The sequence below is a fragment of the Hyla sarda genome, chromosome 3, assembly GCF_029499605.1.
Source record: "Hyla sarda isolate aHylSar1 chromosome 3, aHylSar1.hap1, whole genome shotgun sequence".
Classification (NCBI taxonomy): domain Eukaryota; kingdom Metazoa; phylum Chordata; class Amphibia; order Anura; family Hylidae; genus Hyla; species Hyla sarda.
In genome coordinates this window covers 141403174-141464039 of record NC_079191.1, presented here as the reverse complement: position 1 = coordinate 141464039, position 60866 = coordinate 141403174, and the positions used below count along the sequence as shown (strand labels likewise).

The window sequence follows — 60866 nt, the reverse complement described above, 5'->3', positions numbered from 1 at the left end:
ATGCAACTATGTAAACAGCAGAACTGTGAATGTAGCTCTGCTGCAAAATACTATTTGTAACACAGAATCACTACAGTAACATTTCTACATAATTTCGGAACTTTTGATGTACTTAATATGTGTACATAAAGTGCAAAGTGATGTTTAAAGGTGAACATAAAATGTAAAACTATGACATCAAATGTTAATGAGAAAAAAGGATGTATTCTACAACAACACAAATAGTGCAAATAAGAGCATTCACCTCCTCCCATCTTCAACAATGGTAACCCCAGGTGCTTCTTGGCCACAATACAGGAAGGCTCCAAGTATCAAAACAAAACCTCTTTATTCTATAGCATAAGTACAATTCATTTTTAGGCTGCTCCAGCCTCTTCAAACATTGTACTTATCCTGTTAGAGGAGGTGCATAACAATACAATCTCACTTACCCTCCTACCATTGGTACCCCTCGGGACCTTATATTCCGTTGCTCAACAAATTGGACTAGAACTGATATATGCGTTGACTACTCGAAAAATGTGTAAAAACATGCCCTCATTCTATACCATCACTGAGTTGTTATATGCTCTTCTTCATTGAAGTGATTTGTATTGCAGTTATTGATGTTATTTCCTTTTTGTTTTGTTTTTTTACTTTTTTACATTCTCCTTTATTTGTTAAATTTATAAAAATTTCATTAAATAAACAATTATATATATATATATATATATATATATATATAAAAAAGAATACAACCTCACTAGAGAATAATAAAGGTGTGGTAGCAGCTTTGGCATCTTCTTACCAAGTAACAATTGAACATTGCCCCCCCCCAATTGCACAAGTTTTGGTTAGGGCACTGTGGATTGCACTTTAATTTAGATTTTATATCTACCTCTCTACACCATGGGGCACCTTTGTGTTTTATTATCATTGTTATGTGATGGCATTCATGCTGTTCAGCACAATATGTACTATGTCTACTACAGTTCTTGTTATTGTTTTTGTTGTTTACAGCTGTGTATTTGAAACATAATAAATTATTCACTGCCATATTGATAATGCTATTGTAATAATGCTTTATGTTACTGTATTGTGCTCTTTATAGTTGTGCATGTAAAACATCATACATTATTCACCATCCTACTGATAAAATAGAGTGTTTAATGGCAGTTATTCTGGGCCATTGCCATTAAGTTTAGTAAAGCTATCTTTATTACTTTTTACATCAAGAGCAAACAATTATGTTGCTTTCTTTTGTCTAAACACATCCATTTTGAATTAGTAAAACTTCATACACTTGCAAAAACCTATGTCGTATAAATACCCAGCAACTTGTAGACACTCTGCAGTCTTCACGGACACCAATCTCTTCCCTTTCTTGCCTAGTCTGGCAGCCAAACATTATCACAACACCCTCAGGACCCCTCTAGACAAAGCAGCACCCCCTACAATCCAAACCTCCTAAAACAACCGGCAGTAACCATGGCACACTCAAAGTAGGCCCGATGTCTTGGAGTTATGCTAAACTCAGATCTGTCTTTTACTCCCTAAATTCAGTCCCTTTCACATTCTTGTCACCTGTATCTAAAAAAAACATCTTTAAAATCTTTTTCTCACTGTTGAAACAGCTAAAAACTCTGGTTGTTGGTCTGATTCATTCTCGCCACTACTATTGTAACTCTTTACTAATAGGTCTTTCCTTCTTTAAACTCTCCCCTCTCCAGTCCATCCTAAATGTTGCGGTGAGACTCATCTTCCTCTCCAGCCATTACACCGACGCCTCCTCCCTGTGCCAGTCACTACACTGGTTACCCATTTAGTGCAGAATACAGTACAAAATCCTCAGTCTCACCGATAAAGCTCTTCACAGTGCTGCACCTCCCTACATCTCCTCCCTCATCTTCTCATCTTTGTCTACAACCCAAAGATGCTCTCCACTCCACTGCACAAAACAATGGCTGACACCACCCCTCCCAAAAGAGATAAAGAGAAGATCCCCTAACCATAGGATGGGGGATAAGTATATATATCCTGGAGTTCTCTTTTAATATTATCGTCATCAAAGGGGTTATCCAGGAATAGAAAAAAAAGCTAATTTCTTCCAAAAATAGCACCACACCTGTTCTTATGGTTGTATGTGGTATAACAACTAGGCTTCATTCACTTTAAAGGGGTATTCCAGGAATCTTTTTATTTGACTATGCTACTTGGGCTGTAAAGTTAGTGTAGTTCATTATATAGTGTCTGTACCTGTGTGTGACGGTTTTCTCACAATTCTTCTGCCGAGACCTGACTCACTAGTCAGCTGATGACAGGGAGCCTGTCTGCTTCAATGGGTGGAAGGATCAATCTGCAACTAATGCAACAGCTGGAGGCACCCTGATTGAAAACCACAGGTCTTTTGTTTCAATGGGTGGGGTGGCTGATGTGTGGGAGGGAGGAAAATGGAATTGTGGGATTTGTAGTAAAAAAAAGAAAAGTCAAAAAGGAAATACAAGTTCACAAAAAGCTAGTAACAGTGTTATGGTAATCTCATGACATAGCCATTTAGCCCCAAGACAAGTGCAGAACCTTCCTAAGCATGTCCATGACTATCTGCCAGGTACGTACTAAAATCACCTTATGGTGGAGAACCCCTTTAATATAACTGATCTGCAATACCACTCAACCTAAGGACACGTGTGGTGCTGTTTTTGGAAGAAATCAGCTCTGTTTTTTAATCCTGGACAACCCTTTCAACTTTCATTATATCATTATATAAATATTAAATATTACTTACATAAGTTTGAACACCCCTTTTTGTTGATTTTTATTGACTTTGATTTTCTTTTCTTTTACCAAATCTAACACAAATGAATATAAGGAATTTCACTACTATATATTAACCTTATACACCTATATATAAACTTATAAATATATATATATATATATATATATATATATATATATATATATATATATTGCTACATTACAAATGTGTCAGCTGTACAGTGCTGTGACCATCCGTATAGGATCTATAATGGTGATGGTATATTTAACATCATGCCATCAAATTTATAACAGTATTTTTTTTTATGCCACACCGACCTTTCAAGAAAAGAGTGTAATACAGGTGTTGTCAGTAGGAATTGTTACATTTATTGAGAATAATAAGAAAATATGATGTTCTTGGCATGTTTTTCTGTTGCATACAGTTTGCATCCCTCTGCTCTATTGTACTCTTATGTTCTTTAGCCATGTTTACCTGTCAGTGAAACAGAACCAAACTGCCACCTACTGGTGACTGATAAATGTTACGTTATGTAACTGCTACATAAAATCCTGGTTTTGTTTTATTACGGTTTGTTTTTAGTTATTGTTACTTCAGTGTAATTATTTACATGTTTTAATGTGTAAATTCTTTATCATAAGAACTGTGAATCTGTGGAACTGTGAACCTCAGGAACTGGTCAGAGAAAAAACAGTTGGGGGCTTCAAAACAGTCTTAGAGAATTTTTTAGACAAATTCTTAGAACAAAACAACATAATAGCTTGTGTCGAAGTATAGAATTCTTGTGTAAGGTTACCCACATCCCCTTCCCTTCATCCACATCTTTTCCCCTTTCTTGGTTAAACTTGATGGATATGTATCTCTTTTCAAATAAACTATGTAACTATTCAATAACTGCTTCTAGTTCACAATACACCTGCTATTGGCCACACTAAGAAGGACTGCTTCCTGTCAAACAATAAAGGTGTGTGGGATTTACTTAAAGAGTACCTGTCACCAAATAAACTTTTCTAAACTAACTCAGGCTATGTTCCCTAACTACTCCTATCACCCTTCAAAAAAATTTCAGAGCTTTAAAAAGCTGTGTATCTTACCTTTATTCTTGCTAACATAGTGCAATCTCCCCGCAGGAGAAGGTGGACGTTTCCCAGCAGGCATGACATCACTGAAGCCTGCTGGGGGATCACTTCCGCCCCCTCACATCATTGCAATGCTGTGAGGAATAGAACACAAGCTCTGTGCAGAAGCTTTCATTCTGTGTATCTTTCAGTGAGGCTCTTTGCAGCTTTTAGTCTGTACAGCTTTTAGTTTGTGCAGCTGTAAGTGAGGCTTTTTGCAGCTGTCAATCATGCTCAGTGCAGAGAAACACTTCCTGAGTTTGGTCTCCTGCCATTACAAGCAGGAGATCTGAGATTTTGTCCAGACAAAATGTGTTCTGGCCAAGAAGGGAGACCCCTGGTGGCCAGAAGTATACAGCAGAAAAACTAACGTAAAACATTTTTAAGTTTTTTTTTTTATAATGGAAGCCAACTACAAAAGTTGTTTATTTGGCATAAGGAATCAAATATTAAAAATCATGTTTAATGACAGTGCCCATTTAAAACATTTTTACACATGCCAGTCTTAATCTAAATTACCCAAATGCAAATGAAATGCAGCAAATGTATATAGGTGTGCAGTAGTCTTAATAAATGTGAGGCATCTTTACCTGTCCTTACATAACAAAGTAAAATCTATCAGGTAGCACACATTTCCAATACAATGTACACCAATTTTTAACCTAAATTATTGTAAATGTGTTGGATTGCATGAGGACATGCCACTCCTGTTACGCTTTACAGACTTAAATGGGTACTGTCAGATCTGAAAACTTTTTATATGTTGTTACTGATGAAAATTAGAGATCTTTTGTAATATGGCTGTTTAATTTTGTTTTTAATATATTAAATAAAGAAAACTGCTCCTGAATATCCAACCACTAGGGGTCCCCATAACTACTGGGACATTAACCAGTCCTGCAACAGCATCAGGCTTGTCCATGAGCCATGGACAAGAGATGATTCATGGATAAGGCTGTATGAGCAGGTGCACCAATCACCTTCCACCACCACAAGGAGGGACACGCCCCCTTCCCCTGAGAGGATTTCTAACACTGTGAACTAATGGAAAGAGGGATTTATATAATAAATATAGGTTATAGGGGGATAAAAATTAGATGTGCTTGGCCAGGATTAGATACTGAGTAACATATACATTTTTTTGTGGGATTTGACAGCTACGCTTTAACATAAGCTTTGAGCAAATAAATCCCCCCAATAGTGTTTTCCTGCAGCCACCACCAACGTTCATGAATTCTCTGCTAGCTGCATAAATCTGTATGCCGTTTGCCCCCCTAATGGTAGCTTGGAGCAGCCAAAATTGTATCATTTAAATTGTCATTGTCATTTAACCTCTTCATGACCCTGCAAATTTTGATTTGTTGCTTATGTTTTTTTCCTCCTCACTGTCTAAGACCCATAACTTTTTATTTTCCCACTGACAAAGTTGTATTATGGCTTAATTTTTTGTGGGACAAGTTGTACTTTTCATTGGCAAACTTTATTTTATCCTATAATATCATTAAAAAAAATTATGTTAAAATTATGTAGGGCAAAATAAAAATAAAAAATTGAATTGCGCAATTTGGTAGTGTAATAATTTTCACAATACAGTAAAACTTACATGTAAACTTTATTCTATGAGTCAGTACAATTCCAAAAATACCAAACTTGGATAATTTTTGTTTCGTTTTTATGGTTAAGAAAGATAAAAAAAAATTCTGGCAGTTTTTGGAAAACTACCACTGCAGTTTTTGAGCCAAAGTCAGAAGTGGCTCCATAAGGGAGGAGAAGTGTAAGTCCTTCCATTATATGTCCTATTCCTTTTGAATGCACTTCTGGCTTTGGCTCAAAAACTGCAGTGGCAGATATCCAAAAACTGCCAGAAAAATAAAACCAAGTGGAAACTCAGCTTAACTATGGTGCCAATAATATGTAAACAGAATAAAAATGGATATTCAGACCTCAAGGAACAGTTGTTGAGATGGTGGTAAGATTTGGGGGTAATATGTAATAAAATGGGATATGATATATATTATATGACTGGAGATGCCGCTGGTTATGCAATATCATTTTATTCATACAATAATACAATAAAATGCTGTACCCTGAGAAGGGCCCTTGCTACAGGGTCAGAGACTTACAGATTAAATTAAATAGATTAAATAAGTTATTTTGATGAGATACATGAGAATTCTGCCACTTGAGTTGATATCTGTTTTTTGCAATATTCAAGCTTGGCAGCAGTGCTGCAGGGTTATGATGTATCTGAAATGGCTGAAAACATTGATAAATGGGGAACTCCCCAAAACGCGTCTGACCTCCACAGATCGTCCTGCATGATCTGCCACCGCTAATAACCTTACTACCCTATGTGCACCTACTTGCAGGTGCCACAGTCCCCTGCTTAGTGTACCACCGTTCAGTGTGCGCTTGAACGGCACCAACTGCACGAGGACGCCGCTGCCGGGAGCACTTGTATTTCATTCACAGCCTGGATTTATCTCCACCGAGCCGGACGCCTGCTACGTGCCATCCAGAAATCAGACCATGTCTTACCCGGCAGACAGGCAAGTTCCATCACCTCCTACTGCATTAACTTGCGCACCACTCCAGGATCGCAGGTACTTTCCATCCAGCAGGCCGGGTACATGCCACTTTGTGTATTGACTGCAAACATAAATTCTCCTGCATCCTATTTCCAGTAAAACTAGGATCTGTCATTTTCAGACACAAACTTTGAATATTGCAAAAAAAGACATTATCAACTCAAGTGGCAGAATTCTCATGCATCTCATCAAAATGTATATTTTTTACATTTTATAACTTATTTTAATATATTTCATTTAATCTGTAAGTCTCTGACCCTGTAGCAAGTGCCCTGCTCAGGGTACAGCGTTTTATTGTATTGTTGTATGAATTAAATTATATTGTATAACCAGCGGCATCTCCAGTCTTATAATATATAATATATATCATATCCCATTTTATTGCAAATTACCCCCAAATCTTACCACCATCTCACCAACTGTTTCTTGAGGTCTGCATACCCATTTTAATTCTGTTTATAGATTTGTAAATTACTTCTGTTTAAAAATCTTAATCCTTCCAGTACTTATTAGTTGCTGTATACTACAGAAAAAGTTCTTTTCTTTTTGAATGACACCTCTGTCCATTTCAGGAACTGTCTAGATAGGAGAAAATACCCGTAGCAAATCTCTCCTGCTCTGGACAGTTCCTGACATGGACAGAGGTGTCAGCAGAGAGCACTGTGGTCAGAAGGAAAATGAATTAAAAAAGAAAAGAACTTCCTCTGGAACATACAGCAGCTGATAAGTACTTGAAGATTTTTAAATAGAAGTAACTTACAAATCTGTTTAACCTTCTGGCACAAGTTGATTTAAAAAATGTATTTTCCACTGGAGTACTCCTTTAAGGTTAAGATGCCATGATCGCCATTGATCATGGCATTTAGTTAAATAACAGGCATTGGAGTGATCTCCGATGTCCGTTACTACTGGCAGATGTCAGCTACTCATAGCATCGGGCCACTGATGGTTATGAAGCAGACCTGACGCACGGGCTGGTGCCATATACCCCTCACCCGATCCAAGACACAATGGCACATCATGGGTCAGGAAAGAGTTAGGAAAACCTTTGATATGTTGTAGATACATATTAAAAGTTTTGATCAGTGGGGTTTTGAGTGTTCAGACACTGATCCATCAGTAGAACAATGTGCCTTTAGCAGATTCTCTCCTGGCTCTGTGCCACATAACCAAGACTGTCTCCTAATGTAAGTCTATGGGACTGTCTCACATAGACATAGAACAGCGAGAGTAGTCAGCTAGTGATCAGTTGGGGTTTGTTCATACTTTTGTCTGCATCTTATTTTCTCACCCTCAACATTCATATTAAAATAGGCATTATTACAATTTGCATACATCCAATGATGGGCAGGTTTTCTCTCTGTGACATCTCGAGCCATCTGCTCAGAATTAGTCCAGGAACACCTGAGTCTTTTCTTATCCCATCTTATAAATCCGGTGTTGTTCAGTATTTGGCAGGGATGAGAACGCTAAGCTCCTCTTTCAGAGCCTTAGCCTCAGTGAACCCTTGTTGTCAGAAGCCAGAGATCTCACGCTGAGTTAAAATCTGTTCTTATTCCTTAACGGAAAGTGACAAGGTGCAGACACCAAGAGCATGCATCAAATATCCCGTCATTTGTCACTTCAGAGTATTTCAAAGCATAATATTAAATTACACCTCAGTTCAATCGTACTACTATACTATATACTATACTTGTCTTTTTATTGTTGTGGAAGTCACTCAGAAGCACCAATAGCCTATACACGATTTATGTATGACAATATACAGCAAATGGAAACTGAAAAGAACAAATATACCATGGTCATAAGGAAACTGAGAGTAAGTGGGTAAGCAGTATATATATATATATATATATATATATATATATATATAAAACCCACAACAATAATGATGAATATTTATAATATAAATCTTGGACAAAGCACCAAAACCATATATGTCCATGTGCTATTTATCTGTCAACTATCTGTACAATATATGTTATTTATTTTAAATTTTTATATGTCATCTCATAGACAGCAATGCATTCCCTGCTGAGTTTCTGCAGACACCGGAATTTGAAGTTTTCGGTGCGGAAATCCTGCTATATGCACAATGAAGTGGAATCCCATTGAAATCAATAAAACTCTGCTGCTGCAGAATCTCCATACAGAATTCCAATGCAGAATTCCACACGGAAGATCTGGTGTGTACATAGTCTTAGTGACCAGATCTGAAAAAGCCTTAGGCATTGCATGCCTTTCTGTTCTAGTTCTAAAACCACCAAAAATCCAGTTGTTTTGGGATTCTTAGTCCTGTACTTCCTGGTTGTACTGCCTGGTTGAGTAGCTGCTCAGAACTACAATTCCTAAAATTACCAGTCCCCCCCAGAGCTGTTGCAGAACATTTAATTTCACAGCAGACTATTGCACATCTGGTTCAATAGTTTTTATTGAATTAAAATAGAGAATAAACACAAAATAAACATATAAAACAAGTAAAACAACAATATTTTATTCACTTGGCAAATGCCAAGAAGCCAACATTAACCCCTTACGGGGTATTTCCAAATAGTGCATGCACTATTTCTCCCGTTACTTTCTCCCATCACAAAATAACATCCATTATTAATAACCGGCTATGACGGGGTAAAACAGATAATGTAAAAATCCCATAGACTATAATGGGATTTTTTTAATGGCCGTTTTTCAAGATTTTCATAACGGAATATATAACGGATCTTTAAAAGCGGATGAATGTATACTTTGACAGCGGCGATCTAAAGGGTTAATAGTCGGCCACGGCGATCACCGCATGTCAGCTATTAATGGCAGCCCCCAGTTACAGGAATCAGCTGGGGGCCAGCTGGTATGGCTCGGGCTCGAGTCAGGAGCCCGCGCCATACACCGCTTGACGTTGTAGGACAAGCCAGCTCGTCCTTAGACGGCAACAGTTAATAAAGAAAAAGAAATCACACAATCAGTGAGGTATTAGCACCTGCTGCCTTCTTTTCCTGCCTGACCTGTTCAGCACAAGGCAGCATGCTGTAAACACACCTCTTTCTCCCTGAGGCTATGTTCATATGTAGAGTTTTACTAGCGGTACTGTTGTGGCTTTTTCCAGTGATTTTCAGGAATCACTATAAAAAATATGCAATTTTACAGTTGTTATGCAAATTGAGGCAAAACACACCATTTTTACAATTTCAGTCATTATCCATTAAAATGCTACAAAAATGCGCTTGGTACCATAATATATATATATATATATATATATATATGTATATATATATATATATATATATATATATATACACACACAAACAAATTGTATAGCAGCACTACTTATCCTATGATGTGTGGGTGCCAGTGGTCGGGACCCGATCATGGTCCACTTAATAATAAACAGCTACGCAGCACTCCAAAAAAAGGGTGAAAAAACTGTGTCTTTTTATTCAGTCAAGCAGTGACGTTTCAATTCATCAATAGAATAATTCTCAAGCAGAGTGATACAAAGCATTATGGGGCTTTTTATGCCCAGCCTAGTGATTATTTCAATCCAATTCACATGTGACAATTCAATAAAGAATTTCATATAAATCCATAAAAAAATACAAAAACCAATACAAAGTGCACAATCTCCAGTACTTACCGTATTTTTTGCCGTATAAGACGCACTTTTTCTTCCCCAAAACTGGGGGGAAAAAGTCGGTGCATCTTATACGGCGAATACACCCCTATCGCGGCGGTCCCTGCGGCCATCAACGGCCGGGACCCGCGGCTAATACAGGACATCACCGATCGCGGTGATGCCCTGTATTAACCCTTCAGACTGAAGGGAAAGTGACACTAACCCGGCTGTTCAGTCGGACTGTTCGGGACCGCCGCGATTTCACCGCGGCGGTCCCGAACAGCCCGACTGAATAGCCGAGTTAGTGCTTACAGGACACCGGGAGGGACCTTACCTGCCTCCTCGGTGTCTTCTCCATTCAGGGATCCCCTGTATGGCCGGCGCTCACCTTCCTCGTCATCACGTCGTCGCGTACGTGCGTCAGCGTGCGTAACGACGTGATGACGGCGACGGAGAGCGAGGATACCCGGCCGGCAGCAGAGACGTTCCAGAGCGACGGGGACACGGCGACAGCGATGGAGCGACATCCAGGGCAGCGGTGACGGGTCCGGAGCGGCGGGGACACGTGAGTATTACCTCCTATGCAGTGGTCTTCAATCTGCGGACCTCCAGATGTTGCAAAACTACAACTCCCAGCATGCCCGGACAGCCAACGGCTGTCCGGGCATGCTGGGAGTTGTAGTTTTGCAACATCTGGAGGTCCGCAGGTTTAAGACCACTATTGGGTTCAAAATCTTTAATTTTTTAGATTTTGCACCTAAAAATAGGGTGTGTCTTATACGCCGGTGTGTCCTATAGGACAAAAAATACGGTAATTAACAATATCAACAAAGTGCAAAGTGCCAATATATATTAGTGGATAGTATGTAAAATACTTGAAAATGCATACAATTGCCTTGAATTGAGCAAAATTACACAGATGAAAACAGTAAAAATAAGGATATACAACACTCACCCATTCAATACAGCTCCAAACATGGTGCTGTTAGCGTGAAACCAGTGTTACTGCGCCTGTGCAGTCACTCGGCTCGTGCATCAGATCACGAGTCCGGTCACATGACCATCACATGATCCGCATCCTAGCAACTACAGACGCTGTGAGTCCGCACACCGCAGCTACAGGCTGCGAAGCGCAGCCACTACTATATTGGAGGCCACGCATCGCAAACCTGCGCCCCGAATGCGCTGGCACTAGATCCTAACAATAGTATGGGACATCGCATGCTGTGTGAACACTGCACTATCTGGCAAACATACATCAGCACAACGTAATGGAAAAGATGTGTGCAGAGCCTGTATATCTCAATAGGGCATTCTATATGACTAAAAAATGAAAATTAGAAAAAGAAAAGAATAAGAATAAAATCAAAAAAAGTAAAAAATTAAATAAAGAAAAAAAATTTGTGCAGTTTTATTAGTAAAATTGCACCTTACATTTATTCTGTAGGTCCATAGGGTCGCAAGGATACCCAAATTATATAGGTTTGATTTTATTTTGCTACAAAAAAAAAAAGATAACTACATGGGAATAAAAGGGTCAGAAATAAAAGAAAACCAATATGGATGAATAAGAACGTTAAGGTGGCAATAAATGACAAAAATAAAGCATTTAAATTAATAAAACAGGACAGAAGTGAAGAAGCATTAAAAAGCTATAGAGAAAAATTTTAAATATGTAAAAAACAGATAAAATCTGCAAACATAGAAAGAAAGACTCATTGCCCAAGAGAGTAAACTAACCCCAAAATGTTCTTTAACTATATAAATAGCAAAAAGGTCAAAAATGAAAGTGTAGGCCCTTTAAAAAATGATGAGGAAGAAATTTTAAATGGGGGTCAGGAAAAAGCAAATATATTAAACAAATTCTTCTCCACTGTATTCACCGAGATAAATGAAATGCCAGGTGAAATACAGCGAGATAAGGTAAACTCCCCAGTACAGGTCACCTGCCTAACCCAGGAAGAAGTACAGTGCTGCCTACAAAAAAATCTAAATAGACAAATCGCCAGGTCCAGATGGCATTCACCCCCGTGTTCTAAAGGAATAAAGTAATGTAATAGACAGACCCCTATTTTTAATATTCCGGGACTCTATAGGGACAGGGACTGTTCCCCAGGACTGGCGCATGGCAAATATGGTGCCAATATTTAAAAAGGGGTAAAAAAGTAACCACAGGAATTATAGACCTGTTAGTTTAACCTTTGTTGCATGTAAATTGTTTGAGGGTTTTCTAAGAGATGCTATTTTGGAATATCTTGATAAAAATAAAATGTATGACCCCATATCAGCATGGCTTTATGAGGGATCGGTCCTGTCAAACTAACCTGATCAGCTTTTATGAGAAGGTGAGCTCCAGACTGGACCAAGGGCAATCGCTGGATGTCATGTATCTGGATTTTTCCAAAGCATTTGATACGGTGCCACATAAAAAGTTGGTGCATAAAATGAGATGAATTGGGCTAAGGGAGAATGTGTGTATGTAACTGGCTCAGTGATAGGAAACAGAGGGTGGTTATTAATGGTACTTATTCTGATTGGGTGACTGTTACTAGTGGGGTACCACAGGGGTCCGTCTTGGACCCTGTTCTATTTAATACAATTATTAATGACCTTGTAAAGGGGTTGAATAGTAAAGTAGCAATCTTTGCAGATGATACTGTTATGATTCGGCTAGCTGGATGTGGATCCACTGTGTCATCGAGGGATTGGCATGGACCGTGTCGGTGGACCGGTTCTAGGGTTGCTACTGGTTTTCACCAGAGCCCGCCGCAAAGCGGGATGGTCTTGCTGCAGCGGTAGCAACCAGGTCGTATCCACCGGCAACGGCTCAACCTCGCTGACTGCTGAGAAGGCGTGGGACAGAAGGACTAGGCAGAGGCAAGGTCAGACGTAGCAGAAGGTCGGGGCAGGCGGCAAGGTTCGTAGTCAATGAGGATAGCAGGAGATCTGGAACACAGGCTTTGGACAACACTAAACGCTTTCTCTGGCACAAGGCAACAAGATCCGGCAAGGAAGTGCAGGGGAAGTGAGGTTATATAGACAGGGAGCAGGTGGAAGCTAATTGGACTGATTGGGCCAGGCACCAATCACTGGTGCACTGGCCCTTTAAATCTTAGAGCGCTGGAGCGCGCGCGCCCTAGAGAGCGGAGCCGCGCACGCCAGAACATGACAGCCGGGGACCGGGACGGGTAAGTGGCTTGGGATGCGATTCGCGAGCGGGGGCGCGTCCCGCTATGCGAATCGCATCCCTATCACGAATGTCAGTGCAGCGCTCCCTGTCAGCAGGTCTGACCGGGGCGCTGCAGAAGGGAGAACGCCGCGAGCGCTCCAAGGAGGAGTAGGGACCCGGAGCGCTCGTCGTAACAGTACCCCCCCCTTAGGTCTCCCCCTCTCTTTGTCTCCTTGTCCCTTTAACTGAGAAGAGAACATAGGGGCCGTCTCTTGAGTTTCCTTCTGAAAAAAGAAGTCCTGGTAGCTATACCAGCGGCAGGTAGTTCAGAAGAAGTGGGAATGGGGAGGGGGGGCAGAGGGTGAAGCTTGTCAAGGGGCATAGTGTCACCAGGACGGGGGCTATGAGGAGGCACGGCACATTCCTGATAGGCCTTGGGGAGACCAGGCACAGGAGGAGACACTGAGGCCCGACAGACGGGACTGGGAGCAGACGTGAGGCATTTCTTACTGCAAGCAGAACCCCAATTCTTGATCTCCCCGGTGGTCCAGTCAAGGGTGGGAGAATGATGCTGGAGCCATGGCAGACCGAGGAGGACTTCAGAGGTGCAGTTGGGCAGGATGAAAAATTCTATTTTCTCGTGATGCAGTCCAATGCTCATAAGCAAGGGCTCTGTGCGGTAACGCACAGTGCAGTCCAACTTAACTCCGTTGACCGAAGAAATGTAGAGCGGCTTGACGAGACGGGTCACCGGGATGCAGAAGCTATTCACCAAAGAGGCCAGAATAAAATTTCCAGAAGCGCCAGAGTCCAAGCAGGCCACGGCTGGGAAGGAGGAGTTGGCAGAAGGAGAAATCCGCACGGACACAGTGAGACGTGGAGAAGCAGACTTTGTACCAAGAGACGACACACCCACGTGAGCTGGGTGCGTGCGTTTCCCAGACGTGGAGGACGAATAGGGCAATCCACCAAGAAATGTTCGGTACTGGCGCAGTACAAACATAAATTTTTATCCCTACGGCGAGTCCTCTCTTCATGGGTCAGGCGAGACCGATCCACTTGCATAGCCTCCTCGGCGGGAGGCACAGGGGTAGATTGCAAAGAATACTGTGAGAGAGGTGCCCAGAGATCAAGGTCTTTTTCCTGGCGGAGCTCCTGGTGTCTTTCAGAAAAACGTATGTCAATGCGGGTGGCCAAATGGATAAATTCTTGCAGGTTGGCAGGAATCTCTCGTGCGGCCAGCACATCCTTGATGTTACTGGATATGCCTTTTTTAAAGGTCGCGCAGAGAGCCTCGTTATTCCAAGATAATTCGGAGGCGAGAGTATGAAATTGGATGGCGTACTCGCCTACTGAAGAATTACCCTGGACCAGGTTCAGCAGGAAAGTCTCTGCAGAAGAAGCTCGGGCTGGTTCCTCGAAGACACTACGGACTTCAGCGAAGAAGGACTGGACTGTGGCTGTGGCAGGATCATTGCGGTCCCAGAGCGGTGTGGCCTAAGACAAGGCCTTTCCAGACAGAAGACTCACTACGAACGCCACCTTAGACCGTTCTGTAGGAAATTGGTCCGACAACATCTCCATATGTAGGGAACATTGAGACAAGAAGCCACGGCAGAGTCTAGAGTCCCCATCAAATTTGTCTGGCAGGGACAAGCGGAGGCTAAGAGGGGCCACTCGCTGCGGAGGAGGTGCAGGAGCTGGTGGAGGAGATGGTTGCTGCTGTAGCAGATGCAGAAGTTGCTGTAACGTGGTGGTCAACTGCGACAGCTGCTGTCCTTGTTGGGCAATTTGCTGCGATTGCTGGGCGACCACCGTGGATAGGTCAGCGAGACTTGGCAGCGGCACCTCAGCGGGATCCATGGCCGGATCTACTGTTATGATTCGGCTAGCTGGATGTGGATCCACTGTGTCAACGAGGGATTGGCGGGGACCGCGTCGGTGGACCGGTTCTAGGGTTGCTACTGGTTTTCACCAGAGCCCACCGCAAAGCGGGATGGTCTTGCTGCGGCGGTAGCAACCAGGTCGTATCTACCGGCAATGGCTCAACCTCGCTGACTGCTGAGAAGGCGTGGGACAGAAGGACTAGGCAGAGGCAAGGTCAGACATAGCAGAAGGTCGGGGCAGGCGGCAAGGTTCGTAGTCAATTAGAATAGCAGGAGATCTGGAACACAGGCTTTGGACAACACTAAACGCTTTCTCTGGCACAAGGCAACAAGATCCAGCAAGGAAGTGCAGGGGAAGTGAGGTTATATGGACAGGGAGCAGGTGGAAGCTAATTGGACTGATTGGGCCAGGCACCAATCACTGGTGCACTGGCCCTTTAAATCTTAGAGCGCTAGCGCGCGCACGCCCTGGAGAGCGGAGCCGCGCGCGCCAGAACATGACAGCCGGGGACCGGGACGGGTAAGTGGCTTGGGATGCGATTCGCGAGCGGGCACGTCCCGCTATGCGAATCGCATCCCCATCACGAATGTCAGTGCAGCGCTCCCGGTCAGCGGGTCTGACCGGGGCGCTGCAGAAGGGAGAACGCCGCGAGCGCTCCGGGGAGGAGCAGGGACCCGGAGCGCTCGGCGTAACAGATACTAAACTCTGTAAAGCAGTAAACACAATAGAGGACAGTGCACTGTTACAAATGGATCTGGATAGGTTGAAGGTTTGGGCTTGGAAGTGGCAGATGAGGTTCAACACTGATAAATGTAAGGTAATGCACATGGGGAGGAAAAATCCGGGCTGGGATTATGTATTAAATGGGAGAACACTTGGGACGACTGATGTGGAAAAGGACATGGGAGTCTTAGTTAACAGTAAATGTAGCTGTAGGGACCAGCAGCTACTGCCAAGGCAAATAAAATCATGGGGTGCATCAATAGGGGCATAGATGCCCACGACAAGGAAATAATTCTACCGCTTTACAAATCACTAGTCAGACCACACATAGAATACTGTGTACAGTACTGGGCACCAGTGTACAAGAAAGATATAGTGGAGCTGGAGAGGGTTCAAAGACGGGCAACCAGAGTAATCGAGGGAATGGGAGGACTACAGTACCCAGAAAGATTATCAGAATTAGGGTTATTTAGTTTAGAAAAAAGAAGGCTTAGTGTAGACCTAATAACTATGTATAAATATATCAGGGGGTAGTACAGAGATCTCTCCCATGATCTATTTATACCCAGGACTGTATCTATAACAAGGGGGCATCCTCTACATCTAGAGGAAGGAAGGTTTCTACACCAGCACAGACGGGGGTTCTTTACTGTAAGAGCAGTGAGACTGTGGAATTCTCTGCCTGAGGAGGTGGTCATGGTGAACTCTGTAAAAGAATTTAAAAGGGGTGTGGATGCCTTTTTGGAGAATAATAACATCGCTGGTTATGTATTCTAGATTTATAGGGACAGAAGGTTGATCTAGGGATCTATTCTGACTGCCATATTGGAGTCGGGAAGGAATTTTTACCTCGAGTATGAAAGTTTTTTGCCTTCCCCTGGATCAACTCAGTAGGGACTCATTAGGGATATAGATTGAACGTGATGGACTCTGGTCCTTATGTTACTATGTTACATGCACCAAAATTGAAACGTTGAAAAATGTTCTATTCTGACCACTATAACTTTTAGATTTTACCATATAAGGGGATGTATGAGGGCTCATTTTTTGCGATCTTGCGAAACTTGTGATCTGAAGTTTTTATCGGTACCATTTTTGTTTTGATCTGACTTTTTCATCACTTTTTATTAATTTTTTTATGGTACAAAAAGTGATCAAAAATATGCTATTTTGGACTTTGGAATTTTTTTTTAACGTGTACGCCATGGACTGTTTGGTTTAATTAACAATATATTTTTATAGTTTGGACATTTACGCACGCGGCGATACCACATATGTTTATTTTTATTTACAGTTTTTTTTAAATGGGAAAAGGGCGGTGATTCAAACTTTTATTAGGTAAGGGGTTACATCACATTTATTAACACTTTATTTTCACACTTTATAGTCATTCGGCGATCGGACAGCAAGGAGGCAGGTAAGGATCCTGACCCCCCCCCCCAAATGTACCAAATTACAGTCAGGAACAGCATATGTGGAGTTTTACAGGTTCGGGATGCCGCAATTTCACCGTGGCGGTCCCGAACAACACTACTGAGCTAACCGGCAATGTTTACTTTTATTTTAGACACGGTGATCAAACTTGATCTAAAGGTTTAATGCCGGACATCAGCCAGATCGGCGATGTCCAGTATTAGCCATGGGTTCTGGTTGCCTATAGCAACTGGGACCCACTGGGTATGATGCGCGCTCACCTGCTGAGTGTGCGTCATACCTCGGGAGCCGCAGATGGACGTTAATGAACGTCCATTTGCAGCATGGGTTCAAAGACCAGCTATTTTTTTTTTGTTTCTGCCTATGCATTGTAGCAGCCAAAGCATTTTTATGTTTCTTATCATTGTCTGAATTAAAGGGGTAAATTACTTCTATTAACAAAATCCTAATCCTTCCAGTATTAGCTGCTGAATACTACAGAGGAAATACTTTTCTTTTTGGATTTCCTTTCTCTATGTCCACAGTACTCTCTGCAGAGAGCACTGTCGACAGACAGAAAAGAAATCCAAAAAGAAGAGAAGTTCCGCTGTAGTATTCAGCATTTAATAAGTACTGGAAGGATTGAGATTTTTTTAATAGAAGTAATTTACAAATCTGTTTAACTTTCTGGCACCAGTTGATTAAAAAAATAATAAATTCCACCAAAGTACTCCTTTAACTAACCTTTTACAGTGCTCAATCATGATGCATAAAGAGTTGCACAATTGATCACTGGATTGTGCATGCGGCCCTTCACATTTATTATTTTTGGCCACAGATTTCCAGTTTACACAAAACGATGTGCGGCCAAATAACAATGATTTTTTGGGTCTTCCAAAACCATGCAAGCATCTGACAAATAATGTTTGTTTATAAACTGATTGCCAGCCTATTAATCAAGGCAACATTGTATTTTTTGGCCCATAATCAAATGCCGTGTGTAATAGGGCCCTTCCTGTTTCATTTGTCAATGGCTTCTAAGAAGTTTACCTAATGCTGAATTGTGGCTCCTTGAACCCACCAGGAAAAATGATACAGAGGGTCCACCCTCCATTTATAAAAGAACATGTGTGTAGACATAAAGAAAGACATTTAGATGCAATAAACCTTTAGAAAAATACTGAAATGTTGGGGATATGGTACAAGCTACTGTATAAAACAAGGACCAGAACAACCAAATAATGGGAGCAAAAAAAAAAAAAAAATGACGGCAGTGCAGAATCACTTACTGGCCAAATGCCAATGGTGCTCAATGAGTTTCTGTCATGATATCTGATATTTTATCTCACAGGACAGCACTGCATGCTGCACTTTTTTTTGTCCTACCTTCATGATGGAATTTGCAATGGAGGCTCCTAATGATACAGATGTGAACACAGCCTTAAATAAGTTATCTAGCCTATAAAAATGAATGGTCTATCCTGTGACTCCCAGCATCCCTCCATAATCAGTTTGAAGCAGTGTCACAGCTACTTTGATGTTTACTTGCACTCATCCTAGCATTCCCATACTATTTGTAGTGTGTGGAACAAAGGACTGTCTCAATCAAGTGAACAGGACAACATCAGTTCCTTGCACCTCCACTACATAGTACGGCTATGTAAGGATAAGTGCAAGTAAGCATTGAAGAGGCTGTAGCACTTTTTTTTTTATACCTAGACCCATAACCACGATGTCTAGAGGAAAGAAGGTATCACCAACATCACAGATGAGGACTCTTTATTGTAAGAGCAGTAAGACTATAGAACTCTGCTACATGATGTTGTGTTGGTTGATTTATTGAACAAGTTCAAGAGGGACCTAGATGCCTTTCTTAGAAAATATGATATTACAAGTTATGGATATTAGATTTCTGAAGGTGGGAAGTTAATCCAGTGATTTATTCTGATTATCATATTTGGGCTTGGGAAGGGATTTTTCCATTTTTAGTATCTGCCTTCAAAAGGTTTTCATGTCTTCCCCTGGATAAACACAGTAGGGTTATGGGTTGAAGGTGATGAATTCTTGTCTTGTCAACCTTATGGACTATGTGACAAAAAATCATTGTAAACAATGTTCCATTATATATAAGTAACAGCCTTAGGCTGTGTTCACATGCTCAGGTTTTTAAATGAAATGAAATACAAAGCCAGGAATGGATCATAAATGTAAGACACTAATAAAGTTAAAACTGTCACTTCCAGAGGGGGTGAGGCGCAGATGAATATGGCCGCTCCCTGAGGCCCGTCAAGCGCATTTTTAGTCGGTGACCTGGCTTTAACTGATGGGGAGAACCTCCCGCAAGCGGCAGAAGCCTTCCCCTACCTTCCGACAGCTCTCTCTCCCACCCGGGACATCACACGCTTCTTGCTGACGCCTCCAGCTCCTGAGCCTGGCCGGCCTGCCGCTATTACAGGCCCCGCTCAAGGCCTGCACTCCCGCTCTGTGAGGACTTCCTCACTCCCAGCCTACAGCATAGCTGACGCTCTATTGCTGGGGAGATCACGGAGGGCCTCGCAGCTTCAGCCCCTCTTTCAGTCTGTGCCTGCTGCTTCGGTCTTGGAGCCCGCTGCTGACCGGCTGCCACCTGTCTGCTCCTCCTCAGTGAAATCCCGGAGCTCCAGCGGTAGCTGCAGTGCTTCCTCCTCAACAGAGCGCTCATGCGGCCCTGGTGCCTCCTGAGGTGAGCGGTCTTCCTGACTTGCATTCTGGGGCAGTGTGCCCCTCTGGTGATCCCCCGCTCCTCTCCACTCTGGGATCCCTGCCTCCCCAAACTCCCCTGGGCAACGAGCAGCCTTCCTGGGCCTCCTTAGTGAGGTGCTCTACATCCCCCCCACAAGTGCCACTGGAGCAGCCTGCAGCACCCTCCATAAAGGGGCCCACTCCCTCTGTGCAGCTCCACATTAGCCTTACACCTCTCTTCTCAGAATCTCCCTGGGGCCATCTCCACAACTGGTGCCCCTAAACCTCATAGACTCATGTCCTCTAGTAAGCTGAACGCAGGGGCCCCGAGCTTCGCCTTGCAGAAGGGCCACTCCTCCTCTCCTGAACCCTCAGTATCTGCTCTGATGGACATTGCTACACCTTCTTGGGATACCTCCTTAGATGCTGACCTTGAATGCTCTGGGGTTCCGTCCCCTTCTCCTGCTTTGCCGGACTGGAACCAGCTTCTCTCCCAAATTCCCAGTAAAGAGGATTTTTGTTCTCTTATTACTGAGGTTAAGGACACTTGCAGAACGGAAATTTCCTCCCTACGCCAAGATCTGCAGCACATTTCTGACAGAGTGGAGGGCCTGGAGGATGCCCATGACACTACCAGAGCCTATATTGCCCAGCTGCAGTCCACCATAGCCTCTCAAATGGACTTCCTCAGCGATCTCCATAACCATGTGGATGACTTGGACAACCGGGGACAGCGAAACAACATCCGGGTGCGGGGACTTCTTGAGGCCACTTATGAAGAGGATCTCCACGTCACCTTATAGGCCATCTTCAACATGATTCTGGGTGAGCCACCTTCCCACAAAATCAAACTGGATAGGGTTCATAGGGCTCTCCACCCGAATTCTGCAACGGGTGTTCCCAGAGACGTAATTTGCTGCGTACATGATTCCCAGCTCAAGGAATCCATAATGTCTAAAGCACATTCTCTGCAGAACTTTCATGGAGCCCCCAATCATATCAAGATTTGTCCTGGCTTACAGTGCAGAAAAGGCGTATGCTCCAACCTCTCCTGGGGGTCCTGTGGCAGCACCAAGTGCCTTACAGATGGAACTTTCCTTCACCCTCAATGCCCGTAGAGATGGACACTCTGCAGTCTTGCGCTCTTTCTCTGACCTTCAGGCCTTCGATACTGCCTTGGACTTGCCTGTCCCTTAGATGGTCGACTAGGATCTGACCTTCAACCCCCCCCCCCCTCCCCTGCCACCAGTGTGGCAGCCTGTCCGCTCCCGTCGGTCTGGCCAGAATTGGAAGACCCCCCCCTCTGGGTCCCAGGGGCTCACTGCAGGCCCCCCTTGAACTGCAGTGTTCTTCCCTTGCTGTTGCCGGAATAATTGCTTGGGGGTGTACTAACGCTCCTTGTTCTCCCCTGATTTGCTCTGATTAAATATGTTTTATTTACTATAGTTCTACGATGTGATTCTGTTTTTGCTGTTTATGTCACCTTAGCCACACTTGCTATTTCCTTTTGGTGCGGTCTTGGGGTGGGAGGATTGCCTTTCTGCCAGTGGGCTTCTCGTATTGTTCTCCCATATCCTCCCTTGAGGCTGTGTCAACAGGTAGGATGTTTTAGGGTTCCTTACTTACCCTGTGTATTTTTGCTGTCTTAGCCTCCTCATTGACCAAGGGGTCATTGGTTTATTTTCAATTATATTGTCCTTTCGCCCTGTTGTGTGTTGTCTTGTCTTTTTCTTGTCCTTTTCGGTGCTTTCTTTGTTCCTCTTGTGTCTCTTCCTCTTTGTCTTTCCTATTATTTTTCAGGCCTCTTGGATGTGGACTTTTGTTGGTTGGAGAGTCTCGGTTATCTACATCCTCTCTTAGCCAGGCATGATGTTCTATGGGACCTGAGTGAGTACTCTTCTTCATTTGCTGTCTCCCCCTTTCTTTTGTCATCATGGTTAAGTGCGTCTCCTTGAATGTCAAGGGTCTTAACTCCCCATGTAAGTGGCGCTCCTGCAACGGAAGCTTGTTATGCTGCGAGCTGATGTCGCCTTTCTTCAGGAGACGCACTTCGACCATTCTGGATCCTTTCAGTTCCTCCATCATTTATATCCTCAGTCCTATCTGGCCTCATCTGATAGGAAAAGAGGGGTGGGGGTGCTTGCAATTCTTACTTCCATGTCCTGTCCATTTCAGGTTTCTTCCTCCTAGGCAGATCCCCAGGACCGCTTTGTAGTGATAGAGGGTTCTTTGGAGGGCAAACAGCTTCTCTTTTTTAATGTTTATGCCCTCAATATGTCCCAGATCCCATTTTTGTATTGAGTATTAGCCAGGCTTCATAAATACTTTCCCTCTGCTTGGCTTACTGGAGGGGACTTTAATCTTATTTTTTCCCCTTCCGTGGACTGCCACTCGCTTGTTCCTGCCCCTCCCACCCTTGCCCAGTTGCGACTGGCCTCGATTTTTCGTAGGGCCCTCCGTAGCACCTCACTGTATGATCTCTGGCGGATTAATCATCCGACAGATTGATCTTTTAGTTTTTATTCCCATCCCCATAAATTACACACATGTATAGATAATTTTTTTTGGTAATCTCCCCATGGTTCGTACGTTATCTGCTGCTTCTCTGGAGCCGTTCTCTTGGTCGGACCACTCCCTGATCTTATTTACCTTTTCTCCTCACTCATCCTTCCCTCGGCGCTGTCATTGGCGGATCAATGACTCCCTGCTCAAGTATGTACTCTCTCGGGAGTCGATCCAGATGTGTTTGACTGACTATTTTGCCCACAATGAGGGTTCAGTTACCTCTCAAGCTACTTTGTGGGAAGCTCATAAGGTTGTGGTTTGAGGGCACTGTATTGCTCTGGGAACCCATCTGAAGCGTGACACTCTAGCTCGCTCCCGGGATCTTAGTGTACAGATTGCTGGGCTAGGAGCGTTCTTACTTTCTTCCCCTTCTCTTTCAGTGCTGAGGCGCTTAGTGGCTGCTCGGGCTCAATTGGGAGATCTAGCTCTTTGTAAGGTTGAGCAACAGTTATTGTATGCTGAACAGCGATTCTATGAAAAGCTAATAAGGCCCCCACCATGTTAGCTAGACGCCTACATAATCATGCAGTGGCTCAATCTCCTTCAGCTCAGGAAGATTCTTCTGGTGTTCTTTACTATCACCCTGATTATATCTCCCGTCTTGACTAGACTCTTATCTTTCCCAATGTCACATGCCGACACTCTCGGCGGCTGATCGGGATATTCTGAATGCACCCATTAATCATGAGGAGCTTCTGGAGGTCTTCAAGTCTCTTCCTGCGGGGTCGCTCCCCCGGGCCAGATGGTTTCACCTACTAATACTACTTATACTGATCCCTAAACCAGGTAAGGACCCCCATGATTGCTCTAGTTATAGACCCATCGCTCTTCTTAATTCCGACCTGAAACTATTCTCCAAGGTTTTTGCTGCTCGGCTGTGTACTTTCCTTCCCGCCTTTATCCATAAGGATCAGGTTGGCTTTATACCTTGCCGACAGGGCTGTGACAATACCTGGTGAGTGGTGGGTCTTATTGATGGTCTGAACAGGCCTAAGTTCTTAGTTTGGATGGGGAAAAGGCCTTTGATAGGCTGAGTTGGTTGTTTCTCTTTGCCACTCTTCAGAATTTGGTATCTCTGGCAATTTTCTCATAGCGCTGTGGGGCCTTTACTCCTCTCCCACTGCCTCTCTTAAACTTCCCCATGCTACTTCCCCTACTTTTCCCCTTTTTAATGGTACTCAACAGGGATGTCCATTATCCCCTTTGATCTTTGCACTCTGTATTGATCCCCCTTGCTGCTATGATCCGAGGGGATCTGGACATTTCTGGTATAGCCCTTCATGACCGGGAGTTTAAAATCTGCTTATTTGCTGATGATGTTCTTCTTACCCTGTCTAATCCATTGCTTTCTCTTCCTAACCTCGAAGGGTGCTTCATGGTTATGCAATAGTCTCGGGCTATAAAGTTAATCTGTCTAAAACGGAAGTTCTACCCCTGAACCTTCCCCTGTCTATATCTAACCTTTTGCATGCTAACTAGATCTTCCTCTGCTATTAAATATTTTGGTGTATCTCTCACTCCCCGCTATTCCTCCCTCTATTCTACTAACTTTCACACCCTGTTTCCTGAGCTTAGGGGCCTTATGGAGAAGTGGCGTTCCCAATATATTTATTTCTTTGGTCGCATTGCTGCGGTTAAATTACTATTGTCCCTAAGTTATCATACTTTTTTGAAACTCTTCCAGTACTTGTCCCCTTATATGTCCTTCGCTCCTACCAATCTACTATGCTCCCCTTTATTTGGGATGCTAAATGTCATTGTCTCCCGATGTCGGTCATACTAGCTAGTCGCTCTATGGGTGAACTGGGAGTACCTGACGTGGTGAAATTTTATTGCGCAGCACACCTGCGTCACTTGGCGGCGTGGTCTACGTACCATCCGTATTGTCATTGGATGGAGCTGGAAAACTATGGTTGGCTCCGATCCATCCAAATACTCTACTGTGGTGTGGTCCTTCTCCTTCCATCTCCCTGGGTTATCTGTTAGGCCCGATGTCTTTCTCACGATATGTATGAGGATACTGTTCTAGGAAGTTTAAGCTTTTCTCCTCTCTTTCTCCTCTATGCTTTTTTCTTTATCATCCTGACTTTCCCTCTGGTCTGTCCTCGAGTATGGTCGGGGAGTGGGGGTCCAGGGGTCTTTTTTTTTTGGCACATGTGGTAGACCCCATCTCTCGTTCTCTTAAGTCTTTTGACCAACTTGTAGCACGCTGGGAGCTCCCTTCGTTTGAGAGGTTCCACTATCCACAACTTAGGCATTTTATGTCCTCCACCCTGAACCCTATGACTGTGTTCTTGCCCACGAATTTTGAAAGATTATGCCGTGGTGGACTCCAGGTGAAGGGACTCCTCTCTGCTATCTTCTCTATCCTTCTTATTTCTCCGGATGGTGACACTCCAATGTATCGGTATATGCAATATTGGGAGGAAGCTCTTGCTACTACTATCTCTATCCCCCAGTGGCAAATGATTTGGGAGCTTGCGTCTAAGGCATCCATTTGTACAACCTATAAGGAGACTCAATTTAAAATGATTATGGGATGGTATCATACTGCAGAGTTGCTAAATAAGCTGTACTCTTTCAATCCCCCCCCCCACCCCCCAATGCTGGTGATGTGGGGTTGGCCTGGGCTCTGTATTGCACATTTTCTGGTCCTGTCTACTTATATTGGACTATTGGAAAATGGTGCAGCACTTGCCTATGGATGTTTTGGATGTACTTCAGCCTCCCTGAATAACTCAATTTCCCAGTTCCTCTCAGTTTGGGAACCATGGGACCGCTTCTCTGACAGACAACCTCCATAAACCAGTTATATATGTGCCTTTCTTTTCCTTGTTCTCTCTCTTTCTTTTGTTGTCTTCCATCTTCTTTTGTCTTGTGTTTCTGTGTAAATTGTATTTATTTTTTGTGATGCCCTTAGGGCCTTCTTGTTCCCCCATTGATTGGCTAAATTGTTGATACCCTAGAATTTTGCCCATTAGAATGGTTGTTCTGTCTTTAACTCTCCCGGACCTTCCTATGAGGGGTTTACATGCTAGAATCTATATTGATGTTCATTATTTGAAGCTGTTGTTACGGTCTGCACTCTGAGTGCCTTTGCTGGCCGTGAGCGCATTTCCCTGTCATCTACTGCTGCCGGTGGGGCTGGGGTTCGCATCGCGGGATGTGCCCGCATGCGAATCCAAGCCTGTCACTCACCCCGGTCCTCTGCCATCTCCTCTCCTGCCTTTCACCTCCGGAACACGTGTCCCCATCTCCAAGGGCACGCACGCGCCAGAGCTTTAAGCTTTACAGGGCCAGTACGCCCTTAATTATGTGTTCACCTGTGTCTCCTCTATAAGTTCCTGCTCCTCCCCCACATCCCTGCTGGATCTTTGTTGCCTTGTGCCATTGAGAAAGTTTTGTTTGTTACTGACCTCCTGTTTGTTACTGACCTCCTGCTACATTCCTGACCTTTTTCCTGTGCTGCCTGCCTACTGACCTCCTGCTTCATTCCTGACCACACACCCGTGCTGCCTGCCCAGATCTTCTGCTATCCGCTATACGAGTTGCTATTCTCCTTCTGTACCTTGAATCTACTCAGCCGCCTGTGTGGGTGCCGCCTGCCGCAGTAACTCCATCCCGCTTTGCGGCAGGCTCTGGTGAAAACCAGCGGTACCTTAGACTCTGCTCCCTAGTATGCCCCACGTCATCTGTCACAAAGGCCCCGAGGATCTACTACCCAGAGTGTTCCTGTCTACTGAACAGTGAGTGTTACAGCTGTTATTAGATGTCCTTGATACTGTGTTATCGAAATGCTTTGTGAAGCTTCTCGGCCATTTGGTCCCTTGTGACATTGTTATGCTGTTTTATTTCTTTGTTTTTGTCTTGAAAACTTCTAAGACTTCCCCCCCTTTTAACTCCATTCCTGTCTTTGTATTAACTTAATGCTGTTACCAACCTGAACATGTGAATATACCCCAAACCCTACAATACACGTCATGGGGCCATTAGGGGTTATTGTGCAGGATCCTAACTCGATCCTGCTCCATACCCAGCAACCCCTGGCTGATTTCAACATCAGAGGGCTGTTGCTTATAGCTTTGGCCAGCTATTAACACTTTAGATGCCCCTTTCAAAATTGACAGCGGCATCTGAACGGCAGTTACTGTATACATTGGTATTACAGTGGTTCACCAGGCTCTACCAATAGAGTGAAGAACAAATGAATCAAAGCAGTAAATCAATCTCATGAATCGGTGCATTAAATATTGAACGATCACACATACAAGTCCCCTAGATGGACTAATTAAGTGTAAAAAACATAAATAAAATACAATACTGTTTTTAAAGATATAAATTAATTCCTTCTAACATATTTGGTATCACCATGTGTGGAATTGTCCTATTAAAATATGACATTTTTGATCTCACATGGTGAACGCTAGAATTTAGTTTTTATTGTCACATCACATCCCAGAGAAAATGGAATAAAAAGTGATCAGAAAGTCTGATCTACATCAAATCAGCACCGAAAAAAGTAAAGATCACACTACAGGAAATTAGTCCTCCAAAAACAGCTCCATAAGGAAAAAAAAGTTATAGGGGTCAGAACAGGGCAATTTAAAACTCACTTTTTTAGGTTTCAATTTTTTAAAACAAGTAAATAAAAGAAGCCACTGACCTTTCTCTCCCCCCCCCCCCAATTTCACCTTACAAATGTCCTTATCAAGTACAATTGGTCCTGCAAAAAACAAGCCTCTATATGGGTCTGTAGTTCTATACATATTTTATGCCTATTAAAATCTAATTTTCAGAGTTGATAAAGGGTTAATATATTATCCTCATTATTAACAGTATGACACAATAACATAGCAGGCAGAAAAAAATACAGGTAATCCTCTAAAACATAATACTAATAAATGGTGTTTCATTTTGCCAGTATGTGAAAATCAAAGAAAATCTAAGAAATTGTCATGAATCATTGACTAAGAACAAGGTCATTTTCCTCTAAAATATAACCATAAGCTCTACTTACGTTTGAAGTTATGAAGTAAATTAACCTGATGGCCTTTGTTTAATAATTATATTATAAGTTTCTCATCTAAATATTTAATAAATAAAATGCAATATTACCTATGGTTACTGCTAGTCACAGTTGAAATATTTGTAAATAATTCCCTATAATAAACAAATAGCCATCCTAGAATTAAAATAAAAATGAAGTAATTTAGGGACAGACTGAATTGTGTTTCTGCTGATAAAAACACATAATCCATCTATAGAAATAATAAATGTAAATTTAAACTTACCTCTTTGACAGTGTTTCCTCTTGAGTATAAGACAAGGTAGAACAGTTCCCTTAGCATCTCCCGTTCAGGAGCCTGTCATGTCTGTGAGTCCCATGACATGTCTAGCAGATTAGATGGCTTGTTGACTGGGATTATTAGACAGGATGCAGCTTTAGGATGAAAGTATTGGCATATTGTATTAGATTGGCACTACAGAGGATCAGTTTACCCATGTGCTATATATCACCATTGAAAACATTTCTTAATGTATTATTTTATGGACATCAATTGTGGACATTTACTGCTGATAGATGTTGAAGATGCTGGGAAATTTATTTTGAGAGCCTCAATGCAAATAAGTGTTAGAATTACATTATATTATGGGATACACTATATAATGTTACCTTATAACTGCACTTGATTATTTTAAGTGGACAAAGGAGTACTGACTATACCGGCAGAGTTTGCAGTTACTATGGGGCTCATGAAAAGAAGGGGCTGAATGTTTGTTCGGCCAACAGCCATCTCTCCCATTCACATGAATGTTTGGCATGGCGTGTATTCTGAGAGAGATGGTAAGCTGCTGCCAGACAGTTGTCTGGTCCTGCCAAAATGTGTATGGGGGCCTCAAAGGGGTACTCCGCCCCTAGACATCTTATCCCCTATCCAAAGCATAGGGGATAAGGTGTCTGATCGCGGGGGTTCCTCCGCTGAGGACCCCTACAATCTCAGCTATGGCACCCCAGACATCCAGTGCACGGAGCGAACTTCACGGCGCAGAGGCTCGTGACATTACAGTCACGCCCCACTCCTAACATCACGGCCATGCCCCCTCACTGCAAGTCTATGGGAGGAGGAGTGATTGCTGTAACGCCCCCTCCAATAGACTTGCATTGAGAGGGCGTGGCCGTGACATCACGAGCCTTCGGCGCTGCAACCGACGCTCTAAATGAACGCCAGGTGCAGTAGGGAGATCCCAGCAGTGGGACCCCCGCGATCAGACATCTTATCCCCTATCCTTTGGATAGGGGATAAGATGTCTAGGGGTGGAGTACCCCTTTAAGAATAAAGGGCCATAAAACAACAAACTAATACTGCCTTCTTCTACTCCCAGTCTGTGAAGCTCTGGACCCTCCTGTAGCAGTACTAGCAGTGGGACCCATTATAGTTTTTGCTAAAGTACCCTCTTTGCTCCATGTATACCACTGTAAGGCAATGAAATAAATTAGTATGAAATATCTTGGTTGGGAATTAAATCTAATCTTGTGAAATTTCTACATTTATCTCTGAAGATATGTATAATACATGAAATATAATGATATCTGATTTATTAAAAACAGCTGTTGAAGCTTTTAAAGGGAGCCCTGTTTAACCAGGGTGAACAAGGAGGTAGAGATGGGATAACGTTTCACAATGTTGCATTTCTGTTAATTGCCCTGGGTATTGCCCCAGGTATGGCACCCCCAGGAAGTTGCAGATTCTTCAATGGAGGCATGTAATGTCATCGTATGCACTTTACCACTGCTTACCATGCTTCACCTGTACATCAATTATCTGCAGACTGCATGTGGTTACAGCGCCTTAGATGCATGGGGAGAGCAAAAACTGGGTGCTCCCGTATCCCAGCCGTATCCAGCGCGTATGTAATGCATTTCAATGAGCTGACTGGAGTAAAACGCTGACTCCGATTGGCTAATTTTTGCTCCATATACGGTTCTCTAACCGGACCTAAAAGCGTGGTATACCACGGTTTTAGGTCCAGTGGGAAAACCGTATATGGGGCAAAAATGAGCCGACCGGAGTCAGCGTTTGACTTCGGTCAGCTAATTGAAATGCATTACATACGGGTGGGATACGGGAGCGCCCGGTTTTCGCTCCCCCCAGCTGTATATGGTCCCATATTGCTTAAAATGCAGTGTGAACCCAAATTGACTAGAAGTTTTTTTGACACAAGCTACATATTGGGGGGTATTTATCATTGCATATACACTTCTTTTATTGTGTACTATTGTCGCATTTCCACTGAGACATTGCGATTTGTGACTTTTAATTGCGTTTTTGTCATTACGTTGTTTTCAGGTTCTGACTGCAAATCAACTTTTGACAGCTTCTTTTTTGCATTAGTCGGGAATTTACTGTTAGCGCCTTTTATACTTTGTCGCAAAAACGGTTACTAATACCGCAATTTTGTCGCAATTCAAAGTCATCTTTAAACTGACATAAAAAAAAGTGCTATACCATCAGTTTTGGCTTGTAAACCCCAATAAACGCCCAAGTTCCGATATAGCGTGCGACAAATGATAAATTTGGCACAAGTCCGTCGAAAACACAGCAAAAAAATAGGGTAAAAAAACCACATAGAACAGTTTTGATAAATACCCCCCATTGTGCCATCCACGTACCTCCTGAACTGCTGAGTAGATTGTGTTCATGTTTAGGATTCCCCTGCCAATTCCTACTTGTTAAACCATTTTTTCTGAACTAATCGTTCTAATGGTTTTAATGCCTCACAAAGCATGTCATATTAAAGAGTCACAGTGAGGCAAAGTAGCAAAATCCAAGTTAATCTTTTAACATTAAATACAAGACAGACTAATTATTTAACTTTGGACTTAATAGGATTGTTTCTTCAAATTCCGAGCTGTTAATGTTACAGAAGCAACACTAAAGATCCCATACTTACCGTGCAGAGGCAATGTGTGTTATTTAGACTGCTGCAGGCATTTCATATGGCCTTCCCTAATGATATTTACTAGTCAAGGGGCCTAGATGGCCCTTCTCATAGCAACAGGATTCTTGTTGTATTATGTTAATTGACTTGTGCTCACTAATTTTTCAGCTTTGGTGGAAAATGTTCATGGTGGGAGAAGAAGTGTGATGTAGTGCTGTGTATAGGGTGGCATCTCAGATGACTTGGCACCCATGACTTGTGACTATAGCAAATATTAATTGTACAGGAGTATTATTTAAACCTTGCATAGCATTGGTACTAATGGTACTAATATGTTGCTGTTGTTTGGTTACAGCATGTTGGTATTATTTAAAGAGTACCCGTCATGATCTTGTTAAATATTATAATCCTCCCAGTTCACTGCCTCCATCATGATAAACCACCCCCTGCTTTTGTTTTTATTATTTTTAATTAGACGAAGGAAGAATTAGACAAAGGAACGTATAACAAATATGACTGAAAAAGAAAAACTTAGGCTCTCTCAATTTATGTTGGTGCACAGACTATTCTACACCCCCAAAAATTTTTTAGATGTGGTCTTACAGAAAATGATAGTTGCTCAAAATGTGGGAAGGAAGGGGCAGACCTGTTACATATGGTATGGAAGTGTGAAAAGGTACAAGGGTTCTTGGAAAATGTACAAATTCAGATAAAAGCTAGGATAGAAATAGAACTGGTATGCCGACAGGAAATTTTTCTATTTGGAGTTATCCCCCTAGTACAGGGAAACAAAAGAAGTTTACTAAAAAATCTATTCATTCTGGGAAGATTGATAATTATGAGAAAGTGGACAACAAAAGAGACCCCATTGTTAGTGGATTGGTTAGTGGAAATCGAAAAAGTTAGTTGGTATGAAGAAATAAAATGCTGAAAATCTCTAAAAAAAAAAAATATCAGAGGTGGCAAGAGAAATGGAATAAGTGGAAAATAAAATAGAAAGGGTACTCTATTTTTTTTTTCTCCTCAATTGGTCGTCGGGGGGAGAAAGGGTGGGAGGGAAGGAAAAATAGGGGTAAAAATTAAGGAATAAGGGATTATAGTTAGGTTATATGTTCTATGTTATTTATGTAATTTTCTGTAATTTGTCTATTTCTTGGTATTGCTCTGTAGTTTCTGCTCAGTCAGATTCACAGACTGGGAAGGGGTGTTACCCAGCAAGCGTGACATCATCTGAAGCCATACAGGGGAGAACTTCCTCCCTCACTTTGCTACCCCCTTAGCACTCCAGACTGCTTTTCCTGATTTTGGACTTCTGCCAGGCCAGAAGGAGTCCAAAGTCTGTGCAAGAGATAGGGGGAAAATGTTCTCTGGACAAGTAGGGAGACACCTAGTGGCAGCTTTTTTAAACACAAAACATAGGAAACTTCATTTTTTTAAAACAAAATACATTAGAAAGATTGTTTATTTACCATAAGGAGGGCAATAGCAAAAATTTGTTTTAATGACAGTGCCCATTTAAAGTATAGTATGATGAAGTTTAGACATTATATCATTTTGTAGTATATAAAGGTAGTATTTTATATATATTTTTTATTTAGGCAACAGTAAGAGCTATGCGGCCAAAGGTTTTGTTCAGGGCCTAAGTGTTCAGATCCTGCTCAATTATTAAAATGTTAAAGTGTGTAGAAAAGTCCAGCTGATCGAGACAGTTCCACAGACTTACATTGTAAAACTATGTTCACACGTTTCTGCAACATAAGAGTTTAAGCTGACAGTGCCCATTTACACATTTTTTTATATGCTATGCATTACTGTGGAGCATTAACATGCATTTTAATGTCCCACCTGGACACCCCTAATCTAGTGGTATGAAAAAATTTGCCTCGTGCTAGGACCCTAGTAAGCTGTATTATTGGAAGTTTATTGTGCCATGAAAATGACCAAAAAAGCAAAATGTGTCCCTTTTAATGGAAACATTAACTACAAAAGATTAAGAAAACAATTGCGCAGTCTTCCTCATACCCTCCAGAGCATTCAAGAGTAGTTTGTACATTGACTTTATAAAGTACACAATCAACATATTTTAAGTTTCTCATACTGTAACCTGAGCTAACAACTGACTCAGCCTCTTACCGGCATTCTTCTTGGCAACTCATACTTGAAGTTTTAAGCAGCCAAAGTCCACCTGCTTATTTCCTGGGTTGTTATGTCCTACACTGCTGCATTACCTGTTCTAGTATAGATAGGACGGTTCTGCGCAGAGGAGCTTGTTCGCTTACATGATCACACCTTTTTACTTCAGCCTTGTACAGTGGACCGGAATGCAGCATGGTGGATGTGCACAGAGAAAGCCTTGGGTCGCAAGCTGATTTTTGCTTGAAACAATGAATACTACTAGCTTTCACTGACCTGAAGTTGTAAAACCAAGGGACGTACCCCTACAATTCCTAACATCTTGGAGAGCACAACCTCTGTAAGGCAGTAGAAAGCATGGAGATGAAAGGTATGCTAGCAAAGACATTGGTAATTCAGCTGTACTGGGAATGCTATCTTGAGAACAGGGAGTGGTATAAACACTTTCAGTGAATTGAATGGAAGACTTGCGTAACAAGTTGTATGAATGCAGACTTGTATTTAACATCTAAGTAAATGCGGTAGTAACAGTAGAAAAGATTACCAGGATGAATGTTTTGATAAGTCTTATATATTATTTCATTTTTCTAATGTTCACAGTATGCTATGGTATATATACTGCTCAAAAAAATAAAGGGAACACTTAAACAACACAATGTAACTCCAAGTCAATCACACTTCTGTGAAATCACACTGTCTACTCAGGAAGCAACACTGATTGACAATCAATTTCACATGCTGTTGTGCAAATGGAACAGACAACAGGTGGAAATTATAGGCAATTAGCAAGACACCCCCAATAAAGGAGTGGTTCTGCAGGTGGTGATCACAGACCACTTCTCAGTGCCTATGCTTCCGGGCTGTTGTTTTGGTCACTTTTGAATGCTGGCGGTGCTTTCACTCTAGTGGTAGCATGAGACGGAGTCTACAACCCACACAAGTGGCTCAGGTAGTGCAGCTCATCCAGGATGGCACATCAATGCGAGCTGTGGCAAGAAAGTTTGCTGTGTCTGTCAGCGTAGTGACATCATTTTTATATCTGCATCTTACCCTCGAATCAGCGCTCTTGTTTTTTGCTGTAAATTGATGGAGCTTTTTTGTACCATGAAGCAAATTTCAACAGTGAGAGTTACAATTAATATCTGCATCCAATCCAAGAAATCCGCACATTATCTAAGGTCTGGTTCACATTTGCAGCATAGAGTCCGTAGAGTGAATGGTCCGTTCTTATAATAGACTCCCAATGGATCCCATTGACTTTAATAGGATCCATCAGGCTTCTGCCTGATGTCCGTGCAGAATTTGAGCAGATAAAAAAATACTGCTTTTCACATTTTTTTTGTCCACTCAGGTCCCTTTAATTGAACGGATTCTGAAAATTGCTCCCCAAACACAGCTTTAATGCAGATGTGAACATAGCCTTAGGGTACCTTCAGACGAGCAGATTTACAACGTATTTTACGCTGCAGATCCGCTACTGAAGGACCTCTGTATGGTGCCTTTACATGTGCCTGCTCAGAACGGCAATACGTGCTACGTGCAATACGTGCTACTGAAGTGATGTGCGAGTCGCCGCGCATGCGCGATGTACTCGCACACATCACGGCCGCTCCCCCTGCTCAATGAGCTAGGCCGAGAGCTGCCGTGATGTGTGAGTATGCTGCGCATGCGTGCGGCGACTCGAACATCGCAGTATGTCTGCTCGTAACGGCGTATTGCAACTCCTAGCAGGCACATGTATAGGCAGCATATAGAGGTACTTCAGCCTTGGATCCACGGTGAAATGCCTGCCGAAAATCTGCTCGTCCGAACGTACCCTAAGGCTAGGTTTTCATACAGTTTTTTTCGGTGAATTTTGTACAACTGCCACTGCTGTTTTTGAGCCAGAGCCAGAAGTTTATTCAACAAGAATGCGAAATATAAAGTAAGAACTTACACTTCTCCTTCCTACTGGATCCACTTCTGACTTTGGTTTAAAAACTGCAGTGACAATTAAAAAATATATATTCTTGAAGAAAAACACTAGGAATTTTTTTTTTTAATTTTTCATAATACAATTACATAGCAACAAACATTGCAACTTCATTCTCACATCTATGCAGTGCAGCATATTCTACCACAGGATGCCGAGTAAGCATTCATGTCCTTTTTTTCCATTTTAAAAAGGATCAGAGAAGATTGAAGAACAAGTACAGAAAAGGTCTCCATTTGATATGTTATTTGGTTCAATACAAAGAAAAAAGTCTGATAAAGAAAAGACTGACATATTCCAAGTAAAGAGATTCTTCAAGGCATTTGATAAAGAGGCTACAAAAACAACAAATGAAAAGAATGAAGAAGTCTCTGATATCAAGCCTGGACCTGGGGATTATGGAGACTATAGCAAAACAAATGAAGAGACCAGTCCTACTAAAGGTTTGTTTCTATGTAGCTATAAAAGTATATGTAATAGAAAGTATATGCAATTGTTGCAGCAATGATGAGATAGGGGCCTCTAGCATCAATTTATGGATTATTAAATATCTAATTTAGTGTTCCTCTGCTCCGGAAGTCCAGCAGGGTGCGAATGGAGGATCTTCAATAAAGATGAGTTTTATAGATTGTTAGGTATCCTACCCAGCAAGGAAGAATAAAAAATAGTTAGTCAAAGGTGTCTATAACCTTTAATATAAAGCTCTTACACATTTGATTAAATGTAGACGATTGAATGTAGACGATGTCAAGAAAAATGCACATTCATTCAGTGAAATTTAACAACAACATATTTTGTCAAGCAATGACAGACCATCATCATCTGACATGAAATCCCCTATGTTTAAAGGAGTACTACAGTAAAAAATTCATTTTTTTTTTCTAATCAAATGGTGCCAGAAAGGTAAACAGATTTGTAAATTATAATGAGTAAAGAAATACATAGGTGCACTCACCACTCAGCGGAGACAGCTAAGTGGCGGGGTCTGGTTCACGGGGAGCTGGATCTCAGCATCGGCGCAGGAAGTGTTGCGCTCGGAGGCTTCCGAGCGCCACACTTCCTGCGCCGATGCTGAGATCCAGCTCCCCGTGAACCGAACCCCGCCACGCAGCTGTCTCCGCTGAGCGGTGAGTGCACCTATGTATTTCTTTATTCATTATCGTTGATACTTCATGCTTGTGTGTGCGCACCCCGCAGGAAACACACAGTTAGGTACCAGGACCAAGCCGCATTCCAGTCCAGGTGAAGTTTGTCTTTAATTTGCTCTCCCTTTTCTCGCCTTATTTTATTTAGATTTGTAAATGACTTCTATTTAAAAATCCTAATTTTTCCAGTACTTATCAGCTGCTGTATACTACAGAGAAAGTTGTATTTCTTTCTGGAATTCTTTTCATTCTGACAACAGTGCTCTCTGCTGACACCTCTGTCCGTGTCAGGAACTGTCCAGAGTAGGAGCAAATCCCCATAGCAAACCACTCCTGCTCTGGACAGTTCCTGATACGGACAGAGGTGTCAGCAGAGAGCACTGTGGTCAGACTGAAAAGAACTCCAGAAAGAAATACAACTTCCTGTGGAGCATATAGCAGCTGATAAGTACTGGAAGGGTTAAGATTTTTAAAAAGAAGTCATTTACAGATCTGTTTAACGTTGTGGCACCAGTTGATTTAAAAAAAATTTGTTGTCTTGTCTATATTTGTAAGGAGATGTATAGTATGTACTAAATGTACTTTATGTGCTGTACTTTTATGGTTGCTGTACAGATCACCATATTTTAATACCCTATGAAAAAAACAAAGATACCATACATAGCTTCACGGGTGCAGGTTGCAAATCAGTGCATAGTGTGGTTTGGTTTGATTTTTAATATGGTTTCGTGCCAGAGGCCTTTGTATCATGAATGTCATACTTGGGTAGTTTCTGCAAGAAGCAATACAATGGGAATTTATCATATTGCCTACCATATTTTGTATTACATAGAAGAGGATCCGCTGGATTTAGATCTTGGATGGTGGAAGGTGAAGCAGTTTATGGAGAAGTACGATAAAAAGGCAGAAATTCAGTTTATAAACCTGAATAACTGTGGTCTGACAGCTACTGGTATAAAAGAGCTTGGTAAGTAAACATTTCAATGCTGTAATGATCTGATATTTAAGCTGACCATTGTTAATAGTAATGTATTGTATGTATTATATTTCATGTTATTAAGCAAAAATGCATACAAGTTTTACTAGTTGTATGAATTAATAAAAGTATGGTGTCTGATGACTATCCTAAAGCTCAGCCCCATTCAAGTGAAAGGAGCTGAGCTGGAATATCAGACACAGCTCATGGACAGGAGTGGCTCTGTTTTAAGAAGAAGACAGAAATGTTTTTCTAATCACATACAACCCTTTTAGGATATGTTCACATGGGTGAATGTCCGCACGAAAAATTTCTGTGCAGACATTCACCTGACAGCTGAGCGCCGGCAGAACATACTGGCACTAGGAGTGCTCTGAAATGCGCCACCTCACAGACAGCAATGCAAAGTCCGCAGAAAGAATAGAGTAGACATGCCTTTTTTTTTTTTTTTTTTTTTCGAACACTGGAATATGAATTTCTGGCGCAGAAATTCTGCTATGTGAACAGTGCAGCAAAATCTCATTGAAATCAATGGGACTCTACTGCTGAGGAATCTCCGTGTGGAATCCCAATGCAGAATTCAGCACAGAAATTCCATTGTGTAAACATAGCCTTAAAGTTTTTGCTATTGCACGCCTTATGGTAAATAAAAAATATTTCTAATATACTTTGTTTAAAAAAAATGTTTTATTTGTGCTTAAAAAAGCTCAAGAGCACATTTTCCCCCATCTCATACACAGACTTAGGACCGAGGTCCAAACACAGGAAGTGCAGCCTGGAGTGCTGAGGGGGGGGGGGGGTGTCCAACCAACAGCATATGGCATTTAAGTGTCAGAGGAGCTATGATTGGATGTGGCTGGAGACCCCCCCCCCCCCCACCTCAGCACTCCAGGCTGCACTTTCTGTGTTTGGACCTCGGTCCTAAGTCTGTGTATAAGATGGGGGGAAATGTGCTCTTGAGCTTTTTTAAGCACAAATAAAACATAGAAAACTTCTTTTTTTTTTTTTTTTTACCAAAGTATATTAGAAATATTTTTTATTTACCATAAGGAGTGCAATAGAAAAAATTCATTTTAATGAGAGTTCCCCTTTAAGATGGCACAAGCAGCACAAGTAAAGGCCAACTCTTACTCTGCAGCTTCTTTTACCTAGTGCTCATGTACATTGTAGTATTGAGGTACGCTGAAAAGGTAGATTCAGGCTAGTATTTCTGCTGCAGGTTCGGCCACAGGTTAGCCCTTTGAGTCGCCCCGTTTGGATTCTGCATGAAAGATGTGACATTTCACTACTTTTTTATTAGTGACATGGATTTCATATCTGCAGCAGATGCAAATCTGCGTTGTAGTTTATAATATACATTTTTACACGGATATCCATTAAAAACAATGGGAAGCTGAATCCACTTTTTTTTCACATAAATTTTAATACATTGCTGAAGCCACAGAAAAAAAGCTTTACTTACCTACCACCAGTCACCCGTATGTCCTGCCACACCTCCCATTTTCTCAGCTACTCCTGTCTTCTCCCTGCTTCCAAGACGAGAGGTGTGTACACGTGTGACCCTACCCATAATCTGTTTATTTTTCTACATTATATGCCTTAGAACTGCTCTTAGCTTTTTAGGCGTTAAGGGTCATCTAACATAGCTTGACCATTGTGTCACCTGAACCATGTTACAGTCATCCACTCCCCTTATTAATTCTTCTGAATTGCACTGAATTCAAGCTATGTATGCCATTGTATGTGTTCTTCTCACGTGTAGTTTACCTGCACTCTTACAACTATATTATACTCTATACTCTACTGTAAAAATATTATTCTCAATGCAGTTTTCTCAATAGATACATCTATAGCATGACAATATGATGTGTTGTATATGTTTGATACATTTCTCACATTCTCAATACCTATCTGAAGAAAAAAGGTCTCGAAGACAAAAGAAAAATTGATACAACCTGTAAAAAATACCAAAAAAAAAACCCTGAGCATTCGTGAGAAAAAAAATCAGCAATGACTATTATTAGTCAATGTTATATTATTTAATTACACTTTAATCTTACTGTAGGTTCCTTGATGCCGTATCTCCCAGATGTTGAAGAAATGAATCTATCTTGGAATGAGTCGGTTGGTGGATCTATGGTGTTGATGACCCCACATCTTTGTCATGTCACAAGATTAAGAATATTAAGCCTAAGTAACTGTGGTCTGACGGCTGATGATGCTGGTTCTTTAGGTATGGCTTTTTTAGTGGTAAACATAACCAACCAGTTTAACTTTTGGGGTCCCATGATAATATCTTCTTAAGCTGCCACAACTTAATCTTTATATTACATTAAGAAAGGTGAGCACCATCCAATAAAGAAGTTGGAGTGCCAGCCTACCTGTTAAGACCAACTAAACCATACAAAAGACCCCTGCCAATAAACTGTACCTTCACTTCAAAATAACAACGTGTTTCTTAAAAAATCGTACAATAGCACAACATTTTTTAAAAGGGTTGTCTGGGCAAGAAAAAAATTCTTCAGACATCATCTGAAGCCATACAGGGGAGCAATTCCACCCTCACTCTGTTACACACTGCCCAGAGCAGTTCAGTGGGAGATGAGCTATGATTGGCTAAGGCTGCACCCCCCCCCCACCTCAGCACTCCAGACTGCATTTCCTGATTTTGGACTTCTGCTAGGCCAGCAGGAGTCCAAAGTCTGTGCAAAAGATAGGGGGGGGGGGGGGAATGTGCTCTGGACAAGTAGGGAGACACCTAGTGGCAGCTTTTTTAAACACAAATAACACATAGAAAACTTCATTTTTTTAACTCCTTAAGGACCCATGACGTACCGGTACGTCATGAGTCCACTCCCGATCTATAACGCGGGGCCACGGTGTGGCCGAGACCCGTGGCTAATAGCGAGCGGCATTGATCACGGTGCCGCGCGCTATTAACCCTTTCGACACGGCGTTCAAAGTTGAACGCCTTATCTAAAGTGAAAGTGAAAGCATGCCGGTTAGCTCTGGGAGCTGTTCGGGATCGCGGCGAAATCGCGGCATCCCGAACAGCTTACAGGACAGCTGGAGGATCCCTACCTGCCTCCCCGCTGTCCAATCGCCGAATGACTGCTCAGTGCCTGAGATCCAGGCATGAGCAGTCAAGCGGCAGAATCATCGATCACTGGTTTCCTATGAGAAACCACTGATCAATGTAAAAAATCAGTGTGTGCAGTGTTATAGGTCCCTATGGGAGCTATAACACTGCAAAAAAAAAGTGGGAAAAAAAAGTGAATAAAGATCATTTAACACCTCCCCTATTAAAAGTTTGAATCACCCCCATTTTCCCATAAAAAAAAACTGTGTAAATAAAAATAAAAATAAACATATATGGTAACGCCACGTGCGGAAATGTCTGAATTATAAAAATATATCATTAATTAAACCGCTCGGTCAATGGCGTACGCGCAAAAAAATTCCAAAGTCCAAAATAGTGCGATCAATAAGACCTATCAATACAAAAATGGTACCGCTAAAAACTTCAGATCACAGCGCAAAAAATGAGCCCTCATACCGCCCCATATGCGGAAAAATAAAAAAGTTATAGGGGTCAGAAGATGACAATTTTAAACGTATTAATTTTCCTGCATGTAGTTATGATTTTTTCCAGAAGTACGACAAAATCAAACTTATATAAGTAGGGTAACGTTTTAATCGTATGGACCTACAGAATAAAGATAAGGTGTCAATTTTACCGAAAACTGTACTGTGTAGAAACAAAAGCCTCCAAAAGTTACAAAACCGCGTTTTTTTTCAATTTTGTCTCACAATGATTTTTTTTTTCTGTTTCGCCGTAGATTTTTGGGCAAAATGACTGATGTCATTACAAAGTAGAATTGGTGGCACAAAAAATAAGCCATCATATGGATTTTTAGGTGCAAAATTGAAAGAGTTATGATTTTTTAAAGGCAAGGAGGAAAAAAGAAAATGCAAAAACGGAAAAACCCTCGGTCCTTAAGGGGTAAAACAATGTACATTACAAAGATTTTTTGTTTACCATAAGGAGAGCAGTAGCAAAAAATTTTTATAACAGTGCCCATTTAAGACCAGCATCTGAGGTGCCGGTCTAAATTCCCTCCAAAGTATACTAGGAAGCTGCATAACTTATAATGGTGAACAGATGGCATTAATAAATCAGATATATCTATTTCGGATCTTGGACATAAATTGAAATATTAAAGGGGTTGTGCGCTGCCCTGCCTTCCGGAGCTCCGCTCGCAGCATCTGGAAGTTCATTACTCCGAACGCTGTGTGCGGGCTTCCGTGTTCGAGGCCGCCCCCTCGTGACGTGCCCCCTTCCCATAGACTTTCGTTGAGGGGGCGGGTGTGACGTCACGATGGGGGTGACCTTGAACACGGAAGCCCGCACACAGCGTTCGGAATAACGAACTTCCGGAACGAGTGGAGCTCCGAAAGGCAGGGCAGCAGAGAACCCCTTTAAGGAAACAACTATAGTTCCCTGTGTTTAGTTCATATTAGGCAAAGTAAACAAGTAATCCCTGTAGATTTTGCATCACTTTCTGTATTGCAGACCTTTTATTGGTCAGTCATCACAATTATTGCCCTGTGTAATAGATTCCCGGCTAATAACTGGGACCAAGCTCTATAAATCATTGTTTGTTGGTAACTTATCATGTCGTGTAAACAGTGGATGAGCTGCCGAAAATACTGTAAGTAAAGGAGAGCACAACCTATTCAGTGATGGCTTATAACACACTAACCATAGTTGGGCCCCGTTCAGGCTCATGTCGGGCTGTCATCTGCTTGTGTAAAAGGAACTTTGGTCTGTCCATATTTGTGGTTATGACAGCCTGTCTAGTTCCTAATTATCATTGGATAGATTAGTTAATGTTTTAATTGTTAAACAATTTTATTTATTAATATTATTCCTTATGAGAAGCTTTGCATAGAGGGAAATCTATATTGCTGTGCTCTCCGCATGTATATGTTTACATTTAAGGTGTGGGAGACGCATCATCTTCATTACTCAGAATGGTCACATGTTCTAATCACCTCCCTAAAAATAAATATATGAGTGGATTACTTAGTACTGCATTCTACTTGTCAACTGACTTTGGCTGCAGATACATTGTATATAAACAAAGATGATTAAAATTATGAATATGAAAAGTATAAGAGAATTAAGCTTGCGAGAAAAACTTTCTGCGCAGGATTTGAAGCTACAGATTTTATGCTGCAGAGCTTAATGGAAACTAAATCACTGAACACAGCTTCAAATCCTGCACATCAAATATGGGCAGGATACTGTACGTGTGAATAGACCCAAGAAGCACTCTGGGATTTTATTATTTTTTACTTATAGTGTAGCAAATGGTACTATTAAATAATACAGTAGAGGCTCTTGTGTATACCTGTTTCACTTAATGTATACCTGTTTCACTTCATTTTACATTTTTTGCATTTTCATTTTTTCCTCCTCGTGTTTTAATAGCCACAATTGTCCACTTACAGGACCATATGAGGGCTTTTTTTATGTTGGACAAATTGTACTTTGTAATGACACCACCCATTTTACCACAAATCCTACAGGAAAGCCAAAAAAACATATTTGTGGGTTAATTTTGGGGTGTTTTGTTTCTGCACTTTACAGTGATTTTTTTTTTTTTATTCACATTATTGTATAAAAAAAAAGTGTTAATAAATGTGAATAAGCACCTTCCCTTATAAACATTTAAATTGCTCTCTTTCCCATTTTCAATGGGAAAATGTCAATTTTAATGACTTAAGTCAATTTAAATGACTTAAACAAGAATAAACATAGACATATTTCCCTTTCTATAACGCGGGGCCACTGCGTTTTCAGACGCGTTTCAGGGTACTTTATAATAGCAACCCTTTCCTCAGTTTCCTTCTACTGAGGAAAGGGTTGTTATTATAAAGTACCCTATAACGTGTCTAGAAGCTTAAACTAACACATCAATAACGCACCACTGTGATTAGGAACATTTATCAGCAAACACCACCGCTAACGCAAGTCCGACACCGTTTTCCATACAACTGCCGCAGTTTCCATCTATCCAGCCCACCTACCTGGCTGACGTCAGACGTCAAGCAATTCCATGAGGTTCGTCCATCGGATGTCTGTAAGCTGTGTCTCTTTCTACCATCACTAGCGGCTTCCACCGGGTCTGTGGCAGGCAGACCAGCCGCAGGAGCGCACGCCAGCGCCCACACTCAGCACACTCAGACTCCGTTTCGGACGGGTGCTTGCCGGCACTAATCCTCTGGAACGTTTCATCTGTCTTCTCCATCTGGCTGGTAAATATATTCCATATCACTGTCTGATGCATGCACCTGAGTCTACACACGATATGATGCATATTTGCGGACTGTGAAAAGTTTTCATTCTGGAATAAAGGACTATTTTTCCGATTACTGCCTACAGTGCTGTTGTTTTATATTTATATTTTAACAATCATTTATTGCATCTACCTCCTCACAAGGACCCTGTGAAAGGAGGTTTTATAACACAATATACTTGTTATATTTTTCTTCATACATTTGAAGCACAGTTCCTTTAATTACTCATCATGTATCAGGCTATCTGATATTGGCCTTGAGGTTATGGTTACAATTTCTTCTTTTCTTTTTCCAAATATATATAAAGGGGTAGGTGTTTAACCATATTTTACCTTGGCTTATTTATTGTGAGCTGCCCTTTTTCCATAATTTACAAATCTGTTTAACTTTCTGGAGCAAGTTTATATATAAAAAAAAGTTTTTTCCTGGATAATTCCTTTAAGGAGTTTGGCTAGTTTAGTGGTTAATGTTTGCTATTGGAAAACCATAGCAATTCTGCCATTGTTTTTTGGGTCTTGTCTTTACAGCCTTTACTATGCACATATATAACAAAATTGAGTAAATGATTATGGTGATACACAGTACTTTTTATAGAAAATCATCTGTTTTGTTCTTCCTGCTTCCATTTAAACCTCTGTATGCCTTTAATGTACAATAAGAGGCTAACGGACATGTAACAAAGACTAATTATTCTCAGGGTATAATTGTTATAATTATATGTATACTATATATAATGTATGATGACACTAAAAATATCCACACAGGAGAAGCACTTCAGCACATTCCTAATTTGCAAGTTCTCGATTTGTCATGGAACAGTGATTTTCGAGGAGCCTTATCAAGACTCACACAGCACTTCTCAAGCAACTGTGAACTGAAGTCACTAAGTCTAACAGAGTGTAGCCTTAAAGCTGAGGATGGAGATTCACTAGGTAAAAATACCTATATCCTTAAAGAGTACCTGTCACAAACTTGATAACATTTTTCAATCCTCCCAGTTCACTCCCCCCATCATGATAAACCACCCCCTGCCTTTATTATTTATTATTTTTTACTCTTCTACCTTGATATTGTTTTGTATCTTCTGCTTAGTCTCAATGAGCTCTACAGATTGGGAAGGGGCCTTCTCCAGAAGGCGTGAAATCATCTGAAGCCCTGCAGGGGAGAAATTCCACCCTCCCTCTGCTAAACACAGCCCAGAGCAGTTCAGTGTAAGATCAGGTGTGATTGGCTGAGACCGCACCCCCCTCTTCAGCTCTCTGAATTCTGCTGTACGCTCTATATAATGTGCTTAGCTGAGGTCCCACTTGCATTTCTTGACTTTTGTCTCTGCCAGGCTGCTGCAGAAGACAATTTCTAAGCAGGACAGCAGGCAGGACCAGAAGGAGGACCCCTAGTGGCCAAACTTTTGGGGGTTAATTTAACACATAAAGTTACAAAAAAAGTATATTAGGTAATTCAGATAGGCTAATCTATAACACATCTATAACACACTTTCGCATGAAATCTTGACAATAGGTCCCTGCATCAGGAGGAATGGGTACAAGGTGCATCTTTTATCTTTTCACTGGTGTTTTTTTTATGTATAGTTATGAGAACTACTTTGTGTAAATAATTTCTGTTCTCCATATTTTAGCACATGCTTTAAGAAAGATGCCGAAAATAGAATTTTTGGAACTTTCCGCAAACAAAGAACTTGGAAGCGCAATAAAGAATATCACTGAAGAACTCAAAAATTGCTCAAGTTTGTGTGTTTTAAAACTGCGCTCTACTGGTCTACGGCAGGACAGCATCAGCTATCTGAGTCAGTAACTATATATCCTACTTCATGTAAAGCTTCAGTTCACATGCTTGTCTTCTTCATGCTGCCATCTTGAGAATATAACTAAAAATCTATTCGTCTCTGTGTCTGTGCCACACAGAACAAATGCTGTTCATTCTTTTTATGAGGTTGTTAGACACATGGCACAGAGATATTGTAGACCTGTATGTACATATTTTACAAATTATAGGTGACAGTCCTCATAAATGTGTTCTCTGTTTTGGATCAACTAAAATTGACAAAAATCTGATCTCAAAATGTCCCCCAGGTGGGATCCCTAGCAATATGTTCTGAAACCTGGCAGTAAGTGTTGGATGTCCCTGCTGTGCCTCCACCAGTGCGCCTTGGGGCAAGGGAATGCCATGAGTGCACCATTCCACCTAATTTACATGTTTCCATTTTAGGGAATATTTCAGAAACGGGGGGAGGAAAAAAATGGTAAGGAATTTGTGTCATCCGTGCCACCCATGTTATTAGACTGTATCAGCAGGTGTCACGATGCCGGCTGGCAGGTAGTGGATCCTCTGTGCCAGAGAGGGATTGGCGTGGACCGTGCTAGAGGATCGGTTCTAAGTCACTACTGGTTTTCACCAGAGCCCGCCGCAAAGCGGGATGGTCTTGCTGCGGCGGTAGTGACCAGGTCGTATCCCCTAGCAACGGCTCAACCTCTCTGGCTGCTGAAGATAGGCGCGGTACAAGGGAGTAGACAGAAGCAAGGTCGGACGTAGCAGAAGGTCGGGGCAGGCAGCAAGGATCGTAGTCAGGGGCAACGGCAGAAGGTCTGGAATCACAGGCAAGGAACACACAAGGAACGCTTTCACTGGCACTAGGGCAACAAGATCCGGCGAGGGAGTGAAGGGGAAGTGAGGTGATATAGGGAAGTGCACAGGTGTAAACACTAATTGGAACCACTGCACCAATCAGCGGTGCAGTGGCCCTTTAAATCGCAAAGACCCGGCGCGCGCGCGCCCTAGGGAGCGGGGCCGCGCGCGCCGGGACAGAACTGACGGGGAGCGAGTAAGGTACGGGAGCCGGGGTGCGCATCGCGAGCGGGCGCTACCCGCATCGCGAATCGCATCCCGGCCGGAGGTAGTAACGCAGCGCCCCGGGTCCGTGGAACCGACCGGGGCGCTGCAGTGAGGGAAGTGTAGCGAGCGCTCCGGGGAGGAGCGGGGACCCGGAGCGCTCGGCGTAACAGTACCCCCCCCCTTGGGTCTCCCCCTCTTCTTGGGGCCTGAGAACCTGAGGATCAGACTTTTGTCCAGGATATTGTCCTCAGGTTCCCAGGACCTCTCTTCTGGACCACAACCCTCCCAATCCACTAAAAAAAAAGTTCTTCCCCTGACCTTTTTAGAGGCCAAAATCTCTTTGACAGAGAAGATGTCCGAGGAGCCGGAAACAGGAGTGGGAGGAACAGATTTAGGAGAAAAACGGTTGAGGATGAGAGGTTTAAGAAGAGAGACGTGAAAGGCATTAGGGATACGAAGAGAAGGAGGAAGAAGAAGTTTGTAAGAGACAGGATTAATTTGACACAAAACTTTAAAAGGACCAAGATAGCGTGGTCCCAACTTATAGCTCGGGACACGGAAACGGACATATTTAGCGGAGAGCCATACCTTGTCTCCAGGGGAAAAAATGGGAGGAGCTCTTCTTTTCTTATCTGCGAATCTCTTCATGCGAGAAGAAGCCTGTAAGAGAGAATTTTGGGTCTCTTTCCATATGGTGGAAAGATCACGAGAAATTTCATCCACAGCGGGCAGACCAGAGGGCAAGGGGGTAGGGAGGGGGGGAAGAGGGTGACGGCCGTACACCACGAAAAACGGAGATTTGGAGGAAGATTCAGAGATTCTGAAATTATACGAGAATTCGGCCCAAGGTAGAAGATCTGCCCAGTCATCCTGGCGGGAGGAAACAAAATGTCGTAAATAGTCACCCAAGATCTGGTTAATTCTCTCTACTTGTCCATTGGATTGAGGATGGTATGCAGAAGAAAAATTTAATTTAATCTTGAGTTGTTTACAGAGAGCCCTCCAGAATTTAGACACAAATTGGACGCCTCTATCCGAGACGATCTGTGTAGGCAACCCGTGAAGACGAAAAATGTGTACAAAAAATTGTTTAGCCAACTGAGGCGCTGAAGGAAGACCAGGAAGAGGGATGAAATGTGCCATTTTGGAGAATCGATCAACGACCACCCAAATAACAGTGTTGCCATGGGATGGGGGTAAGTCAGTAATAAAATCCATACCAATCAGAGACCAAGGTTGTTCGGGGACAGGTAGAGGATGAAGAAAACCAGCGGGCTTCTGGCGAGGAGTCTTATCCCGGGCACAGATAGTGCAGGCTCGCACAAAGTCCACCACATCAGTCTCTAGAGTCGGCCACCAATAGAAGCGAGAGATGAGTTGCACAGATTTCTTGATGCCCGCATGACCTGCGAGATGGGAGGAGTGACCCCATTTGAGGATCCCAAGGCGTTGGCGTGGAGAAACAAAGGTCTTTCCTGGAGGAGTTTGCCTGATGGAGGCTGGAGAAGTGGAAATCAGGCAGTCAGGAGGAATGATGTGTTGAGGAGAGAGTTCAATTTCAGAGGCATCTGAGGAACGAGAGAGAGCATCGGCCCTAATGTTTTTATCAGCAGGCCGAAAGTGAATTTCAAAATTAAATCGGGCAAAGAACAGAGACCACCTGGCCTGACGAGGATTCAGCCGTTGGGCAGACTGGAGGTAGGAGAGGTTCTTGTGATCGGTGTAAATAATAACTGGAAATCTTGATCCCTCCAGCAGATGCCTCCATTCCTCAAGTGCTAATTTAATGGCTAGAAGCTCTCGATCCCCGATGGAGTAGTTCCTCTCCGCCGGAGAGAAGGTCCTGGAAAAAAAACCACAAGTAACAGCATGCCCGGAAGAGTTTTTTTGTAGAAGGACAGCTCCAGCTCCCACTGAGGAGGCATCAACCTCCAATAGGAAGGGTTTAGATGGGTCAGGTCTGGAGAGCACGGGAGCCGAAGAAAAGGCAGACTTGAGTCGTTTAAAGGCGTCTTCCGCTTGAGGAGGCCAAGACTTGGGATCGGCATTTTTTTTTGTTAAAGCCACAATAGGAGCCACAATGGTAGAAAAATGTGGAATAAATTGCCTGTAATAATTGGCGAACCCCAAAAAACGTTGGATGGCACGGAGTCCGGAGGGGCGTGGCCAATCTAAGACGGCAGAGAGTTTATCTGGGTCCATTTGTAGTCCCTGGCCAGAGACCAAGTATCCTAGAAAAGGAAGAGATTGGCATTCAAACAGACATTTCTCTATTTTGGCATAGAGTTGATTATCACGAAGTCTCTGAAGAACCATACGGACATGCTGGCGGTGTTCTTCAAGATTGGCAGAAAAAATCAGGATATCGTCCAGATATACAACAACACAGGAGTATAGTAGATCACGAAAAATTTCATTAACAAAGTCTTGGAAGACGGCAGGGGCGTTGCATAGACCAAAGGGCATGACCAGATACTCAAAGTGTCCATCTCTGGTGTTAAATGCCGTTTTCCATTCATCCCCCTCTCTGATGCGGATGAGATTATAAGCACCTCTTAAGTCCAGTTTGGTAAAAATATGGGCACCTTGGAGACGATCAAAGAGTTCAGAGATGAGGGGTAGGGGGTAGCGGTTCTTAACCGTGATTTTATTAAGACCGCGGTAGTCAATGCAAGGACGTAGAGAGCCATCTTTTTTGGACACAAAGAAAAATCCGGCTCCGGCAGGAGAGGAGGATTTACGGATAAAGCCCTTTTTTAAATTTTCTTGGACGTATTCAGACATGGCAAGAGTCTCTGGGACGGACAGAGGATAGATTCTGCCCCGGGGTGGAGTAGTGCCCGGGAGGAGGTCAATGGGACAATCATAAGGCCTGTGAGGAGGTAGAGTCTCAGCTTGTTTTTTGCAAAAAACGTCCGCAAAGTCCATATAGGCCTTAGGGAGACCGGTTACATGAGGAAGCACAGGGACACGGCAAGGTTTACTGGGAACCGGTTTTAAGCAGTCCTTGGAACAAGAGGGCCCCCAACTCTTGATCTCCCCAGTGGACCAATCCAGGATTGGGGAATGGAGTTGAAGCCAGGGAAGTCCAAGAAGGATTTCAGAAGTGCAATTGGGGAGGACCAACAGTTCAATCCTCTCGTGATGAGATCCGATGCACATTAGAAGGGGCTCCGTGCGGAAACGTATAGTACAGTCCAATCTTTCATTGTTTACACAATTGATGTAGAGGGGTCTGGCGAGACTGGTCACCGGGATGTTGAACCTGTTGACGAGAGAGGCTAAGATGAAATTTCCTGCAGATCCAGAGTCCAGGAAGGCCACAGCAGAGAAGGAGAAGGCAGAGGCAGACATCCGCACAGGCACAGTAAGACGTGGAGAAGCAGAGTAGACATCAAGGACTGTCTCACCTTTGTGCGGAGTCAGCGGACGTCTTTCCAGGCGGGGAGGACGGATAGGACAATCCTTCAGGAAGTGTTCGGTACTAGCACAGTACAGGCAGAGATTCTCCATGCGGCGTCGTGTCCTCTCTTGGGGTGTCAGGCGAGACCGGTCGACCTGCATAGCCTCCACGGCGGGAGGCACAGGAACAGATTGCAGGGGACCAGAGGAGAGAGGAGCCGGGGAGAAGAAACGCCTCGTGCGAACAGAGTCCATATCCTGGCGGAGCTCCTGACGCCGTTCGGAAAAACGCATGTCAATGCGAGTGGCAAGATGGATGAGTTCATGTAGGTTAGCAGGGATTTCTCGTGCAGCCAGAACATCTTTAATGTTGCTGGATAGGCCTTTTTTAAAGGTCGCGCAGAGTGCCTCATTATTCCAGGATAATTCTGAAGCAAGGGTACGGAACTGTACGGCATACTCGCCAACGGAAGAATTACCCTGGACCAGGTTCAACAGGGCAGTCTCAGCAGAAGAGGCTCGGGCAGGTTCCTCAAAGACACTTCGAATTTCCGAGAAGAAGGAGTGTACAGAGGCAGTGACGGGGTCATTGCGGTCCCAGAGCGGTGTGGCCCAAGCCAGGGCTTTTCCAGACAGCAGGCTGACTACGAAAGCCACCTTAGACCTTTCAGTGGGGAACTGGTCCGACATCATCTCCAAGTGTAATGAACATTGGGAAAGAAAGCCACGGCAAAACTTAGAGTCCCCATCAAATTTATCCGGCAAGGATAGTCGTATTCCAGAAGCGGCCACTCGCTGCGGAGGAGGTACAGGAGCTGGCGGAGGAGATGATTGCTGGAGCTGTGGTAGTAACTGTTGTAGCATAACAGTCAGTTGAGACAGCTGTTGGCCTTGTTGCGCAATCTGTTGTGACTGCTGGGCGACCACCGTGGTGAGGTCAGCGACAACTGGCAGAGGAACTTCAGCGGGATCCATGGCCGGATCTACTGTCACGATGCCGGCTGGCAGGTAGTGGATCCTCTGTGCCAGAGAGGGATTGGCGTGGACCGTGCTAGAGGATCGGTTCTAAGTCACTACTGGTTTTCACCAGAGCCCGCCGCAAAGCGGGATGGTCTTGCTGCGGCGGTAGTGACCAGGTCGTATCCCCTAGCAACGGCTCAACCTCTCTGGCTGCTGAAGATAGGCGCGGTACAAGGGAGTAGACAGAAGCAAGGTCGGACGTAGCAGAAGGTCGGGGCAGGCAGCAAGGATCGTAGTCAGGGGCAACGGCAGAAGGTCTGGAATCACAGGCAAGGAACACACAAGGAACGCTTTCACTGGCACTAGGGCAACAAGATCCGGCGAGGGAGTGAAGGGGAAGTGAGGTGATATAGGGAAGTGCACAGGTGTAAACACTAATTGGAACCACTGCACCAATCAGCGGTGCAGTGGCCCTTTAAATCGCAAAGACCCGGCGCGCGCGCGCCCTAGGGAGCGGGGCCGCGCGCGCCGGGACAGAACTGACGGGGAGCGAGTAAGGTACGGGAGCCGGGGTGCGCATCGCGAGCGGGCGCTACCCGCATCGCGAATCGCATCCCGGCCGGAGGTAGTAACGCAGCGCCCCGGGTCCGTGGAACCGACCGGGGCGCTGCAGTGAGGGAAGTGTAGCGAGCGCTCCGGGGAGGAGCGGGGACCCGGAGCGCTCGGCGTAACAGCAGGTTAGTTCCAGTAAAGCTGATATCAGATTACTTTTAAGCATTACATAGTGTCCAGGCACATAAGTGGGTTGTCTTTGTAATGCACTACAGGACATTGTAGATGATCTTTGTAACCACTCACCACTCTAACCAAGAGAGTATATGGTGTAGGTATGAGGTCCTGCCTGTATATATAATGGTATTGATATGTGTATGCATGTACAGTGATCCCTTAAGATACAATGGCCTCAGGTTATATTTTCAATAGACATTGTTCTTTCCTGGTCCATTGTACTTTGAGACCATACTCAACAAACAATGCCAGAAATATACTGGACCCACTGATCGTGTAAATGGCGAGAAGATCAGATCAATCAGGGTGGACATTTCACTGGTAAAAACCCTGTTGTTACAGTGGCGCTCCCCTTCTTGTGTCTCTGCTCCCTGGTGTTCCCCCACCATTAAGAAACAGAGCTCCGGCGCGCGTGCCCTAGGGGGCGGAGGCACGCACGCCGGAGCTCTGTTTCTTAATGGGCCAGTACCAATTAATTAAAGTGCCTGCACCTGTCCGTTGTCCATAAGTATCTGCTCCTCCCTGTTCCCTTTGCCAGATCTTTGGTTGTCTAGCCGTAGTGAAGTCCTGTTTCCCTGAGTCTGTGTATCTGTTCCTAGTTCCGCCCTATCCTGTACCTGTGTTTCAGCCCTGTTCTTCTGCCATCCCACCACGTCCTGCCAGCCACGTTCTGCCAGTCGCTGTCAGTGCCACGTTACCCCCCAGCTACCTGTGAGGACGAGTCATGCCAGGGGTAGCGAGACCTGGTTGCCACCTGCCCCAGCAAGATCATTCCGCTTTACGGCAGGCTCTGGTGAAAACCAGTGGCACCTTAGACCCTGCTCCCTGGCACGGCTCAAGTCTCCTTCCACACAGGCCCAGAGGATCCACCACCTGCTGTTCACCTGCCGTGATTCCTAACACCTGCATTATTTAAGCGCATGCACTGGTTTGCAGTCTAGTAAGCCTTGCTAAAGTATAGAGCTGTACAGTACTGCTCCTTACCTGTGCCAGGGCTACCTTTGGGCAACCAGTGAGGCCAGCTCCATTCTGTATCTCAGGTACACTGAGTGTACTGTACAGGATCTTAAAAAAGCTCCTGCCCAATATGTATAAAGTGATTTGTAGCTTCTAGCAGCTATTTATGACTTTTATATGCAAGAACTTGTTTTATCTATATTGGTTATCTTCTTTTTCTATGATCTCCATTTTTTTCTTATTTTTGGATGACATTATGGAGACTTTAGAACTAATAACTAGTTTTCTATATGGTCTCAAGTTACAATGGTTTTAACACGGAATGTTTGTCCTGGACCCAATTTATATTGTAACTTGTGGGACCTCTGTAATCAGCTGATTATTCCTATTCAGTATTTGCAAACAGATGATTCAATGAATATGTCTTTGTATGATTTCTGTCTATATTGGTTGATCATCTTAAAGTAGTTTAATAATAATAGTTTTTTTCCCTCTTTTTCTTAAGGTTCTGCATTCCAGTATTGGCCTTATTTACGGAAACTGGATCTATCATGCAATAAAGCAACAGGTGGATTCTGTGCGGCTGCAGCACGTCTGACAGCCTTCAAACGACTGGAATTACTAGATATTCATCAATGCTCGCTTTCCAAAGATGATGTTACAGCACTGAGTAATGCAATGATTTATTTTTAACAATTCATTTTGAAAGGTTGATAGCATGTATTAGGAATCCAAGGCATCAAACCAATGTTAAAGAAGAAATTCCTTTATATTATGAATTAAACATAAGCAAAATATGGCTGCGAGGTTTTAGCCCATATGGCCTTTGTCAAGCTAAAAGAGGACTACAAGGACAATAACATGTGCATGTCTATCATTAATACCCCTTGGACCCAAATATACTTCCTCCTTCTTCTTCACAAGGCTCGATCAATCACCTTGCTGGGCTTCATAATTGATTGTTGGTGCAGCCCTAAACTTCATTATTGTTGCCTGCAAATCCCCTGTTTACACAAGGCAATGTGCAGCCGATGACAATGATTTTATTGGCCACACAAAGGAGCCAAACAGCTGGATAAATATATTTTTTGTTGGCTAATCACTGGCCCACTGGCATCTAGACTGTACAGTATAAGAATACATCAGATTTATAACTGGGACTCTAGGCTGTCTAGTCTAGGTTTAAAGTGTCTATGGCCTAGTTTTACGTAAAAATGTGCACCACAGTGTGGTCTTTTACTTCATGCCTCATTTCAAGGAAACCATGCATATTTTATAGTAAGCCATGCACAAAGATGTCTAAAAAGTATTTAAGGCTTATTGAAAATGTCATTGAAAAAGTCATCGTTATGTAGGCCATTTTTATAGTATTTATCTCCCCAGTGTTTTCTAGGATCCTCCTTACCCTTTAATGAGTACTCAGCAGTATGACTGGTGTCAGCTGTTGGATGAGATAAGGTGACCATACATATAAGATGTTAGACAACAGATCACTCTGCCAACAGATCTCCCTTAAAGGGGTACTCCACCCCTAGACATCTTATTCAAAGGATAGGAGATAAGATGTCTGATCGCGGGGGTCCCACCGCTGGGGACTACCGCAATCTCCCTGCTGCACCCGCTGTTCATTTAGAGCGTCGGGTGCAGCGCAGGAGCACCAGAGGCTCGTGATGTCACAGCCACACCCCGCTCCTGACGTCATGGCCACACCCCTTCAATGCAAGTCTATAGGAGGGGGCATGACGGCCATCACACCCCCTCCCATAGACTTGCATTGAGGGGGCATGGCCGTGACATCATGAGCGGGGTGTGAACGTGACGTCATGAGCCTCTGCCCCGCCAGTCATCCGGCACGGAGTGAAGTTCGCTCCGTGCACAGGATGTCTGGGGTGTCGCAGCCGAGATAGCGGGGTTCCCCAGTGGCAGGACCCCAGTGATCAGACATGTTATCCCCTATGCTTTGGATAGGGGATAAGATGTCTAGGGGCAGAGTACCCCTTTAACCTCCACTTAAAAATGTATGCTGAGATCAGCTACGTGTGCTTGTTTAGTACCATAAGAACAGCTGTTACAGACCCCCCTGGAATAAAGGCACGTTGAAAGCCAGCACATGCAATCCTTACTTACTTTCTCCAACAGTAGACATTTAGGAACATTGTCAACTGTTGTCTGATCCCACAACAATTATTTCATGTATATAACCAATTTACATAAGAAAATTAGATTTTATCATGTCCCAACCTGATGTATTAAAACTGCAATGATGGACAATGACACTTGTGCAAGATTTTGTCTAATAATTTTGTATTTTAATTTTGTAGCCCAGGTCATACCACTACTATCCAACCTTCAATTTCTGGATTTATCATCCAATAAAAGCATAGGCTTTTCTTCTGAACATCTTTTCAGTCGACTACGTTTTCTGCCTAAATTGAAATCTGTAAATATCAGCAACTGCACATTACAAAAAGATTCCTTTGCAGGACTAGGTATGGATTTAAGTCTAAATATTACATTCTAAACATATTTTTGCATTAACAACCTCATGTAAAATGGGAAGTCTCTTTTTGGCAAATGAGTAAGTGACTATTAAACTGGACCTGCCAGATGGTTTTTAGGGTATAAAGTAGGGGCATGACTATATAGGGGTTTTAAAGGAAAACGGTCATTTGTTCACCCACACTAAACCCAATAGACTGGGTTATAATGTGGGTGAACAGGAGACAGATGAGTGGTTAATGGATTAAATATGTACCTGCACTCCGGAGATCTGTTCCTCCAAAGATTGGCATCCATCTTCAGGGCCTCCCGGCTCAATTTGAATATTCATTGTCACGGGTCACGTGAGCGCTCAGTCGGCACAGCTCTCACATGACCCGCAACAATGAATGGAATTTTCTTGGAATTTCCAAGATGATTATGTTGTATATGGTGAATCAGGCAATCTGAATTACATTTTTACTCTCCAAAATGTATAATGGCAATATCAATTAATTTAGAAGGGTAGTCTGGGGACATCTTGAATCTTGAAAGTCAGTGGAAGTTAAAATGCTGGAATATAGATCTGTATTTACATCTCCATTGTATGTGGTGAATATGGCACAATAGAAAATCACTATAGAAAATAAACACCAGGAAGGCGAATTTTCGCAAATTTCTCTCAGGACTGGTCATCTACAACCTCTATGGACTTTGACACTCCTGGTTATGATCTCATGTCAGTGTCTTCATCTGAGCACAAATACACGGTGCAAATTATATGTTATGTACATGACAGGTGCTCTTTACAGAACAATTAACTATACCATTTATCCGTAGCTGAAGCTTCACATTACCTACTGGACCTTGAGATGCTGGATCTTTCCTGGAATAAATGTGTTGGAGGAAACCTAAAGCTGCTTTTTGAAACTCTAAAGTCTGCAATAGGTCTTCAGAGCCTTCTTTTGAGCAGCTGCAATCTGGTCACACAGGACCTGGCTGTAATAGGTAATAATGTTTAAACTATGTCTTTTTCGTGATGTATGGCTTCAAGGGTAACATCTGATGGACAACAAAAATGCTAGAATCTGTAGATAGGGCCAATTAACTGTTTAAAGTGCCCATTAAATTATAGTGTCCTGACTTTTACATAAGGGCAGATGTAGGGGGGGGGGGTAGAAGTTTTAGGCATGTTAGATTCCAGCATACTAGATCCATTGTTCTCATGATAGATAAGCCAATGCCAGAAGTGTCCAGTGGCAACTTTTACCCTTCTCCCTAATGAGAATACATGTACCTGCTGAGCTGAGCGTGCATGTCTATGCAAGGGTGGTATGGTGTTTTTTCAAGGGAAATCCTGTAGCTGTCAGATGAATGAACCTGACAACTATCTAAGGGTGCATTCACACCACCTTTTGTACATACGGGTGCCGGATCCGGCGGGGGGAGGGGAAAACCGGGCGCTCCCGTACCCCAGCTGAATCAGCCCGTGACTCCATTTACTTTAATGAGCCGACCGGAGTCAAACGGTGTCTGCTCAGTTTTGACTCGTATGCGGTTTTGTGACCGGACCTAAAACTAGTATACTACGGTTTTAGGTCCGGTCCAAAACCGCATACGGGTCAGAACTGAGCAGACCAGAGTCACCGTTTGACTCCGGTCGGCTCATTAAAGTAAATGGAGTCACGGGCTGATCCGGCTGGGGTACGGGAGCACCTGGTTTGCCCCTCCCCCTGCCGGATCCGGCACCCGTATGTACACAAAACGTGGTGTGAATGCAGCCTAAGTTGTATGGCCATCTCAGTCCTGTGCTTCTCTACAGGTCCAGGCTTTTTTGACACTACCGTGTGAGACTACAGATGACTATATTACTTGAGTTTGCAGTATTTCATAATTTTGCACTCATAAAAGACAGGAGGTAAACATGTTCTAGTAGAGTATATCCAGGCAGAACTTAAAATTGGCCCTTTATTAGTCAGAGAGAACCTGGGCCAGTAGATAGAAAGGGTAACTGCCCCTTTTCAGTCAATCTGATAAAAATGTTGTTAAAAGTGGATTTTGCTCTGTCAGTAACCATTTTTCAATGTTGTTGTGAGATGGGTTATCTCAGTGAGAATTTTTAAAGTATAATTTTCATAGGTGCTTCCCCTGCAGATCTACAGCTCAAACTTGATAATATAATGACATGTAATGTAATAAAGTGTCATATATCTTAGGTCATTCCATTTTTCTTTCATTTCAGCATCAGTGGCACAAAATGGTAATTTGGAAAGATTAGAGCAGCTGGACATAGCCTACAATGACACCATACCTGATGAAGGATGGTCTCTATTCTTTGAAAGTGTGTCTGCTCTGAAGAACATTGTTGAACTAGATATAAGTTTGAGACCGTCCACATCTCATGAATGTGGACCGTGGTTCATTCATTTGCTATCTAATCTGGTAAAGCTACCAAAGCTCAAGGAACTGGGAATGCAACGCTGGGCACTGTCTGCAGCAGAGCGTCAGCAACTGAGCCGTATTCAAATGGAAAATAATATCAATATACATTATGACTAATATTTTACATGTATATGAACATGCTGAGTCTGACAAGTTTTATGTGATCAACCATCGACTTATTAGCGTTGGAATGTCCTTTTAACTCCCCAAGAAAGTGATGTGACTGAGCTTAAGGCTACTGAAAATGACAAAGCTTTCAGATATTATAAGATTACTCTGTTTGCTTTATACAGAACTGGTTTTGCAGGTATAAGAAACAAGAAACCATCTTACTGCAGAAAAACATTGAACTATGGCATTCTCTGAAAAAGGTCTGAATAAATTCAGATATTGTATTTGCTTTGAAATGGTCTACATAGTGATCACACTCATTGAACACAGATAATAAAAACTTAAAAGGAACAGAATGCAAATGTATTACTGTGACCAAGACTGCATCGTTCAGGGATCTAAATGGTGGCAATGCTTATAAAGTTTCTAACCATAACACATAAGCTGGGATTTAAATATTTTATTAAAGGGTTATCCAGGACTTCAACGTTGATGGCCGACCTCTAGGAGAGGCCATTAAAATTACAATGGTAAGTGTCCAACTCTCTGCACCCACTTCTGGTCAGCTGTTAGAAGAGACTGTACCCCTGCAGTCATCACATCCTTGTCTTTGATTACCAGTCATGGCCACGGATCAAAGCCTAGTTTTATTGCCTTGAATGAGATGTAATGTGTTTGTAACACCAAGCACATTAAAATGCGAGAGTCCGACACCACTAAATTAAAATTGACAGCCTACCCTATGGATAAGCCAACAATTGTCAAGTCCCAACTATTCAGGTGACATATTTTGCTTTGGACAGGACACCACCTAGTGGCCAGAGTCTAACCTATTAATTACATAAACAGGTAAAAGCACCACATGACTAAGTTCTTCTCCTAACACTTTTAGATTATTTTTGGGTTTTGCACTGCGCTTCTATAAGTCATAAAAAACTGAAACAAGAGTGAATGTTACTGGTATGTGGTGAAGATTAACAAATGCAATTTTAGCAAAATTATGCATGATTCTTAATGCATTTTTTTCACAAAGCTAAATTTTAGGTCACAGTAATACAGAATAACGTCAAATATTAATATGATGAGAACAAATTTAATAGTATACATTATACAGATGTTATATAAAGGAAATGCAAATGGCACATTTTATATGAATATTAGAATGTATTTGCCATAATTAAATAAATATAATAAGTATAAGTGGGTCACACAACAAACAAATCTGTTATTATGAGTGATATCAATATGGGTAAAAGTCATCTATATATTATTATTGATTTGTAACTGATTAAGTCACAGATAAAGAGATTTTCCAGGAAAACATTAAAGGTGATGAATGTGTGATATGTCTGGGTTCAACACTAGATACCCACACAATAGGCAGAATGAAGGGGCCATAGTTCTTAGCTGGTGGTATGCTACAATGCCAGACACAGCTGCATGTATCTAAACCATAACAAACATATAAGAGCCATGGTGCTCAAGTGACTGGGGTGAGCGTGGTGCATTGATCAACCATTGGATTCCAGAAAGAGCAGAAGTCCTTGAATAATCACGTGAATGATCTAGCAATTGTTTGTGAGGCCCGGACGATAATTGAGCCAAGAGAAGGTACATTAAACAAGCATTGATCATTGAGATTGGCACTCATCATCAGGACCTGCTCTGCCAATGTAAGACATAGACTATCAATGTGCTTTCCTAGAGGATGTAACACTGCTGGTTGGCAACCACCAGCGCACCATGTGTCCTGGTTCTTACCAGTGATGGACAACATTCTCTGTGCGTGCAAGTTTTATAGAGCCAGTGTGCACTCCCTAATGGCTCCTTCTCCAAACCCTGCCAGGCACTGCATATTTAAGTCTGCCACATCTGTTGTTATTGGCCTCAGCAAGGTTGTGTATACAGTACTGCTAAAGTCTCTGTCTGTCTGCTGATCCTGCCTGTACACTTTGCCTTTGTCTCCTCCCCTGAAACCTGACCTTTCTCTCCTGTTAATAAACGCGGACGGTCTACCACAATACCTGTCTGCTTGCAGCCTGTTCCAGCCTGCACCTGTAACCATCTTGGCTAGCTGTTGTCACAGTACCTGCTTAGCTAGTAAACATCTGTTCAGCTCTGCTGCGTCTGATGCTATCTATAGTGTCAGTTTGCCCCATTCTGCCTGCCTGGCTGCTACTTGTGGCACAGTGGGTCCACACCCATGAGGCGTTAGAGAGGACCCCTTTAACTAAAGCTTCACCAGATCACACATGGGAAATCCTGTTGCTTGGTATGAAGAGTATCCAAATAAGTATTTTGTTTGAAACCTTAACCTCTTAAGGACACAGGGCATACCTGTACACCCTGCGCCTGGTCCCGGTATATAACACGGGGTCCCGCTGGGACCCCGCGTCATACCGGGTCGGTCACAGCGGCTAATAATAGCCGGCACCCTAGGCAAATAGAATGCGGCACCAATCGTTGTGCCGTGTGCTATTAACCCTTTAGACGTGGCGATCAAAGTTGATCGCCGCATCTAAAATGAAAGTAAAAGCTTGTCGGCAGCTCAGTCGGGCTGATCGGGACCATCGCAATAAAATCGCGATGTCCCGATCAGCTAGCACGTAAGCGGAGGTCCCCTCCTCATGAAAAAATGAATAAAAAGCGATCAAAAAGTCAGATCAATACAAAAATGGTACCAATAAAAACTTCAGATCACGTCGCAAAAAATGAGACCTCGTACCAGCCCATATGCATAAAAATAAAAAAGTTATAGGGGTCAAAAGATGAGAATTTTTAACATATAAATTTTCCCTCATGTATTTATGATTTACGACAAAATCTAACCTATATAAATAGGGTATTATTTTAACCGTATGGACCTACAGAATAATAGAAGGTGTCATTTTGACCGAAAAATGTACTGCGTAGAAAAAGAAGCCCCCAAAAGTTACAAAATTGCATTTTTTCTTCAATTTTGTCGCACAATGAATTTTTTTTCCGTTTCGCCGTGGATTTTTTGGTAAAATTTTATGTGCAAAATTGAAAGCGTTATGATTTTTAGAAGGTGATGAGGAAAAAATGAAAATGCAAAAACGCTGAGTCCTTAACCCCGCAGGACGTATATTTACGTCCTGCGCCGGCTCCCGCGATATGAAGCGGGGTCACGCTGCGACCCCGCATCACATCACGTCGGTCCCGGCGCTCATCAACGGCCGGGACCCGCGGCTAATACCACACATCGCCGATCGCGGCAATGTGTGGTATTAACCCTTTAGAAGCGGCGGTCAAAGCTGACCGCCGCTTCTAAAGCTAAAGTGAAAGTATCCCGACTAGTCATCGGGCTGTTCGGGACCGCCGTGGTGAAATCGCGGCGTCCCGAACAGCTTGCAGGACACCGGGAGGGCCCTTACCTGCCTCCTCGGTGTCCGATCGATGAATGACTGCTCCGTGCCTGAGATCCAGGCAGGAGCAGTCAAGCGCCGATAACACTGATCACAGGCGTGTTAATTCACGCCAGTGATCAGCATAGGAGATCAGTGTGTGCAGTGTTATAGGTCCCTATGGGACCTATAACACTGCAAAAAAAAAGTAAAAAAAAAGTGTTAATAAAGGTCATTTAACCCCTTCCCTAATAAAAGTTCGAATCACCCCCCTTTTCCCATAAAAAAAATAAAACTGTGTAAATAAAAAAAATAATAAACATATGTGGTATCGCCGCATGCGTAAATGTCCAAACTATAAAAATATATAATTAATTAAACCGCACGGTCAATGGTGTACGCGCAAAAAAATTCCTAAGTCCAAAAAAGCGTA

At 42.8% G+C, this 60866-nt stretch overlaps 1 protein-coding gene across 2 annotated transcripts; it reads left to right on the top strand.

Annotated features, from left to right (window-relative positions):
• Positions 1–11270: 11270 nt before the first annotated feature.
• Positions 11271–60159, top strand: LRRC31 (leucine rich repeat containing 31). Of its 2 annotated transcripts, XM_056565124.1 has the most exons (11): positions 11271–11366; positions 32793–32993; positions 34790–35038; positions 36573–36707; positions 38782–38949; positions 43844–44011; positions 44716–44883; positions 52543–52707; positions 54359–54526; positions 55356–55523; positions 56758–60159. In XM_056565124.1, exons 2-11 carry the CDS (start codon positions 32981–32983, stop codon positions 57072–57074), a joined length of 1719 nt encoding a protein of 572 aa, XP_056421099.1. In that variant the 5' UTR covers positions 11271–11366; positions 32793–32980; the 3' UTR covers positions 57075–60159. The 2 variants fall into 2 exon arrangements, with proteins under 2 accessions (XP_056421099.1, XP_056421097.1); XM_056565122.1 differs by lacking the exon at positions 11271–11366 and having other exon boundaries at positions 32708–32993.
• Positions 60160–60866: the final 707 nt, after the last annotated feature.

Bases quoted from the DNA above. Each gene is read 5' to 3' on its own strand.
- LRRC31 (XM_056565124.1), top strand. The intron at 44,884-52,542 runs GTCAGTAACTAT...CTTTTTCTTAAG, and splicing joins GGACAGCATCAGCTATCTGA to GTTCTGCATTCCAGTATTGG. The intron at 52,708-54,358 runs GTAATGCAATGA...TTAATTTTGTAG, and splicing joins AGATGATGTTACAGCACTGA to CCCAGGTCATACCACTACTA.